This window comes from Nicotiana attenuata, unplaced genomic scaffold (genome assembly GCF_001879085.1).
Source record: "Nicotiana attenuata strain UT unplaced genomic scaffold, NIATTr2, whole genome shotgun sequence".
NCBI lineage: Eukaryota > Viridiplantae > Streptophyta > Magnoliopsida > Solanales > Solanaceae > Nicotiana > Nicotiana attenuata.
In genome coordinates, this window is record NW_017670684.1 from 98,937 (window position 1) to 171,025 (window position 72,089).

The window sequence follows — 72,089 nt, forward strand, 5'->3', positions numbered from 1 at the left end:
GTAGCAGCCACTTCCCAGGCCGGGGAAGGTACTCAGACTCCTGCCGCCCGTACACCAGTGCAGGTGGTACAGGGACTCCAGACACCGGGGGCACCACCAGCCCAGCCGGTTGCACTTGCTCAGGATTATGTAGTTCCAGTCATGCCTGATGATAAGCAGCGTAGATTGGAGAGGTTTGGGAGGCTCCAGCCTCCGACTTTCGGCGGTGCAGAGGGCGAGGATGCCCAGGTTTCTTGGACAAGTGTCAGAGGATTCTCCGAACAGCAGGTATTCTGGAGACCAGTGGGGTCTCGTTCACTACTTTTCAGTTTACTGGAGCTGCCTTCACTTGGTGGGAGGCTTATGAAAAGCGTAGGCCGGTTGGTGCAGCGCCCCTTACATGGCAGCAGTTCTCCATTCTCTTCCTGGAGAAGTATGTGCCGCAGTCTTGTAGAGAGGAGTTGCGTGGACAGTTTGAGCAGTTGCATCAGGACGATATGACTATGACGCAGTATGGGATGAGATTTTCTGAGTTAGCTCGTAATGTTGTTTGGTTGGTTCCCACAGATAGGGGGAGGATCAGGAGGGTCGTTGATGGCCTCATATATCAGTTGCGGATACTTATGACTAGAGAGAGGGTGTCTGGTGCTACTTTTGAGGAGGTTGTTGACATCACTTGGGAGATAGAGTCTGTTCGCCGCTAGGAGCGGGCTGAGAGGGAGGCCAAGAGGCCTCGGGGATCAAATAATTCTGGTGGTGTTCCTTCTGAAGGTCAGTTCCACCACAGCAGAGGTCGTCTTTTCAGGCATGCTCAGACGGCTCGCCCAGTTCACTGTGGTGCATCATTTGGCCATGGTTCTCACAGCTCAAATTAGGGCCACTCATCTCTCAGTGCCCTCCCAGCTCAGATTTCGACTCATGCACCATCAGCTCAGGGTTCATTCATGCCAGGTTCATCTACTAGTAATCCCGGTGCTCAAGGCTCCCTTCAGTCCCCACCACAAGCATCGGGGAGTTGCTACGAGTGTAGAGAGTTTGGCCATATCAGGAGATAGTGTCCCCGCCTAGTGGGAGGTCCAACTCAGTAGTAGAGGGGTCACCCTTCGACTTCAGCACCAGTTACTTCACCACCCACTCAGCCAGCTCCGGGTAGCTCAGTCAGCTAGGGGCGCCCTAGAGGGGAAGGCCGGTCAGATGGTGGTCAGGCCCGTTTCTGTGCATTTCCTGCCAGACCAGATGTTATTGCTCCAGACATAGTGATCACATGTATGGTCTCAGTATGTCACCGAGATGCGTCTGTGTTATTTGACCCTGGCTCCACCTACTCCTATGTGTCATCGTATTTTGCCCATTATGTGGATATCCCCCGTGAGTTTTTAGCTTCATCTGTTTATGTATCTACTCCGGTGGGTGATACTGTTATTGTAGACCGTGTGTATCGGTCGTGTGTGGAGATTGTTGGGTGATTGGAGACTAGAGTTGACCTTTTACTACTTAGTATGGTTGATTTTGATGTGATATTGGGCATGGATTGGTTGTCTCCGTGTCATGCTAAGACGGTAACATTGGCTATGCTGGGATTGCCACTAATTGAGTGGCGAGGTTCGTTGGATTATGTCCCCAGTAGAGTGATTTCATTCTTAAAGGCCCAGCGGATGGTTGGGTAGGGTTGTCTTTTTTATTTGGCCTTTATGAGGGATGTCAGTGCAGAGACTCTTACTATTGATTTAGTTCCGGTGGTGCGAGATTTTCCAGATGTGTTTCCTGCAGACCTACTGGGCATGCCACCGGACAGGGATAGTAACTTCGGTATTGATCTGGTGCCGGGCACTCAGCCCATTTTTATTCCACCGTATCGTATGGCACCAGCAGAGTTAAAGGAGTTAAAGGAGCAGCTTCAAGAACTCCTTGATAAGGGGTTTATTCGGCCTAGTCTGTCACCTTGGGGTGCACCAGTTCTATTTGTGAAGAAGAAGGATGGCACAATGAGAATGTGCATTGATTATAGGCAGTTGAAAAAAGTCACCATCAAGAACAAGTATCCTTTTCCTCGTATTGATGATTTATTTGACCAGCTTCAGTGAGCGAGGGTGTTCTCCAAGATTTATTTAAGGTCGGGGTATCATCAGTTGAAGATTAGGGACTCAGACATTCTAAAGACAGCTTTCAGGACCCGATATGGTCATTATGAGTTCCTTGTAATGTCTTTTGGGCTGACCAACACCCCAGCAACGTCACACATTTGATAAATAGCATGTTTCGACTTTATCTCGACTCATTTGTTATTATGCTCATTGATGATATCCTAGTATACTCTCGTAGCCGGGAGGAGCATGTCGAGCATTTGAGAGTTGCATTGCAGCAGCTGAGGGAGGTGAAGCTTTATTCCAAGTACTCCAAGTGTGAGTTTTGGCTTAGTTTGGTAGCGTTCTTAGGACACGTGGTGTCCAGCGAGGGTATTCAGGTTGATCCGAAGAAGATAGAGGCGGTTCAGAGTTGGCCCAGACCATTCTCAGCCACAGAGATTCGGAGATTTCTTGGTTTGACTGGTTATTACCATCGATTCGTTAAGGTGTTTCTCGTCTATTGCATCGCCCTTGACCAAATTTACCCAAAAGGTGCTCCTTTCAGGTGGTTGGATGAGTGTGAGATGAGCTTTCAGAAGCTCAAGACTGCCTTGACCATAGCTCTAGTGTTAGTTCTGCCATCAGCTCTAAGCTCTTATACAGTTTATTGTGATTCTTCTCGGGTCGGCATTGGGTATGTTTTGATGCAGGAGGGTAGAGTGATTGCTTATGCTTCGCGCCAGTTGAAGCCCCATGAGAAGAACTACCCTGTTCATGATTTGGAGTTGGCTGCCATTGTTCACGCGTTGAAGATTTGGAGGCATTATCTCTATGGTGTGTCTTGTGGGGTGTTTACTGATCATCGTAGCCTCCAGCACTTTTTCAAGCAGAAGGATCTCAATTTGAGGCAACGGAGTTGGAGCTGCTAAAGGACTATGATATCACCATTTTGTACCATCCGGGAAAGGCCAATATGGTGGCCGATGCCTTGAGTAGGAAGGCAGTGAGTATGGGTAGTCTTGCATTCCTTCCTGTTGGTGCGAGACCCCTTGTAGTTGATGTTCAGGCCTTGGCCAATCGGTTTGTGAGATTGGATATTTTAGAGCCCATTCGGGTCCTAGCTTGGGTGGTTTCTCGGTCTTTCTTATTGGTGTTTCTTATTTGATTGCATTAGAGAGCGCCAGTATGATGATCCTCATTTGCTTGTCCTCAATGACGGGGTTCAGCATGGTGATGCTAGAGATGTGACTATCGGTGATGATGGGGTATTGAGGATGCAGGACCGTGTGTTCCCAATGTGTATGGGCTACGGGAGTTGATTCTTGAGGAGGCCCATAGTTCGCGGTTTCCATCCATCCGGGTGCCGCGAAGATGTATTAGGATTTGAGACAGCACTATTGGTGGAGGAGAATGAAGAAAGATATAGTTGGGTTTGTAGCTCGGTGTCTCAACTTTCAGCAGGTGAAATATGAGCATCAGAGACCGGGTGTCTTGCTTCAGAAGACAGAGATTCCAGAGTGGAAGTGGGAGCGGATCACCATGGATTTCATAGTTGTGCTCCCAAAGACTTTGAGGAAGTTCGATGCTATTTGGGTGATTGTGGATCGGATGACCAAGTTCGCGCACTTCATTCCTGTGAGCACTACCTATTCTGCAGAGCGGTTGGCTGAGATTTACATCAGAGAGATTGTTCGCCTCCATGGGGTGCTAGTTTCCATCATTTCAGACAGAGGCACACAGTTTACATTGCAGCTTTGGAGGGTCGTGCAGCGAGAGTGGGGCACTCAGGTTGAGTTGAGCACAACATTTCACCCTCAGACATACGGACACTCCGAGCGCACTATTGATATTGGAGAACATGCTACGCGCTTGTGTCATTGATTTTGGGGGTTCATGGGACCAGTTCCTACCACTCGCGGAGTTTGCTTACAACAATAGTTATCAGTCGAGTATTCAGATGGCTCCGTATGAGGCTTCATATGGGAGGTGGTGTAGATCTCCTGTGGGTTGGTTTAAGCCGGGTGAGGCTAGGCTTTTGGGTACAAACTTGGTTCAGGATGCATTGGACAAGGTGAAATTTATTCAGGAGCGGCTTCGAACTGTGCAGTCGAGACAAAAGAGTTATGTTGACAGAAAGGTCCGTGATGTGTCTTACATGGTTGGGGAGAAGGTCTTACTAAAGGTTTCACCTATGAAGGGTGTTATGAGATTTGGAAAGAAGGGCAAGTTGAGACCTCGGTTTATCGGGTCGTTTGAGGTGCTTCGAAGGATTGGAGAGGTGGCCTATGAGCTTGCCTTCCCACCTAGCTTATCGAGTATGCATCCAGTATTTCATGTTTCTATGCTTCGAAACTATATCGGTGATCCATCTCATGTTCTGTATTTCAGCACGGTTCAGTTGGATGGTGATTGGACTTATGATGTGGAGCTGGTGGCTATTTTGGGGCGTCAGGTTCGAAAGTTGAGGTCAAAGGATATAGCTTCAGTGAAGGTGCAGTGGAGAGGTCATCCGGTGGAGGAGGCTACTTGGGAGACTGAGTGGGAGATGCGGATCAGACATCTACACCTATTTGAGGCTCCAGGTACGTTTCTAGACCCGTTCGAGGCCGAACATTTGTTTAAGAGGGGGAGGATGTAACGACCCGGGCGATCATTTCGAGAGTCATAGCCCTGTTTCCCCATTTTTCTACTTCATTTCTGTTCTTCAGCTGTATTATGTCTTACCGGGTCAGTTGGTTCGGGTCCGGAGTGGTTTTGGAGTGAATTGAGAACTTAGTCTCTTAGGAGAAGGTTTAAGTTGGAAAAGTTGAATGGATGTTGACTTATGAGTAAACAATCTCGGATTTGAATTTTGATGATTCCGTTAGCTCCGTTAGGTGATTTTGGACTTAGGACCGCGCCCGGAATGTGATTTGGAGGTCTGTGATAGAATTAGGTTTGAATTGGCGAAAGTTGGAATTTTGGCGATTTTGGCCAGCAGTGAAAATTTGATATCGGGGTCTGATTGGATTTCCGGAATTTGGAGTAGGTTAGTGGTGTCATTTTAGACTTTTGTGCAAAATTTGAGGTCATTCGGACATGGTTTGGTAGGTTTCGGCATCGTTTGTGGAATTTGGAAGTTTAGAAGTTCTTGGGCTTAAATCCGGGGGGTAATTTGGTTATTTGTTATTTTGAATGATTCGAAGGTTCGACTAAGTTCGTATGATGTTATGGGATGTATTGGTATGTTCGGTTGAGTTCCCGTGGGTCTCCGATGAGTTTCGGGTGGCTAACGGACCAATTACGGCTTTCGGGAGATAGCTGATCTGCTGGTTTTTGCTGTTGCTGGTTTCCTTTTATGCGTTCGCGAAGAGTATCTGGGGATTTAGGAAGAATTGTTCTTCACGTTCGCGAAGTAAGGGACGCGTTCGCAAAGGGTTAGGAGTGGAGTGCATCGCGGACGCGAGATGAGTAACGTGTTCGCGAAGAAGAGAAAAGGCAGCTGGGGACCCCATTCATTTGGTCTACGCATTCGCGAGGTTGAGGTCGCGTTCGCGATGAGAAGGTTCAGTAAAGGTACGCGTTCGCGTAGAAGGAATTTTCGGTCAGAGGCAGTTGTGCTTCGCGAACGCGAGGGTACTTCCGCGTTCGCGAAGAAGGAAAGCTGGGTAGTAGTGTTAATTTGAAAATCGACGGTTTAAGCCCATTTTTCATAGTTTGAGCTAGAGACCACGGATTTGGGCAAATTTTTGAAGGGATTTTCAGAGAGTTGATTGGGGTAAGTGTTTCTCACTTGGTTTTGGTTCAATCCCATGATTCTACCTTGATTTTGTCATCTAACTTGTGATTTGGGGTGAAAAATTGGGGAAGAAGAGGAGGTGTTCTTGAGTTAGAATTTTGGGGTTTTGAATGGGAGTTTGTTGTCGAATTTGAGTAAATTTGGTATGGTTAGACTCGTGAGTGAATGGGCTTTCGGGTTTTTTAACTTTTTTCGGATTCCGAGAGGTGGGCTCAGGGGCCGGGTTTGAGCCAATTTTGGGTTTTGAGTCTAATTTGGTAGTTTTTCTTGTGGAATTGATTCCTTTAGCATATATTAATGGTATTGTACTGCTCGTGGCTAGATTCGGGGCGTTTGGAGGCCGATTCGAGAGGCAAAGGTATCGCGGAGTAGGATTTTGCTCGGTGAGGTAAGTAACGGTTATAAATCTGGTCCTGAGGGTATGAAACCCCGGATTTTGTGTCGTATAGCTATTTTGGAGGTGATGCACATGCTAGGTGATGGGCGTGTGGGCGTGCACCGAAGGGATTATGACTGATAAGTGGGTATTTTACCAACTTATCTCGTCTTTGAACTTAGATTTTTGTATGTTTGGTTGATAAAATCGTGTGTTTAATGTCATTTACTTCTATTTTACAAGTTCTATGTGATTTAGATGTGATGATGAAGAAACCAAGTGAAAACGAGTCAAAAAGGATCTAAAATGGACAATGGAAGTCCGACTAGTGATTTACGCTTCGCGAACGCGAAGGTGTACCGCGAACGCGAAGCAGCAGAACGCAAACCTTAGCGAACGCGAAGGATACATCACGAACGCGAAGATGAAGGAAACAAACCTTCGCAAACGCGAAGAAGAAACTGGGCTGAAAAACTGGGCAGTTCTGGAATTTCACAATTTTGACCCCAAACCATTTAATACACAAACCAGCTCATTTGTAAAATATCTTTGGCTTATTTTTCAGTCTTTAGACTAGAGAGAACAAGTTTTGGAAGCTAGGGTTCTTGCATACACACTTGGGTCTTGAAGATTTGAAGCTTTTGGTTGAGAATTGCTTGCTCATTTATGGTCATTTCTTCATTTCCTTGCTTTGTATTGTGTATCTAAGTGTGTAGTATTTTATCCAACACTTGAATCTTGTTTATGGAAATATTCATGTTTATAGTGTGGATTAAATATCTTGTTGTGCTTATGTATTGAACAATTTTTATTTATTATGAAGTGAGTTATTGTTTCTTTAATTATTCTTGTTCTTTAATGTTTCCAAAGAGATTATCTAACCCTATGACTCGCCCATTAACTTCAAATTAATTCTGGAAAAGATTATTTTGGGTTGGGAAAGATTAATTAACAAGAGCTTGAGGCTTTAACCCTCATTTTATAGATTCTACCTAGGGATAGGATTGAACTACTTGTAGCCATAATCGGGTGCGCTTAATCTCTTAACTGATTTAGGAATAATTCAATTAGGAAGTCTTGTTAGTCTTTGGAAGAAGCTAATATAGAATTATTATCCGAGGCTAATTAACATAAACTCGCTCATATTTATAAAATCGTGAAATACATTAGATCGTTACTTGAGTGTAATTCCCTGTGTATCCATACTTGTAGCCATTGATCATTTTACTTGCTTTCTAGGTTAGTTTAGATTTTTCATATTTAGCTATAATATTTTCACAATCACCCTTCTAAGTGTTTGCCATTGCATAACAAGAGATAATTCTCTTACATTCCTAATCGTCTACATATTGTTCTCTGTGGCATTCGACCCTGGATCATAGTTGGGTAAATTATATTGTATGCGACCGTGTCCATTTACTTTTTAGTAGTGGATTTGGACGTCATCGGTGACTTGGTCCGTCCCGTGAGACTGCAGAATCAATAGCCTACTATTTACTACGTGTTCCCTTTGTTTTTATGGAAATTTACTGCCCTTTCATGTTAGAAATCTTGTTTAGGCCTTATGATATCACTGTTGAGACCCGTGAGGTCATGTACTGGCTCAATTAATTGATATTTGTTGTTTTGTTCCCGATCATGATATTACTTGCGTATCCTACCTCCGTCCTTTCGATTTTATCATTGATTCATGTTATTATCTCTGTTTAGGCTGAATTGTATGTTTTCTGAGCCCGAGGGACTGGAGAGGTTGGTGACTGAGATAGGGCCTGAGTGCCGAGCTGAGAGCTATGTGAGTATATATATTGGATCGGGTTGCATGTCGCAACGAGCCTTCGGGCTAAATATCAATGTTGGATCGGGTTGCACACCGCAACAAGCCTTATGGTTGTTTATATATTGGATCGGGCTGCACGCCGCAGCGATATTGTGCTTGGGCTGAAGGAGCCCCTCCGGAGTCTGCACACCCCCAGTGAGCGCAGGTACCTATTGAGTATGATTACTGAGGGCTGAGAGCCGAGTAATTGAGCTGTTGAGATGAGTTGAGTGATTTTTGCCTATAGAGGCTATACTTGCTTTCAATTATTTGTTGCACTTAGTTGTTACCTGTCCGTGTTGTGCAAATTTCCGGATATCTGGTTTATTTGAGCATGAACTGATTTGACTTAAACTACTAAATTTGAAAGCATGGTTGTTCCTTATTGCAAGTGTATTTGCACAGCCCGCCACTGCTACTCAGTTCCTTATTTATTTCTGTTACTTACTGAGTTGGAAGTACTCACGTTACTCCATGCACCTTGTGTGTAGATTCAGGTGAGACCGGTCGCAGAGGTCTTTGAGTTCGTGCGTAGTTGGCTATTGGAGACATACGAGGTAGTTGTCGGCGTCCGCAGCCCTTCTCTCTCCCTCCATTATTATCTGTTCTTTCTATTTTGGCGTTAGTGGACTATTGTAAACTCTGATTCTAAACTGGTTTTAGATGTTCATGACTTAGTGACACCCCGATGTCGGGTTATCTTTCCCGCATTTTTTTTATTTCAACTCTTTTATGAAGTTTCTATTATGATAAGGCTTTGACTTAACTTTTAAATAAATATCGAAGTGTTTTTGAAAGGTGTCGGTTTGCCTAGTACCACGATAGGCGCCATCACAACAGGTTAGAGTTTAGGGTCGTGACACAATCTTTTGTTAAAATGCCATTGAATCAATATAGTTTTCGTACATTTGACCCCTTATTTTAATTTTTTTGCACATTTAACCAGTATTATTGCGAAACATATGTTTGACATACAATTGTTTAGGCAAAATGGCCTCTGAGCCACTTAAACTTGTATCCATTTGTCAACCCGGTACATAAACTTTGAGTTATACCATTTGAATACTCCAACTTGACTCTTTACGCATTTATAAACACCTTTGACTGTTGACTATGCTTATGTGGCAATATCATGTGCGATATGGCAATGTTGTATCTAATTCACGCAAATTAGGTACGTGAATTCAATTTGTTTGTGTAAAAAAATACTAAAATATAAAAAGAATTAAAGTTGAAAGAAAAAGAAAAATCATGTAAGTTCAGTTGTCCCCTTCTCCCTTCGGTATTCTTCCCATCCCCTACCTCTCATTTCCACTTTCTATTATTCTTTTCCAGAATTCCCATCCCCCCTTCTTCCCTAGTTTTCATTTCATCTTCTTCTTCTTAATTAATTTCCTTCCAACTTTCATGTTCTTTCCCTCTTCCACTCCCATCCCCCTCCCCCCCCCCCCCCTGCAATAAGCCAAGATTAAGATTATTCTTCACCAAATACGATGCAAATAAATAATTAACATACTCCTAAATCACATTCTAATTTCAAGAAAGAATAAATGTGCAAACAATCAGAGTATAAATATGAGCATAACAATTCTTTTCGGCCAAAAATATTTTCCGGTAAAATGACTCGGTCAAATCGACTCATTATTTCGGATTTTACATAGGACTAGAAAATACTTTGAAGATGAGAAAACTTGAAAAGTGATTTTTCTTTTATCTTGATAGTTGGGTTTCAGAATTTTATTAAGATTTTTTTTCTTTCTTTGTAACGACCCGACTGATCGTTTTGAGCTCTAGCGCATCGTTCGGCAGTTTGAGGCCAAGAGCAGCTTCACTTCAGATATTATGACTTATGATGACGTCCATATCCACTACTAAAAAGTAAATGGACACGGTCGCATGCAATATAATTTACCCAACTATGAGTCGGGGTCGAATCCACATAGAACAATATGTAGGCGATTAGGAATCTAAGAGAATTATCACTTGTTATGCAATGCCAAACACTTAGAATTGATTTTAGAAAATATTTATACCTAATTGCGAAAATGTAAACTAACCTTGAAAGCAAGTAAAATGATCAATGGCTACAAGTATAGATGCATTGGGAATTACACTCAAGTAACGATCCAATGTATTTCACGATTTTACAAATATGAGCGAGTTTATGTTAATTAGCCACAGGTAATAATTCTATATTAGCTTCTTCCAAAGACTAACAAGACTTACTAATTGAATTATCGCTAAAACAATTAGGAGATTAAGCACACCCGATTATGGCTACAAGTAGTTCAATCCTATCCCTAGGTAGAATCTATAAAATGAGGGTTAAAGCCTCAAGTTGTTGTTAATTAATCTTTCCCAACCCCAAATAATCTTTTCCAAAATTAATTCGGAGTTAATAGGCGAGTCCTAGGGTTAGCTAATCCCTTTGGAAACATTAAAGAACAAGAATAATTAAAGAAACACTAACTCACTTCATAAAAGATAAAAAATCATTCAATACGTAAGCTCAACAAGGTATTTAATCCACACTTTAAATATGATTATTTCCATAAACAAGATTCAAGTGTTGAATACAATACTACACACTTAGATATTCAATACAAAGCAAGGAAATGAAGAAATGAGTACAAAGGAGTAAGAAATTCTTAACCACAATCTTCAAATCTTCAAAACCCAAGTGTAAGTGCATAAACCTAGCTTCCAAACTTATTCTCTCTAGTCCTAAGACTGGAATTAAGCCAAAATATACGTTCCCAATAGTTTGGTCGTGTATTTGTGGGTTTGGAATTGAGAAAATGTGAAATGTCAATCCAGCCCAGTTCTCATGCCCGTTGACCACACCTGCAGAGAATCCTCGCAGGTGCGGCTCCGCATAAGCGGACACCCTAATGCAGAAGCGGAAAATTGAAGAAACTTCTGGCACCGTAGACGCGGGATGTTAAGCGCAGATGCGCGACCGCTTCTGCGGTTCTCTACTCGCAGATGCAATTCCTGGAAAAGAAGCTCAGCTCCGCAGATGTGTTGCATTTCACGCAGATGCGGGGTCGCTTCTACGACCACTCTTTCGCAGATGCGGAATCACAGGAGAGTTTTGCATTGTTTTTAGCCTTTTTTGCTCAATTCCACTTCAATTTAATTCAAATCACTTCATGGCATCATTTACCTGAAAATCTAACAATGCACACCATAAACAACCTCATATTATAGCTAAAGGGTATAAAAACTAAAGAAAAGAGACTAGAATGAGTGGTAAAATCACCACTCATCAACTTGTACGCGTGGTCGGAATTTAATTTCGGGAAGCTCAGAGTTGATTTGGAAAGGAAATTCCCAATTCTGAAGCTTTAAGTTGAAAGAATTGAGTAAGGTTTGATCTATGAATAAACGACCTTGGGATCGGAATTTGACGGTTTCAATAGGTTCGTATGATGATTTTGGACTCGGGCGTATGTTCGAATTGGGTTTTGGATGACCCGGGGGCATTTTGGCGCCTAATAGTGGAAGTTAGCATTTTGGAAGAATTTCATAAATTTAGGTTGAAGTGCATTTCAATGTTATCGATGTCCGTTTGGGATTCCGAGTCTGGGAATAGCTCCGTATGGTGATTTTGGTATTGGGAGCGCGATCGGGAGTGGATTTGGAGGTCCGTAGGTCATTTTGGAGTCATTTGGCGAAAGTTAGAAATTTGAAGGTTTTTGAGAAGTTTGACCGGAAGTGGACTTCTTGATATCGGGTTCGGATTCTGATCCAGAAATTGAAGTAGGTCCGTAATATCGATTATGACTTGTGTGCAAAATTTGAGATCAATCGGACGTGATTTGATAGGTTTAGGCATCGAAAGTAGAAGTTTGAAATTTTAAAGTTCACTAAGCTTGAATTGGAGTGTGATTCATGGTTTTAGCGTTGTTTGACGTGATTTAAGGCTTCGAGCAGGTCCGTGTTATGTTATGGGACTGATTTGTGTGATTGGACGTGGTCCCGAGAGCCTCGGATGTGTTTCGGACATGTGGGAGGAGTTGGAAGCGCACCAGATTTTCTTGTGTTCTTGGCACCAGTTGCAGGTCTCGCAAATGCGAGAGATTGTTCGCAAATGCGAACCTCGCATTTGCGATGATCGCTTTGCAATTGCGATGAAGCCCGACCCAGGCAGTGTTCGCATTTGTGACACTTTTGCCGCATTTGCGATTTCAGCAGACGTCGCATTTGCGACTTTGTGGTAGCATTTGCGATCCCAACAACTGAAGCCCAGGCTTCGCATTTGTGAGGCTTTTTGTCGCATTTGCAAACCTGGTGTCGCAAATGCGACATCAGAGGGCTGTGTCCAGCTCTTTTAATGTGGCGTTTAGGCCATTATTTCATTTCACTCCATCCTCTTAGGCGATTTTTGGAGCTTTTGGAAGAGGTTTTTCACCTAGCACTTTGAGGTAAGTAATTTCTACACAACATGAGTTAAATACATAGAATATGGGTAGATTAACATGTAAAAATTAGGGGAAATCAAAGGTTTAGGTGAAAACCTAGGGTTTTGATAAAAACAAGATCTAACCACGAAATTTATTATGGAATGGAGTAGAAATCATATATTCTTGATCCTTAGGTTATGGGTAACAACTTTCTTCAAAAATTTCCGGAATCCGGGCACGTGGGCCCGGGGATGAATTTTAGGAACCTTGCATTTAGGGTTGGTAATTAGTTTAATAATTAGAATATGAACTCTTGAGCATGTATTGACTAGTTCTTACCCCATTTGAATAGTTTTTGGATCGTTCAGCTCCGATTTGGAGGTTTGAGCGCGTTCTTGAATTGGGATATAGGCTTCGGAGCGAGGTGAGTCTCCTTTCTGACCTTGTAAGAGGGAATTGTCCCCATAGGTGAATTAATTGGATATGTGCTTCTATTTGTGGGGGCTACGTAAGCACAAGGTAACGAGATATCGTGCGTAGCGACTATTATGCTTAAGTCCGGGTTGTCTAGGACCCAAAAGCATGCTTTACTTGCAATATTTGAAATCTTGTTGTCAATTTAAAAATGCTTAAAACATATCAAACATGTAAATGAATTTCTAAAAGACTAGTCATCGTTTCTTGATTTTCAAAAGAGAAATTGCCTTTTTCTTGGATAATTGCTCCTTGATGAAATCTTGATTGACTGTTTGAATGTGTTTATATATTATGGAATGGGCCGAACGCCTCGGTAGATTAAATAGATGCATCTATGGTTCGCGCCATTTGACCCTCTAGCAGTGCACGGTTAAATATTGTTGGATCGGGTCGTACGACCTCGGCATGGTTTTGTGCAAGCTTGTATTGCTTGACTTGCAAATCTATGAATGATGATATTGCCCCCTGTCCTGAGATAAATATGTAACTGACGAAAACAAATTAGGAAATTCCAATTAATAAAAGAATTGTTTACTTGCCTCCTGCTACTAAGTTAAAATCATTTTTATGAAAATCCCCGATTTTCTATATTATTGGTATTGTTAATATTGGACCCCTAGGAAGTGTCAAAGTGTAACGACCCGGCCGGTCGTTTTGAGAATTAACACCCCGATCCCCTATTAACTGTTCTCCCCTTGTTTGTTTCTACTATTTTGAGTTGCCGGGAGGATTCGTTTGGAGTTTCGGAGTGTTTTGGTACACTTAATCCTAAATGAGAACTTAAGCTTTAGAATTTGGACTGCAGTAGAAATTGGTGAAGACGGCCTCAGAATGGAATTCTGTCGATTTTGTTAGCTCCGTTGAGTGATATCGGGCTTAGGGGCGTGTTCGAATTGTGTTTTGGAGGTCCGTAGTTTATTTAGGCTTGAAATGCCGAAAGTTGATGTTTTATGTTTCCGGATCGATAGTGAAATTTTGATATCGGGGACGGAATCCAATTCCGAAAGATAGAATAGCTCCGTAGTGTTGAATGTGACTTGTGTGCAAAATTTGGGGTCAATCGGACTTGGTTTGGTTGGTTTTGTCATCGGATGTAGAATTCTTAAGATTTCAAGTTCATTAGGCTTGGATTGGAGGGTGAATCGTGGTTTTAGCGTTGTTTGATGTGATTTGAGGATTGCACTAAGTTCGTATGATGTATTAGGATTGGTGGTATGCTTGGTTGAGGTCCCGGGGACCTCGGGTGAGTTTTGGATGCTTAACGGAAGTTGAATTTGGACTTAGGTTGTTCTGAAGTTGCTGCTTCTAGTATTTTGGCACATGCGGTGAGGAGCCCGCATGGGCGGCCCGCAGAAGCGAGGAAGGAGGTCGCAGGTGCCATTTGGGCACTAATGGCCAGTGACCGTAGATGCGATTATAGGACCGCATCTGCGGAGAAGGGAGTGCAGGTGCGGTATCTGCCAGTTTAATGAAATCTCGCAGGTGAGAATCCCCAGCCGCAGAAGCGGGATCGCAGGTGTGGTCCCATGATCGTAGAATCGGAAATCGCTGGGCTGAAATATGAAAATCGAGGGTTTGAGTTCATAACTTGGAAAATCAAATTTGGAGCTCGGGGTAGAGCGATTCTGTGGGGTTTTTGAAGAGAAGATCATTGGGTAATGATTCCTAATCCCTTTTTTTGGTTGTATTCCATTAATCTAAGCTTAGTTTTGTTATTTAATTTTGGATTTGGGGTGAAAATTGGGAGAATTGAGGAAAAGTTCCCCAACCAAGTTTTTGGGTTTGATTGGGTTTTAGTTGTCGGAATTGAATGATTTTTGGACGAGTGTTCTCGTGAGTGAATGGGTGTTCTAAATTGGTAACTTTTACCCGATTCCGAGACGTGGGCCCTGGGAGGATTTAAGGGCGTTTTTCTAATTTCTCGCCTTAGCTTTAAATTCATTAGTTAAATTAGTTGCTTGTTGTTTTATTTACGTTATGTAATTAATTTAATTAGATTTGGTCCGCTCGGAGTTGGATACTCGTGGCAAGAGCGTGATTTCGGATTGAGTTTGAGCTGGTTCGAGGTAAATGGCTTGCCTAACCTTGTGTGGGGGAACTCCCCTTAGGATTTGGTATTGTTGTTATATGAATGCCGTGTACGTGAGGTGACGACTGCGTACACGTGCTAATTGTTGGAAAAACCCCGTTTTCATTAATTAAATATCTGTGTTTTTTTTTTTGTTGAACACTACTTGTATCATAAAGCCTACTGCTTAGCTTAGGAAAGCATGCTTAAGTGATTTAGTTGTTCTACCTGCTTAAACTGTATATTGAATTCTGTGCAGCATGTTTAGAATAGAAGTCTTTGTTTTCTTGGTACGAACTTGAATAGAACTGTAGATTCTTTTCTTGAGACTGTTGTGTGTTTACTTTGGGACTATGGATCGGTACTCCGGGAGATCCCCCTGCACATTTATAATTGGGACTACGTGACGAGATCTCGGGAGATCCCCCTGTACTGGATATTTACTTTGGGACTACGGATTGGCATTCCGGGAGATTCCCCTGCATATTTATGATTTGGACTATGAGACGATATCCCGGGAGATCCTCTGCACATTTACGTTTGGGACTACGGGACGATATCCTGGGAGATCCCCTGTTGCTACCTCTGTGTACTGAGCTATATTCTTTCCATGATTTTATTCTTATTCGACTGTTAGTATTTTAATTATACTGTCATATTTCAAAAAATTTTACCGTGTTTTATATGTATATAACCAGTAGGGCCCTGACCTTCCTCGTCACTACTCGATCGAGGTTAGGCCTGGCACTTACTAGGTACCGCTGTGGTGTACGCATGCCCTTTCCTGCACATGTTTTTCGTGTGCAGATCTAGGTTCTTCTGCTTAGCCGTTCTATCAGTGAGGCGGGTGATATCAGAGACTTCGAGGTATATCTATCGCGTTCGCAGACCTAGAAGTCCCTCTCTATTCTTCCCTTTAGCTTTAGACTTCCTGTATTTACTTTTGATTAGACATTCTAGAATTAGAACACTGTGTAGTTTCTATAGTTTGTGATTTCATGAGATTTCGGGTTTTGGGAATTTTGTTTTAGTTTTGAGAGTGTGTATTGTATATGCCGAGCGGCATTTTCAACTCTTTTATTATGCTATAATCGTAACTTGCCAGTTTCGTACTTTATTTCCTTTTTCCGCAATTTGTTAGGCTTACCTAGTCGTAGAGACTAGGTGCCGTCACGACAGTTCACGGAGGGAGAACTTGAGTCGTGACAAATTGGTATCAGAGCTCTAGTTTCATAGGAGTCATGAATCACAAGCCGGTTTATTAGAGTCTCGCGGATCGGTACAGAGACGTCTGTACTTATCTACGAGAGGCTATGTAACTGTTAGGAAAATTCCACTTCATTGATTTCCTTGTCGTGTGAGATTTTTGATATCACAATTCTAAACCTCTGTCTTCTATTCTCTCACAGATGGTGAGGACACGTGCTACCGGAGATGACTAGGCACCCGTGCCCCCTGCTAGAGCCGCCGGAGGTCCGGGCCGGGTAGAGGCCGAGGACGCGTACGTGGTGCAGCCAGAGCACCCGTGCGAGCTACTACAGAGGAGCCACCAGCCGCTCCAGTCGAAGCCCATGCACCTGATACGCCTACTGCTACTATACTCCAGCTCTCCAGGAGACTCTTGCACAGTTCATGAGTATGTACACCACTCTAGCTCAGGAAGGGTTGCTTCCCCTTGCTGCAGCCACATCTCAGGTCGGGGGAACGGCACAGACTCCCGCTGCCCGCACTCCTAAGCAGCGAGTACAAGTCGAGCACGTCCTAGAGGTTATACCGGAACCGCCTGCAGCCCCAGCTCAGCCCGAGAACAGGGCTAGGGGTGTTCAAAACCGATCCGAAACCGAAAACCGAACCAAACCGAAGCTTAATGGCTTACTGGTAATGGCTTAACGGCTTAACGGACGGGGAACGGATTGAATTTTTTTTATTAACGGCTTATCGGTTTGGGGGCGAATTATTCAATTTTCTTAACGGATAATCCGTTAACCCGTTAAGAATATATATATATATATTATAATATATATATATATATATTATATATATATATATATATATATATATATACTATAAATTTATTTTTATTTTTATTTATATATATTAAATATAAAAAAACTAAAACCCTTAAAAATGAATAAGTATAACAAAATTACAAAAACAAACAACCCCCCCCCTGTATGTTCTGTCTCCAAACTGTCTAACCCATTCCTAAATCCTAATTCCTAATTCTAGAGAAAGTGAGAAACCCTAACGCTTAAAGCAGCAGCCACCGCCCACCGCCCACCAGTCTTCTCCTCGTCGTCGTCTACTTCCACCAGCCGTCGATCTCCCTCTCGCCGTCTCGTCTCTCCAGGTACTCTTACTTATGAATAAGATTTTTTGATTTTTGCTGGGACTTTAAAGAGGAGTATTTCTCACAAATTTCAACTACAGTAGAGGTGTAATCTGAGGCAACTCAAGTTTTTGCTGGGGCTAGCTGGGTATTGTATGGTTTGGTGGAACATTGTTGATATAGATTGACGATGTTTGATGGCACTTCTTTTTACAATTTGTAATGTTCCTTTTTCTTGTTGTGTTTAGGTTGTTTGGACAATGTTATTATTTCGTAGCTCATTGTACTTTTATACTTTTATCTTGATTATATGAATGTTGTTATACTTGTATCAGTAGTTCTTATGTAAAAAAAAAATCAGTTTTGCTTCCCCTAAATTTTCTACGATCCAATCTTCTTTGTTCGTATATGAGTTCTTGGCTTTAACGATACCATTAACACCCAACAATCATGTTTGATGTAAATCTAAGTTTTCCTGACTTCTGAGCCTTATCTTCCAATCCCTTTTAGGTGTTATGTTTCAAGCAACTTGAACTTGTGTGTATAGTCGTTTTACTTGCTGTTTGTGCCTGACACGCTTTTGCTTCTTAATGGTTTTTGTGATGTAGGAGGACCTTTTGGAGTTGCAAGACGAGAAGCTTGCTTCAACTATGAGGGAACAGCAACAACGGGAATGGAGAGTTCCCTACACTTAAGAGACTTGCAATTGAAGGTTGCCCCAAGTTGATTGGGAAGTTGCTTTAAAATCTTTGTTCTTTGACAGTATTGACAATTTCATAATGTCCTGGACTCATTTTGGAGACATCTATCCAACTTTTAAGTTTAGATTGGCTTCAAGTTGTTGGTTCTCCTTAGCTTGGAATTCTTTTTGATGATGCTGAAATGTTTACATCGCAAATTCAGTGAATGAAGCAGATAGCTTCACTAAATATTGATGATTGCTACTCTATTACCTCTTTACATATTTAGCAGTCTGCCAAATACCAACAGATTCAGAATTTGATGTTGTTATCTCCTTACCAACAGCTTTTGACTCACCTAACACAGAATCAACTATTTAGTTTTTAATACATATTATAGCTGAAGAAGTCAATAGAGGGAGATATTTAGTGAATATGTATGTTAGGCCGATAAACCGCCCGATAACTGCCCGATAAGAGCTAAACCGATACCAATCCGCCCGATATCTTATCGGGTGGCTAACGGATTAATACATTTAAAAGCCGATAACCGTTAAGCCAAACCGTTAAGAGTAAAAAGCCGCCAAATCCGCTCGATAAGCAGCCCTAGACAGGGTAGTAGCTTCAGAGGAGGAGTATTGGAGGCTTGAGAGGTTGAAGAAGTACTAGCCTCCTACATTCAGTGGTCTAGCGTCAGATCATGCTCTGGGATTTCTGGAGGAGTGCTACCGTATCCTCCATACTATGGATATATTAGGATCGAGTGGGGTTTCTTTCACTGCCTTCTAGCTTCGAGGAGCAGCCTATCAGTGGTGGCATACTTATGAGTTGGACAGTCCAGCTGAGGCAGCTTCCCTGACATGGACTCAGTTTTCAGATATGTTCCTGAGAGAGTATGTCCCTCAGAGCCTCAGGGATGCATGGCGCGCAGAGTTTGAGCATTTGCGCCAGGGTATTTTGACTGTTTCGGAGTATGTTGTTCGCTTCACTAACTTGGCTAGGCATGCACCATCCCTAGTTTCTACGGTTCGCGAGAGAGTTCGCCGGTTTATTGAGGGGCTCATTCCCAGCATCAGGTCTAGCATGGCCCGGGAGCTGGAGATTGATATTTCTTATCAGCATGTGGTGAGTATTGCTAGGAGAGTAGAGGGCATGCACACTCGAGATAGGGAGGAGAGAGAGGCCAAGAGGTCTCGAGAGTCGGGCCATTTCTCTGGTGCCTGCGCCCCAGCTCCAGTTCGTCATGGTAGGGGTTATATGAGTCACCCCGTTCATTCAGCTCTTCCAGCAACCAGTGGTATTCCAGCTCCTCCTAGACCTCAGGAGCCTTATTATGCACCTCCAGTATCTAGTGCGCCTAATGCACGGGGTGCTTTTAGTGGTCAGTCCAGCAGACCTGGCCCGAGCCAGTCACAGCCGCCACGTCCTCCCAGAGCTTGTTTTGAGTGTGGCGACACACGCCATATGGTGAGGGATTTCCCCAAACTTAGGAGGGGTGCACCTCCACAAACTTCTCAACCACAGCGTGCTCCGCAGAGCTCCCAGGCTATGATTACAGCACCAGTTGCTACCCCATCCGCTCAGCCAGCTAGAGGTGAAGGTCGGGGAGGTAGAGGTCGCCCTAGAGGGGGAGGCCAGGCCAGATATTATGCCCTTCCTGCCCGTACTGAGGTTGTCGGCTCCGATTTTGTCATCACAGGTATTGTCCTGGTTTGTCATAGAGATGCATCGGTTTTGTTCGATCCAGGATCCAATGTGTCTTCTTATTTTGTCCCGCATTTGGTCGTATCTCGGGATTCTTTGAGTTCCCCTATTTATGTTTCTACTCCTATGGAAGATTCCCTCGTTGTGGACCGCGTTTATCGGTCATGTTTGATTGCTCTTAGTGGTTTTTAGACCAGAGCCGACTTATTATTACTCAGCATGGTAGATTTTGATGTTATCTTGGGCATGGACTGGTTGTCAACCCATTATGTTATTCTTGATTGTCACGCCAAAACCGTGACGCTGGCTATGCCAAGTGTACCGTGAGTAGAGTGGAGGGGTACCTTAGATCACACTTCCAGTAGAGTTATTTCATTCCTTAAGGCTGAGCGAATGGTTGAGAAGGGGTGTGACGCGTATCTAGCTTATGCGAGAGCTGTCAGTATTGATACCCCTACAGTTGATTCAGTCCCAATAGAACGGGATTTCCCTGATGTGTTTCCAGCTGATCTTCCGGGTATGCCACCCGACAGAGATATTGGTTTTGGCATTGATTTGTTACCGGGCACTCAGCCCATTTCTATTCCTCCTTATCGTATGGCTCCTCCTGAGTTGAAGGAGTCGAAGGAGCAGCTGCATGAATTGCTTAACAAAGGTTTTATTCGACCCAATGTATCACCCTGGTGTGCTCCTGTCTTGTTCGTGAAGAAAAAGGATGGTTTTATGCGTATGTGCATTGATTATCGCCAGTTGAACAAAGTTACAGTGAAGAACCGGCATCCCTTGCCTCGTATTGATGACTTGTTTGATCAGTTACAGGGTGCTTGTGTGTTTTCTAAGATTGACTTACGTTCAGCCTATCATCAGTTGAAGATTCTGGAGTCAGATATCCCAAAGACTACCTTCAGGACTCGGCATGGTCATTACGAGTTCTTTGTTATGTCATTTGGGCTGAGCAACGCCCCAGCAGCCTTCATGCATTTGATGTACAGCGCGTTTCGGCCATATCTTAACTCATTCATCATTGTCTTTATTGATGACATTATGGTATACTCCCCGAGTCGGGAAGATCATGAGCAGCACCTGAGGACAGTGCTTCAGACCCTGAGAGAAAAGAAATTATATGCAAAGTTCTCGAAATGTGAGTTCTGGTTGGATTCCGTGGCATTCTTGGGTCACGTAGTGTCGAGTGAGGGGATCAAGGTGGATCCGAAGAAAGTGGAAGTAGTGCAGAGTTGGCCCAGACCATCCTCAGCTACAGAGATCCATAGTTTTCTTGGTTTGGCGGGTTATTACCGTCGATTTGTTGAGGGATTTTCATCTATTGCAGCACCTATGACCAGGCTGACCCAGAAGGGTGCTCCGTTCCAGTGGACGAAAAAGTGTGAGGAGAGCTTCCAGAAGCTCGGAAGAGTGTGAGGAGAGCTTCCAGAACCTCAAGACAGCTTTGACTACAGCCCCAGTATTGATATTGCCTACAGGTTGGGGGTCTTATACTGTCTATTGTGATGCCTCGAGGATTGGCCTTGGAGCAATATTGATGCAGGACGGTAGGGTGATTGCCTATGCGTCTAGACAGTTGAAGGTGTATGAGAAGAACTATCCTGTCCATGATCTCGAGTTAGCTGCTATTGTTCACGCCTTGAAGATCTGGCGTCATTATTTGTACGGTGTTCCTTGTGAGATCCATACTGATCACCGGAGTTTGCAGCATCTGTTCAAGAAAAAGGACCTTAATTTTCACTAGAGGAGGTGGTTAGAGCTGCTGAAGGACTATTATATCACTATCTTGTATCACTTGGGCAAGGCCGATGTGGTGGCCGATGCTTTGAGTCGCTAGGCGGAGAGTTTGGGGAGTTTGGCTTATCTACCAGCAGCAAAGAGGCCCATGGCGATGGATGTTCAGGCCTTAGCCAGCCAACTTGTGAGATGGATCTTTCGGAGCCCAGTCGGGTCCTTGCTTGTGTGGTTTCTCGGTCTTCCTTGTTTGACCGTATTCGGGAGCGCCAATTTGATGACCCTCATTTGCTTGTCCTCAAGGACAAGGTCCTGCATGGTGATGCCAGAGATATGACCATTGGTGATGACGGGGTATTGAGGATATAGGGTCGGATTTGTGTACCCAATGTTGATGGGCTTCGGGAGTTGATTCTAGAGAAGGCCCACAGTTCGCGGTATTACATCCATCTGGGTGCCACAAAGATGTACCAGGATTTGAGGCAGCACTATTGGTGGAGGCGGATGAAGAAGGATATAGTTGGGTTTGTAGCTCGGTGCCTCAATTGTCAGCACGTAAAGTATGATCACCAGAGACCGGGTGGATTGCTTCAGCAGATAGAGATTCCGAAGTGGAAATGGGAGCGTATCACCATGGACTTGTAGTTGGACTCCCACGGACTTTGAGCAAGTTCGATGCCATTTGGGTAATTGTGGATCGGCTGACCAAGTCCGCGCACTTCATTCCTGTGTGTACTACCTATTCTTCAGAGCGGTTGGCTGAGATTTATATCTGAGAGATTTTTTGTCTGCATGGTATCCAGTTTCCATCATTTCAGATAGAGGTACTCAGTTCACATCAAGATTCTGGAGGGTCGTACAGCATGAGTTGGATACTCGGGTGGAGTTGAGCATAGCATTTCACCCCCAGACGGACGGACAGTTCGAGCGCACTATTCAAATTCTTGAGGATATGCTCCGTGCGTGTGTGATGGAGTTTGGAGGGTCTTGGGATCAGTCCTTGCCACTGGCGGAGTTTGCCTACAACAATAGTTATCAGTTCAGCATTCATATGGCACCGTACGAGGCTTTGTATGGTAGGCGATGTAGATCCCCTGTAGGTTGGTTTGAGTCGGGCGAGGCTAGATTATTGGGCACAGACTTAGTTTAGGTCGCCTTGGAATAGATTGACTTAAGGCGATGAAGGCCCACATATTTCAAATCTCGGCTCCCCTCAAGGAAAAAGCGGGATACTTAGTTGAAAGGGTGAACAAGGCCGAGCGCCTTCAAAGGTTGCTCCAGTCGCCTGAAGCCTTGTGGATTGATTCTGGGGGATTTAGGCGTGTCACGCCAACCATCTTCCAGTTCCTGGATAATCATTCCCGGATAATGCTTGCCGCAGGGGCTAACCCTATCTTCGCGCATACTTCCTTGGTTGTCTGGGAGTTGAATCAGAAGCATCGAATGAAAGGTTAAGGTGATTCAGGATAGACTCCGTACAGCCCAGTCCAGACAAAAGAGTTATGCGGACCGAAAGGTTCGTGATGTTTTCTATATGGTTGGAGAGCGGGTCTTGCTTCGGGTTTCGCCTACGAAGGGCTTTATGAGATTTGGGAAGAAAGCGAAATTGAGTCCGAGGTTTATTGGTCCTTTTGAGGTATTGAGACGTGTTGGGGAGGTTGCTTATGAGCTTGCCTTACCTCCCAGCTTGGCAGGATTTCATCCTGTATTTCATGTTTCGATGCTCCTGAAGTATCACGGTGATCCGTCACACGTGTTGGATTTCAGTTTAGTCCAGTTGGACAAGGATCTATCTTATGTTGAGGAGCCGTGGCTATATTGAACAAGCAGGATCAAAGCTGAGGTCAAAGGACATTGCATCAGTGAAAGTTCAGCGGCAGGGTCAGCCGGTCGAGGAGTTGACTTGGGAGACCGAGCAGTATATGTGCAGTCGTTACCCTCATCTTTTCACCACTTTAGGTATGTCTCTATGCTCGTTCAAGGATGAACGAATGTTTTAAGAGGGGGAGGATGTAACGACCTGGCTGGTCGTTTTGAGAATTAACGCCCCAATCCCCTATTAACTGTTTTTCCCGTGTTTGCTTCTGCTGTTTTTAGTTGCCGGGAGGATTCGTTTGGAGTTTCGGAGTGTTTTGGGGTACTTAGTCCCTAAATGAGAACTTAAGCTTTAGAATTTGGACTGTAGTCAGAACCGTGTGAAGACGGCCTAGGAATGGAATTCCATCAATTCCGTTAGCTCTGTTGAGTGATTTCGGGCTTAGGGGCGTGTCCGGATTGTGTTCTGGAGGTCCGTAGTTTATTTGTGCTTGAAATGCCAAAAGCTGAATTTTTGAAGTTTCCGGATCGATAGTGAAATTTTGATATCGGGGTTGGATTTACAAAAGTTAGAATAGCTCCGTATTGTTAAATGTGACTTGTGTGCAAAATTTGGGGTCAATCGGACTTTGTTTAGTTGGTTTTGTCATCGGATGTAGAATTCTTAAGATTTCAAGTTCATTAGGCTTAGATTGGAGGGTGAATCATGGCTTTAGCATTGTTTTATGTGATTTGACGATTGGACTAAGTTCGTATGATGTTATAGGATTGGTTGTTATGATTGGTTGAGGTCCCGGGGGCCTCGGATGAGTTTCGGATGCTTAACGGAAGTTAAATTTGGACTTAGGCTATTCTGAAGTTGTTGCTTCTGGTATTTTCGCACCTGTGGTGAGGAGCCCGCAGGTGTGGCCGGCAGAAGCGAGGAAGGAGGTCGCAGGTGCGATTTGGGCACTAATGGCTAGTGACCGCAGATGCGGTTATAGGATCGCAGAAGCGTCATGTACCACTAAAGACTTCAGACATAAGTCCAAAATTTGCTTAGTAAACTCCGAAGCTTTACACCTTCTTCTTCATTGTAGCATCTGCTTCTTTCTTTTTCTTCGCTTCTTCATCCATTGAATTATCATGGGGGTTCTGTTCTTCAACACGCAACCATTCAAAAAGAGAACTACTAACTCTATTTTTATAAAATTCCAAAACCATGCATCCTTTTGATTTTTAATATAAACGTATATAATGTTATTTACAAATCACCAAGAAGAAAATTCATGTTAACACATAATTAGAAGTCATATATGTTAACACATTAGTATATATAATAAGGCCTATTTTATGAAATTTTGGGTGAACTGTTAATTTCTATTGTTATTTGTTTAATCTTCTTCTCGATTTTACACTATAATTTATAAGTAATACTCGATTTACCACAAAACATGCACCTTAAATTTTGTAGTGCAATAAAAATGCAAATATTTTATTTCAAATGAGACTAAGGTCATTTAACGAATTTAATTATTTCTAATCTAAGGAAGACGAATGAGCAAAAAATAAAACAGATATAACAAATTACTTTTGTTAATAGGATTATTCTGGATATTATGTCAATTCATGTTTATACATTCTAGAATTAAACTGTCAAAAAATTTCATAGTGAAGAATGTCTTTCATAGTAGATTTTTACTCAAATGTGTAGCACAAAAGTACTACGCCAATTTTTCATGAAATACTATAATCATCCTCTTGATTAATTTTTGCAATAAATACTATCATCATAATTTTTGCTAACATATCTTAATTTTTTATTTTAGGTATTTCTTTCAAATAGCAAATTTTTAGTAATCTACCAAAAGAAAAAACAATTTTGCTGTAATCAATTGCCTATTATCTTGATTCTTCTTGCGTAATCAACTAAAACGTGAATAGCTTTCTCCATTGAGATAAACATCGATTGTGCATAAGAAAAAATAAAAGCAATTGAGATAGTACAAGCATAATATCTTATCTATGTTAGGACATATACTATTAACCATGCATATAGACATAGTATATTCTAATAACTGTCATGGTTAAAAGTCTAAGTGGGAGATTGTTGGGATATATACTATTAACCATGAATTTTGGTTTGGATATAGTATTTATTATGGAGCAATTGCTTATTCAATTTTAATAAAATTTGAAATAGATCATATATTTGTCTGTGTCCTTTACTTATATAGTAGATGATTTAGTGTATAGAGTTTAGCTTATACACGGAAGATCAAATCATCGGTTCTTATAAGTATAAAGATCATGTTCACAATCTAATGATGGAATTGGACAAACCATCAGGAATGATTGTAGCACAAGATTAAAGATAATTTATCTTGATTATGGGAATAGTTTAATTCCACCTTCTTGTGCTTGTACATTTTGTATGTATTGAACGGACCAAGTAGAGATAAGTATTTTATACTGACTTAATAAAATAAACTCTCTAGCCATTAAATATACTTATACTCTTAATCTTGATATAATTGTTATTAGTTGTGTATATTATTATTGTTTTGATTTATTAAAAGGCGAGATTCTTTCGTGGGTCAATATGCCTGGTAAATTGGACAATAATAATAGACATTGGCAAAGTAATAGTTAGTTGATGGAATCCATGTCTCGGTCTAGAGATTGATGATACACCTTTATGAAAGCTTATAAGTTTTCATGTGTAAACCCTGCAGGTGGATTTTGTATCCGTCACATGAAATAAGTTAAGCGAAAGTCTAAAGGAAATAATCAATGAATTAAATTATCAGTAATTTAATTTATTTGATTAGTATCTGAAACTTAACATGGGGAGTTAATAAGATTTAATGGAAGAATTTCGAAATTGAACTGAGGAGTGCAGTTACGAATTTTTAGTGGAATAATTCATAACTTATTATGGTAGTATTAATTCGAAGATTTCGAATTAATTCCATAATAGGAAGCCTCGTTAATTAAATACCGCAGTTCCTGCTGTGCCCGAGAAATTAAGAATTAAATGGAATTCTATTTCTTGGTGGAAAAGGAAGACCCAACAGGTTTAGGAAAAGGGTTTTAAACCCTAAAACCTGTGGCTATATAAAGAGGTCTTATTCCATAAGGAGGCAAGGGTTTTACTACATGCTTTTCCAAGGAGAAATTCGCCCACACGAATTTCGCTAATTCCAGGCATTATTCGGGTCACACAGCAGAAGACTGTGGAACTGGAGGATGATCTCGTGGACGATTTCGTTCTTGCTTGGAGGCTTCTCGCGATCACGGTCACGCTTCAAGAGATAAGTATCGATTTTATGTTCGATTAAAATATGTGATTATGTGTTGTTTATATTACATGCAAGTAATCCTGGCCATTTGCTTCCGATGTTCATACCTGCTATCCAACAATTGGTATCAGAGCCTGCTTGCATCTAAGTAGGTAACGCAGATGATATGTATATGTTTGATTATACGTATGCTTCATGATTTACGATCTTGTTGAAAAATCGTGTGCAAAATTTAAAAGTTTGTTGCGTTTTTTCTGCCGTCGCAGTTGAAGACATATAATTTGTCTTAAAAATTTTGATGACTGGTTCGAACAAAAGATAGAAAAGATCGGAGTGGTGTAGATAGTTTGTATCTATCGAAACTGCTTCATCTTAATCAATAATAATTGTGATGGTGGACGAAACAATACTGGCACCGGCACATGGCAAGATTAATGGCCTGATGTGTTGTTTGATGAATTGCCATGTCCATTCACTGCCGCATCTATCTTTTGTGTGTTATCAACCTTTGAATTAAAAGTCCAGCGTGAACCCTAATATAATTCCTCTTAATTGGGTATTGGACTGTGGCTGGCCCCATAAGGAAGGGAAAGGTTGTCGATGGGATTTTCAAGTGACAACGGCAGGGGCGTAGAAGAAAACTATTTTGGTTTTCTAAGGTCAAGAAGTGATAACACTTTTGATAACCTTAATTGGTTTCTGCCACGTTTTATTGTTGCAAACATGAAGGCGTTCTTTTGTTTTTCAATGTTATACGTATGAGCATTATTTTATTGTGAGAAGATATGGATCTTGACATGTGTTTAATAGTACATATCTTGAAAGAACTTATTGATTAATTAGTTATTGTCATCACGGTGACTTATTTACTCTGAATCATTGAAAAGTTCTTGATATTTTAAACACCCGAGAATATATCATACAATTATATTATCTCCTCAAGTGTATATAATATTAAAATTAAGATTTTATGATAAATAAATAGTTATTACTAAGGTAATTTATTTATTTGGAATCGTTGAAAATTCTTAAAGCTTCATATATGTGAGATCATATTATACATGGTTAAGAATTTATAATTAATAAATGATTATCACTAAGGTGATTTATTTATTTGAAATCATTGGAAATTCTTAATAACTTTTACGTATGAAATGGTATAATACATGCGTTAAGAATTTATGATTAATGGTTATCACTAAGGTGATTTATTTATTTGGAATCATTGAAAATTCTTAATAGTTTTATACATGTATGATTATGCTAGTAAATGAATCGAGAATTATTATTAACAAAATAGGTGTGACGACCCGACCCGTCGTCTCATGAGTTACCGCTCTGTTTCCCCCAATTTTATGCTTCTTCATGTTTCATTATCAGTATTTGGTGTGTTATAGTTGATTTGGATTGGTTTTGGTAGAAAATGAGACACTTAGTCTCTTTCAAGAAGGCTTAAGTTGGAAAAGTCAACCGGACGTTGACTAATGAGTTAGAGGGCTCGGATGTAATTTTCGGTGATTCGGTTAGCTTCGGGGGATGATTTGTGACTTAGGAGTGCGACCGGATTTGATTTTGGAGGTCCGGTGTAGAATTAGGCTTGAATTGGCGAAGTTAGTATTTTGGCGAATTCCGGTTGATGGGTGAGAATTAAAGGGCTTTTACAGGTATTGTGCAGCAAGGCTCTTGAGTTCTGACAGCTTGCTTAGCTTGGTTCGGGTAGAAGGATTCAGTCCTGGCAGTTTAGCTTGTGCAATGGAATTGGGGGAGAGTTCTTGATAAGTTTTACCGTGGTTTAGAGACGTATAAATTTCCTATGGGCATGCGAAGCGTGGAATGTGTAATGATTTCTCTTCTTGATGGGATTGATGGAGAGTTCTTGACTAGTGGAGTACGTAGATGTTTGTGGTTAGGAAGGGAGATGGAGTTCTCATGTTATACTAGTGTGGTATGGTATATGCAATATGTGGTGGAGGATTGGGATTTGTGTGTGTAAGGTTACGGTTCTGTTCATAATAGAAAGTCATTAAATTTTTAAGCAGCACGAGCAGCTGCAGGTGATTAAAGAGTCGATCTTCAAATGATTAAGGAAAATGGTATTGCGAACCATAGTGATTCGACGGGGGTATATGTTCCAGTAAAAGGGCAATGTGATGTAAACTGATAATACTTCGGTAGTGTTGCGGCATTTGGGATCGACTGTTGATATCGAGGTTGTTTGATGGCAGGAAACTTTAGAATACCTTTCGTGGGATGATTGGGTACTTGAGGTGTGATATGTATTCGTACGGCGCAATTTGGGATCAGGTATAGTGATTTGTGTGCTATATGGAGTTGGAGACTAGGAGTTCTCGTGTTCAGGCTATGCAGTTGTTGTAAATCGTGTGTATCGGCACCGTGTAGCGGTTATTGGGAATTAGAGGTCCGAGTGGATCTTTCTTTGCTTGGTATGCCAAATTTTGGATATGATATTGGATTGTAGGCTGGTTGTCTCAGTGTTGGGTTATTCTAGACTATTGTGCTACGGGCTAGGCCGGAAATGCCACGGGTTGAGCGGCAAGGTGCATTGGATTATGTTCTTGCAGAGTGGTATATATTTCAAAAGATGCAGCGGACGGCTGAGAAGGATTGCTTTTCTTAATGGGGCATTCGTGATGGATGTCAGTGCAGAGGTTTCTACCATTGATTCAGTTCCGATATTGAGTGACTTTTCGGATGCGTTTTTTGTGGCCGGGCATGTCGCCAGGTGAGATGGCGGATTTCGGTATTTATTTGGTGCCGGGCACCGTATCGTACGGCTCTGGCAGGAGTTATAGTAGTGGAAGAAGCAGCTTCAGGCTTCTTGGTATTGAGTTCGTTGGCAGGCCAATGTGGCTACGTATTTAGCTTGAGTTAGCTTGGTTAGTCTTGAGTTGTATTGTTGAGGGGCAGGTGGATTCGATCGTCATTGAACTTGTTAGTGATCTGGGGAGATCTATGAGTTGCTTTTTCTGTGTTGTGATGCGTTATGATTTGTTGGTTATGGGCACATGTGGTGCAGATCTATTGGGGATTCATAGTGGAAGTCAAGCGGGAAGAGTAATCGGATGTTGCTCGGTAAATGGAGTGTGGGTTATGACCTATCAAGTGGCATGTCGTATGTTGTTTATTTCACCGTGGATGCAATGAATTGCCTTGGTTTCATACATCAAATTGTGTGTGGCTGTCGAATTTTGATCACAGTGTCTTGAGGTGCTCCATGTGTAACAGTGTTTGGATAGGATCGCGCATTGTAGCGAGGCTGCGTTGAGTTATGACCTTTCGGGGTAGATTCAGGTGTTCTATTTCTATGATGTGAGACGGGGTCTCAGCCTTGTGTTGTGATGATAATGATGAGCTTGAAGTACAGCTCTTTTGTTTGAGTTATTTTCATGATTTGAGTATATTCAGGTCGTTTCTTGTTGGTACGCATATTATGCAAGTTGTGGGTTAGGCCTGTATTGACGTATCATATCACCAGAGTGGTGTGTTGGATTCGAGGTGATCGTTAGAGTCATTAATGAATACGAACAGAATTGATTGCAGCTTGTTAGAGAGATAATATCAAGGTATGGCCCGGAAATCTGTTGTGATATTAGTCAAAGGGAAGTGGCTTCATGAATGGTTGATCTGAGGAATGGTTACGTTTTATCGCGTGTTTCATTTGTTGTTGGCAGTATATGGAAGTGTTGGAATAAGACTTTAGCTAATAAAAGGTTTTCTATCGGTATTTGGTTATTATGGGCAACTGCTGTAAATAGAGGCTATCGTTTCGAGTGTTTGGATTATGTGGTATATCATATGATTTCACCTGAGGTTGCAAGTATGGGTTATTACAGCTGGTTCGGGTTTATTCTGGGTATAGATGTGAGGTTCTGATATTGTGTATGATTTCGGAAAGTGCAATGTGGTTCTATGGTTTATGGTTTAAATGGACTGTGAGATTTCGGCTATATTGTGTTGTCGGACCCATATGAGATAGGGTGACGTGAGATCACCCCGGGTATATGCTTGGTAAAGTTATTCAGCTGTTGGTTAGCTTCTAGGACAACTCTGGGTACGCTCGAGGACGAGCGTTGGTTTAAGTTGGGGAGGATGTGACGACCCGACCCGCCGTCTCATGTATTACAGCCCCGTTTCCCCCATTTACCGCTTCTTCATGTTTCATTATCAGCAACGAGTGAGTTATAGTTGAATTGAATTAGTTTGGATAGGAAATGAGACACTTAGTCTCTTTAAGGAAGGCTTAAGTTGGAAAGGTCAACCGGACGTTAACTTATGAGTTAGAAGGCTCGGATGTGATTTCCGGTGATTCGGTTAGCTTCGGGGGATGATTTGTGACTTNGGCTTCTAGAGCAACTCTAGGTACGCTCGAGGACGAGCGTTTGTTTAAGTTGGGGAGGATGTGACGACCCGACCCATCGTCTCATGAGTTACCGCTCTCTTTCCCCCAATTTTATGCTTCTTCATGTTTCATTATCAGTATTTGGTGTGTTATAGTTGATTTGGATTGGTTTTGGTAGAAAATGAGACACTTAGTCTCTTTCAAGAAGGCTTAAGTTGGAAAAGTCAACCGGACGTTCACTAATGAGTTAGAGGGCTCGGATGTAATTTTCGGTGATTCGGTTAGCTTCGGGGGATGATTTGTGACTTAGGAGTACGATCGGATTTGATTTTGGAGGTCCGGTGTAGAATTAGGCTTGAATTGGCGAAGTTAGTATTTTGGCGAATTCCGGTTGATGGGTGAGAATTTGATCCGAGGGTCGGAATGGAATTCCGAGAGTTGTTGTAGCTTCGTTAGGTGATTTTGGATATGTGTGCAAATTTTCAGGTCATTCGGACGTCGTTTGGTCAGGTTTTTGATCGAAAGTGCATTTCGGAAGTTTTTGAAGAAACTTAGGCTTGAATCCGATGTGATTTGATGGTTTTAGCGTTGTTTGATGTGTTTTGATGATTGGAACAAGTTTGAATGATGTTATGGGATATGCCCGTGCTTTTGGTTGAGGTCCCGGAGGCCTCGGGTGAGTTTCGGGGTGGTTTCGGATCATTTTGGAGAAATTTGATATTGCTGGTTCTGGTGTAACACTGTAGCATCGCAAATGCGAAGGTTATTCTGGGAATTGCGAAAACACTGTAGCTTCGCAAATGCGAAGGTTTTGCTGGGAATTGCGAAAACACTGTAGCTTGGCAAATGCGAAGGTTTTTCTGGGAATTGCGAAAACACTGTAGCTTCGCAAATGCGAAGGTTTTGCTGGGAATTGCGGAAACACTGTAGCTGGGCAGAAGGGTTTTATATTATTTCATCCGCGAAGCTTGGTCCATTTTCCTCCATTGTTGAACATCTTGGGAGCTTTTTGGAAGCAATTGAAGATGGTTTCGACTGGAGTTTGTTGGAGGTAAGATTTTTGAGTTAAAAACATGATTATTATGTGAAATTTACCTAGAAATTCATGGAATTAAGCCTAAAAAAATTGATGAACTAGGGCTTGAGTTTTTGATATTTCAAATTGGGATTTGATAGGTCATTTGAGCTCGGATTTGGGAGTTCTTGGTATGTATGGACTCATGGCGAGACGACGAATTCGGTAATGTGAATTTTGTAATTTTTCGAGAAGCGGGCCCGTGGCTCGGGTTTTGCTAGCTTCGAGATTTTTGCTATTTCTTGGCTGTTTTCGATTGGGTATTGTTCCCTTGGCATATTGTGATGTATTCGCTCTGATTTTAATCAGATTCGGCGTGCGAAGAGGTTGATTCGAAAGGCAAAGGCATAGCGAGCTAGACTTGTGGCCAGCTTGAGGTGAGTAATAGATGTAGATGATGACCTGAGGGTTTGAAACCCCGGTATATCACATTGTGACGCTATATTGAGGTGAGACACGTACTCTATGACGAGTGCGGGGTCGATTCTGACTGGGGATTGTGACCTAGTCCGTTCCGATTGATGTTCGTACTGTGTTCTTGACTAGAAATTGTTTGGTAATCATCCTACTTGGATTTTATGAATATGTTTGGGGCTTTGTGCATATCATTTGCATCCTTCAGGGATCCTTATCACTGCTTCCATGATGCTTAGCATATTTCATGATATCAGTCCTGAGTTAGACACTGCCTCGAAATGTTTAGTAAATAAATAAAGGTTTAAACACTTAGCTCTATAATTCCTAATAATTGAAACTAAAAATGAACAATTTGACTGTGCCCGAGTGGCTTGCATGCATATATATATCTGGACTGAGTGTGGATCGGGCTGCACGCCGCAGCGAATGCTACGATGATATTGCGCTTGGGCTGTAGGAGCCCCTTCGGAGTCTGAACCCCCACAGTGAGCGCGGGTACCCAAATGGATCGGGCTGCGCGCCGCAGCGGTCATGTGCATTGCATTGCATTCATGCATTTATACCTATTTGTCTTACTTGTCCTGGTATTGTTGTTGTACCATCGTTTTATCGGCTGAATCGCTGATTATAGCTTTATATTGTAATATTTCGGAATTTCTTACTTTCAACCATTATATATGTTTATTACTCACTGAGTTGGAAGTACTCACTTTACTCCCTGCACCTCGCGTGCAGTTACAGGTATCGTTCACCCGGTAGCGGGTTATTAGCGGATTGAAGGTATTGTTATTGTAGCTGAGCAAGGTGACCGCCAGCGTTCGCGGCACCGGATGTTGTCTTTTGTTTTCCAGAAATTTTACTTGTATATATTTATTGACATGTAGTTGTGTTAAGGTTTCCTTAGATGCTCGTGACTTGTGACACCCCGGTCGGGTAGTAATTAACAATTTCTAATGTCATTAAGTTGTATCTTCTATTCATTTATGTTTAATAATTGCTAGTGAAAGGATTTGGGTTAGCTGGCCGGCCTTGTCTTCACGAAAGGCGCCATCACGACCGGGTATGGGAATTGGGTCGTGACAATAGGATCTACTAGAATAGTCTATTTATTTGAGTCATGAATAAATGCTCAATGTACCATGTGAAAATTAATTGTCCTTGATAAGTCTACGCTAGTAGTAGAGTTTTCATCTACACAAAAGAGGTTTACCTCTTGATACTAGTGACATTAAACTAATTCATGAGAAAAGACATTGAGGTTTTCACCAACTATGATGAAAAGTAATTTCTTGCATTCTCATGTGTACAAAATGATAGGACAATTGGATGTAAGAGGCGGTATTATGTACCTTACAGAAAAGGAAGGGCTTAATCTATGTCTTGTGCTCATAGAATTATTACAAGGATAATAGAAAGCATGATCATATTTATTTTAACCCATGAGAATTCCTAAAACGGCTAATCTCTGAATTTGGTCATGGAAATGGAGGTCATGAATTTGACGAAATCCAATTGACCTGAAATTTAGTAGGTCCATTCAAAACGACCTGATAAGAAATACTCATTGCTATGCAGAGAATTATGTCGTATTTCGGCAGTTCAGGGTCATTTAGATGGGTTTTTTGGCAGTTTGCGAGATTAAAATGTGATTTAGATATGAAAGTCATTCCTCTTATGCCAGTCTTATTTTGTTAAATCTGGAACATGATGACGCATGTTTATTTAACATGAATTGGTATATGGTTGGAATGTATGCCATATTTTAAATTCCTAAAAATGCTTAAATGGTAGCTTTTCAAATTTGGTTGTTGTTTTGAAGATCATGACTTTTATGATCTCCAATCGACCTGAAATTTGGTAGGTCTATCGGAAAGCCCCGGTAAATAGTACTTGTTGTATGTAGTGAGTAACATTAATTTAGTGTTTCATGACTGTCTAGATGGGGTTTTGAGCATTTTTTGTGAATTTTGGAACTTAATCCTTAGAGAAAATTTCGTGGTTGTGATCAAGTGGTGATAGGAATTAACCCCTATGGTCTCCACTATTCATTTATAGTAAGATAATAAATTTATGCGTCGACTTTAGGTCTTCCTCCATATCGGATAAATTTATTATGAACTTACTGAGTATAATTACGAGTAGTTGATAACATGTATTGACTCTTCATCTGAGTTCACACGTTGAATCAATTTTGTAATTATAATGCAACCATGATTAAGTGGTGATAGAAATATATTTATATGGTCTTCCACTATTAATTTCAAGTGAGTGTAAATTTACGCGTTGACTTTAGGTCTTCCTCCATATCGGATAAATTTTTTGTAAGCTCACGAGGTGAAATACTAGTTATTGATATCATGTACTTACTCTCCATCTGAGTATACATGCTGGATCAATGGAACTAGAGCTATTAGTTATGATATATACAATTGGCTAAAAATAACAGTTTGCTCTCCATCTGAGTTGGTTCTGTTTCTTTTTTGGATTGTATAATTCTTGCATTATATAATATACTTTGCATGAATGGCTCTTTTCCCATCGAAATTTGCTACTCAAGATGCATGTGTGTATATATATTGAATGCAGTCTGAATTTTATTATTCAGTGTTAATTGACTTATTATGATCTATTTAATGTTGTATATCTCAACTCCACAATGATTTCATGTAGTTTGTCGTATCACTTGTCAAAAATTTCCTTTGGTCAAGATAAGATATTAATTTGATGGATGCCATGTATGTACCATTCGCTATAAGGAATTTAATTCCGGTTTTTAGGCAAAATAAGAGATGGATATCTAGTTCATTTTCTAACTCTTGCATTATTGAGCTTGATAAATATTTTATCTCTTGTGGTACATGGATGCATGGTCTTGTTATTGTTAATGTCTCTTCTGAACTGAACAATATTAGTCTACCTTATAAGAGAAAATATTTTTCAAAATTGAGTGAAGCTTATCCGTGCACTTGCGTCTTAAGTCATAATTATCTTGATAGGTTTTCAGTTGGTCAATGATGAACCTTAAGGTTCATTGAAAGTAGAGGCACTACCAACTTTGAACCCTATTTAGAAGGAAATATGATTAAGAGACATTTCTGCTCCAAAAGAAAGAGAGCTGGTGATAAGTTAGAACTAGTCTATTTTTTATTGTGTTGTCTAATGAACATGTAGGTAAGAGGTGGTTTTGAGTATTTTTATGACATTCATAAGTGATTACTCAGACTATGAATATATATATTTGATGCACCGTAAGTCTGAATGCTTTGAATAATTCAAGGATTTTAAGACTTGATACGGAGAAGCACTATGAGAATATATTAAATCACTATGATCTGATCGTAAGTGATTAGCACTTCTCTACATAGTTCATTAGTTACTTATCAAAATAGAAGATTATATCTCAATTGTGTACACCGGATACTCCATAACAGAGTGGTGTGGTAGAGAGAAGAAATAGGACTCTTATGGAGATGTTTAGATTAGTGGTGAGTTATTCAGATTTATTTCTCTTTTCGTTATGGATATGCCATAGAAACTGCAATTACATTCTGATTTTAGTTCTTTCTAAATTAGTATCTTGGACCCATAGAATTGTGGACTTAACGTAACTCTGGTCTGCGGAGAGTTTGGATATGGAATTGTCCAATATATATACTGAAAGGGAAAATAGATAAGATAAAATCAAGGATGAATGTTTACGCATTTATTGGATATCCAGGGGAACGAAAGGAGGTTTATTTGGTTTTTCTAAAGAAAAGAAGGTAATTATTAGCACAAATACCGGTTCTCTATAATAGGATTATTTAATAAACTATGTTCCTAGAAGTAAACTAGTTTTACAGGATTTGAGCAAAGAAATAACAAATGAATAATCTGAAAAATTCAAACGCTCAAGAACATACAACTCTATTTGTCGGAATTGACGTTCCATTGCATTTAAGTAGTGGGAGAAACGTTAATGACAAAAAGAAATTTACTACCTCCAAGTAGTGGGAGTGATGTTGAGCAGAGAACACTACAGGAAGAAGTCATTAATATTTCAATACCGCAAGGTATTGAAGATAATATTAGTAGTACTTCGTCGTAGTGGGAGAATAGTAAGAAAAATCATAGTTTGGTACGTACTCTTGGGAGAGTTTCATTATAAGATCCTTGAAGAGCTTAATACCAAACTAGTTAATTACAATAAAGCACCTAGACAAAGATTGCATTTGAAAATAACTTGGCAAGTTCCTTTTAGCAAAAACTTATTGGCATAGACTTTTAATAGTCGTGCAAAAGGATAGCTGTGAAAGTTATATGCATGGTTATGAGTCTAAGTGGGAGATTGTTAGGGTATATACTATTAACCATGCATTTAGACATAGTATATTCTAATAACTGTCATGGTTAAAAGTCTAAGTGGGAGATTGTTGGGATATATACTATTAACCATGAATTTTGGTTTGGATATAGTATTTATTATGGAGCAATTGCTTATTCAATTTTAATAAAATTTGAAATAGATCATATATTCGTCTGTGTCCTTTACTTATATAGTAGATGATTTAGTGTATAGAGTTTAGCTTATACACGGAAGATTAAATCATCGGTTCTTATAAGTATAAAGATCATGTTCACAATCTAATGATGGAATTGGACAAACCATCAGGAATGATTGTAGCACAAGATTAAAGATAATTTATCTTGATTATGGGAATGGTTTAATTCCACCTTCTTGTGCTTGTACATTTTGTATGTATTGAACGGACCAAGTAGAGATAAATATTTTATACTGACTTAATAAAATAAACTCTCTAGCCATTAAATGTACTTATACTCTTAATCTTGATATAATTGTTATTAGTTGTGTATATTATTATTGTTTTGATTTATGAAAAGGCGAGATTCTTTCGTGGGTCAATATGCCTGGTAAATTGGACAATAATAATAGACATTGGCAAAGTAATAGTTAGTTGATGGAATCCATGTCTCGGTCTAGAGATTGATGATACACCTTTACGAAAGCTTATAAGTTTTCATGTGTAAACCCTGCAGGTGAATTTTGTATCCGTCACATGAAATAAATTAAGCGAAAGTCTAAAGGAAATAATCAATGAATTAAATTGTCAGTAATTTAATTTATTTGATTAGTATCTGAAACTTAATATGGGGAGTTAAATAAGATTTAATGGAAGAATTTCGAAATTGAACTGAGTAGTGCAGTTACGAGTTTTTAGTGGAATAATTCATAACTTATTATGGTAGTATTAATTCGAATATTTCGAATCAAGTCCATAATAGGAAGCCTCGTTAATTAAATATTGTGGTCCCTGTTGTGCCCGAAAAATTAGGAATTAAATGGAATTCTATTTCTTGGTGGAAAAGGAAGACCCGACAGGTTTGGGAAAAGGGTTTTAAACCCTAAAACTTGTGGCTATATAAAGAGGTCTTATTCCATAAGGAGGCAAGGGTTTTACTACATGCTTTTCCAAGGAGAAATTCGCCCACACGAATTTCGCTAATTCCAGGCATTATTCGGGTCACACAGCAGAAGACTGTGGAACTGGAGGATGATCTCGTGGACGGTTTTGTTCTTGCTTGGAGGCTTCTCGCGATCACGGTCACGCTTCAAAAGATAAATATCGATTTTATGTTCGATTAAAATCTGTGATTATGTGTTGTTTATATTAAAATCTTTGACATGACAAAGGACAATGTCTTAAACTTGAGAGAGTAGTTTAACAATTGTAGGGTAGACTTCAACTTTGAAATTGGAAGCAAAGCCCTATTACCATATCTCGACTCACACGCCGATGAAGAACATATATACCAAAATGTGATATTTGGCGTGAATTGTAAAATCCCATAAACTATCAAGTTGACTGCAAGTTACGTCCCAAATCATTAGACATAAATATGTTTGCCTAGACGTCCAAAATTTTTGTTATCAAGCACAACGTTCATAGCTTCAGTTGGATGCAAGCCATCAAAATAGACATGGGCATTCCTCTTTGAACAAACATTTCCTCCCATTTTGCATAAACTTCCAGTTCCACCTTCTCTTGATGCCACTTCACAACAAGAGTTCTTGGTGTCACTAAAGCATATTAATTATTCTCAATAAATTACTATGTCTAATTGACTTTCATGGTACTTGGGTAAAATTAAGTATTTTTTCGTTAAAAAAAAATATTTTAGTGCAATAAAGTGAATAAAGGTATTATAAATAGTAAAATTTTCCTCTACAGCAATATTTTATATGGTTGCCCTTTTAAATCTCACTTGCAAAGTCAAAAATAAATGAATAAAGGTGGTTTAAGTAGTAATCTTTCGACTGTAGCAATATTTTTTACTTTGCCCCTTTTAAATCCCAGTATTACCAACTCAATTGAAATTCCTAAAGCATAATTCAAATAAAGATTACATACAGCTGTTTTCCATAAAGGTTTCTGCTAAAGTGCTAATCATTCTTACACCTCTATACTTTTTGAATATAACATATTGTATATAGTTGTTCATGTCTATCTTGTGGTTTACTTTGATGTTCCCTGTAAATCATGTAGGGAAAAAAAATAGCCAAAAAAAGCAAAACTTTGGGACCTTGAGAATCGGGGGAATTGAACCCGACGTGAATCGAACACGCAACCTTCTGATCTGGAGTCAGACGCGCTACCATTGCGCCACGGATCCCATGATGTTTTACACTTCTCATTATTTATAATATAAAGGTAGTTGGTGATTAATATCAATGTCGTCAAGTATTCAAATTGATCCCACAACAAACACTTAATCTCCGTAAAACAAAGCAGCGTTGCATAAGAAAAAAATTAATCGGCATGTATAATGCGTTGTTTGGTTGAAATTACTAAATAATACCCGCAACAATGGTGTTCAAGGGGACTAAGAATGAACTCGAAATAAATTTGCGGAAAGTTACTGACATTTTTATTATCTTTGGACGAAGAATAGTCATTTCTGGGCAGAAACTAAGAACAGTTTTTATAATAACCGAGAATCCGATTGAATAGAAAAGATATCTGAAAATGAAAGTAGGATTGTGAACACAAGTTATACAACTCGTATCCTGGTTATAGAACCAATACCTAGTTTTGTTCTATTAATATTTGCATTGGAAAAATTGATGCATCAACGTAATTTTCAAGTTAAAAGGCATGCAGGAGACAACTCGGTTCTCTCTCACCCTCTTAAATTTCTTCAAGAAAATAGTGATGAACCAAAGTAACTTCCATCACTAAAGGGAACTTCAGAGTGTAACCTTAGGTGTTTCTCAAATCCCAAATCTTGATGCCCCCATTTGCTTCACTACTGCAATCTGCACGACAGCCTCGTTGATATACTCATTCGAACAAAAACAGATCTAACCACCTGTTTCTAAGCTTCCAGATTTCGAGCATCTCCGTTAACCTGAAAGGTTTCTTGATTGTTTTCCCCCATCTAGATGCAGCTGAACTGAAAAACTGCTAATCTAAGTAATTCCCTCTTTGCTTTAGGGTGTCAACTGATTGAGACTGAACGGATGACATTAGTTGCGTAATGCCACATATGGCCACAAACATGACAAAACCAAAGTTTTTCTTCCCCTGCAGCAACAACACATTGTAGAACCAATCAGAGATTTAATTGATTCCCCAATTAAAAAGTGTTTTTTAGGTGTTCATAAGTTATGATTGATGCCACCTGTAGTACGAGTCCGAAGAATTCATCTTGGAGTTCTGCACTAGAAATGTCGCTAATATTGAGTATAATGTCAGCACCAAGTCCAGAAACAATTCTTTAAATCAAAGTTCCATTACAGCATTTTCAGTCCAGCTTAACAAATACATTACAGTAGCTCAACCATATATACTCACCAGTGGAAGATAACTCCGGCTGAAACTCTGTTGATTGAGATGATCTCCATTTACAACCCTTCATATCAATCCTCAGCAGTAACAAGTCAGGTCAACAGGATTTCCAAGTCGGTATAAGCTATGACCTTCTAAATCATCAAACCTACCATCACGAAAGCATTGGTTAAGTAAAATTGAGGCAGCAACTGCACTATGCAAAACAAATAATGAACCAAAGTCCATTCATAATTCACTAGATTTCATCACCACTTTCATTAACTTACAGATCTTGAGAAATAGATAGGTCTCAACTTTCAAGTTTCAATATCAAGCTTCGGGTTGCAGAGATGATCCAAGCTAATTTGAACTTTCGCTACAAATATGCCAAGTGCATACTTAGAATCAAACACTAAACAGGCTTAAACAAGGTCAAAAATTGTGGAAAGTGTCCAGGAAAAAGAATTGCTTGCGAATGCAGCAACTATTAAATCATGACCAAGGAACTGAAAACTGAGTCTAATATTGCCACTGTCTGGGAAAAAGAATTGCTTACAAACTGAGTCTATATGTTGGATGACACTCCGCCATACCTGCCGTCTGCACAAATGTTAACTACTGATGAGGATCATAAAGATGGCTCAAATATAGAGTATAATTCTATAGCTTTATCTAAGTTCACCTTGATGCTAATAGAAAGACTTAAGAAGAGTAAATGACTGAATAAATTTAAAAATACAAGTTCTTGCTTCCTAACACATTAATTCAATTGACTAGCTGGACTAAAAGCAACAAGTACTATTGCGTACAGGCATTCAATTTAAAGCTACAAGTGGGGCAACGAAGCAATCAGAAAGAGTCTTTCTGCTCATTTATAAGACATAAGCTATAGATGTTTAAGTTTCAAAGAGGTCTTGTTTTGTAAATGTTTTCCAAATTTTATAACTGGAACATGCTGGTTTTCTTTAGTTTTCTCTTTCTTATGTTTTTAAAGTTATAAACTATAACACAGAAGGGTTATTTTTTCAAAATAGAATGATCTAATAATACAGAAATTTCCCTTATCGAAAGATATAATATTAATAATTCTTAAAAACTTCCAACTTATAACCATATCCAGGAATATATGGCTATCTAAACCCCTACAAATAAATGTGCTAATGAGTTCATCAAAGTAATACATGTAGCTCTGAATTATGCATCTTAGCAAGATAAACCAATATACTCACAGTAGGTGACCTTCTCTTTCCTTTTTACTCGGAAATGTAAATTGAAATCAAGTTAACCGATATCCTAAACCAGTGTTCTTTGAATGAAAAATGACCTCTCTTTGCTTACACATTTATAACTTTCGAGAGCCAATGACCAAATATTTCAGGACAGTACATAAAACAGACTAATTTTATATAGCAAACTATTCATTCAAGAACTTACCATGTCCAATAGGACAGCTGATTGGGCTTCCAAAACCAAACTCAGTTTAGCAAAGCTTGGACCCAGCTCTTTCCCATCTGGTATTCCGTAAATGTGCTGTAAAGTTGTAGCATAATGATTTTCTAACTTTTTCAGCAACTTACAGCATTAAAGCTTTCACACCAGGATTTATGTCTGCAACCAACTTAGAGTTGAATTCAATGAGAAAGCTGATAATCAACTCTCCCTATAGTATCAAGAAATCCCTGAAACAACAGAAGAAACTTAACAAGGTTATTTAAGATATATCCTAGCAGCCCACAGCTCTTGATAGTTGACTGAAACTCTCAAGGTGTAGTTTGAACTGACAAAGAGAATGGAAGATATCTTATGTTCTCTACATGAGAATAATCTAGCAAACATTCACGATAAACAAAAGCACTTCGTTTTAACAAACTACACATGTTGCACCATCAATTTTTGTGCATTTCCTTACCAGAATATCTGAAACACTATGAGATCCCTTTACATTATGGTCCCAAAAAGTACACGTAGCCAATTAGTTAAATTCTTGATACTTACCAAAACATCCCCCACAAACCCCAAACCCCAAACCCAAACCAAAAGGGAAAGCATAAACTGCAGAACTAAAATGAGAGGAGCAAAATCCTTTCCTCGGTCAGGAAAGCAATTCCATATTTAACAATTAGGAGATAAATATACAGAAATGCAAAATGCAAAACAGAATAGTGAGTTGGTGAGGAGTGCCTACCAGTTAGCACTTCCAAAGAAAAACTGATGAGATGCGAGAACCAGGTAAAACTTTCACTAATATCATGCAAAAGCCACCTCATGTTATGGACTGAGCTTAGCAAATTCCGTCTTATTTTGGCATCATGGTATCTGTTTCAGCCCTAAGGGTTTCGAAGATAACATCATCGGGCAAGATACCTTCGTCTATCATCTCACAAAACATACCATAAGCTAGATCCAATTGTCCACGTCTTTTGTATCCATAAATCATTATGTTATAAGTTTTGACATCAGGAGAGACATTCTGTCTTCGCATTTCATCTAGCAACATTTCTGCCTTGTCCATTCGGCCTTCCTTGCAAAATCCATCAATCAGGCAAGTATAGGTAACAACAGAAGGCATCTTCGCAGGCATTTCCTTGAACAATTCGAAAGCCTCACTCACATATCTCATTTTACATAAGCCGTCGATCATGGAGGTGTAAGCGACCTTATCAGGATCCGGTCTCATTTCCCTAAAAAGTTTATAGGCTTTTTCCACTTTGCTCCTCTTGCATAATCCTTTAATAAGAATTGTGCACGTGATAATGTCTGGAGTAATCCCATCTTTTTGCATTCTCCGATACAACATTAAAGCCATATCCACTCTATTTACCTTGCAACATCCATCAATGAGGCAATTATAAGTAACAACAGAAGGCATATGTGGCATTTTCTTGAACAATTTGAAGGCCTCATTCACATATCCATTTTTACAAAAGCCAGCTATCATGGAGGTGTAAGAGATGGTATCAGGATTCAATCCCATCATAATCATATCCCTAAGAAGTTCATTGGCTTTTCCCACTTGTCCTGTCATGCATAATATGTTCACAAGAATTGTCCACGTGATAATGTCAGGACTAATCCCAAGTTTTTGCATTTTCTCATGCAACATATAAGCCTTTTTTAAATTGGACTGTTTAGCAAAACCATCGATAAGAGTGTTACAACTTGCAACATGCAATGCGTTCCTCTTAAGCATTATCGGAATTACTTCCAAAGCCTTTTCTGGTTTTCCATCTTTGCACAGCCTGTTAATGACTGCATTATAGCGATACCTATTTGATGTGATGCATTGGTTTACCATTCTATCAATTAGTTGCAAAGCTTCTGTCACACTCCCTTCAGTACAGTACCAATTGACAAGGAAATTGCAGGTAATGGTATCAGGCAAGTTACCTTCTTGTACCATCATACTTAAATACTCCATTTTATTAGAGGGGTCCATCTGGCAGAAACCACGAATTAATCGCTTATAATGTGAATCATCCGAAGCCAAATTATTGTGGATCATCTCCACCAGTAGCTTATAGGCTGAAGTGAGATTTCCTTGAGCACAAAATCCATTTATTAAGATAGTGTAAGCAGTCTGATCATATTTGTATCCAGAATTCTCAAGCTCATAAAACGTTTTAATAGCTATTTCCATAGCTCCAATTTTGCAGAATCCGTTAAGAAGTGAGCTATAAGTGACTACGGTAGGCTTTATGTTATTATCTTTCATCTCCTCAATTAACTTTATAGCTTTCTCGACGTTCTGGCTTTTGCAGAATCCATCAATCAGAATGCTATAGCTATGGATATCTGGTATAATTCCAAAACTCTTCATTTCGTCAAAAATGCTTAAAGCTTTATTTACTTCACCTGTAGCACAAAATCTGCAAATAATAGCATTGTAGCAGCAACAATTCAGTGGCTTGTTGTTATCTCTGAGATCCCGAATGAAGTCCAGAGCAAAATCAGCCTCTCCAACTCTACAAAGTCCATCAATGTATGTACTATATGTAACAGCAGAAGGACTAATCTGTCTTTTCTGCATTTCTTCAAGAATCTTTTTGGCTTCTTCTATCCCTTGATAGATTTTGCAGTAAAAGTTAATCAGGATTGTGTAGGTCCTTACATTAGGCAATGGCCCAAAGCTTTTCATTTCTTCAAATAGATTTAGAAGATGCTCCTTCATACTTGCTTCTGCCAAGCATTTCAGTAGAAAATTACATGAATAAATACTTGGTTGAAGCCCAAATTTCCTTGCCTGTTTAACAACATCAATTGCACAATCAAGCATTTTATTCGCAGAAAACACCTTGATAAGTACATCAGACACGAAAACCGAAGTTGTTGCACAATATGGTGTGTGCAGAGTAAAAAGATGGAATATCTTATACAAGTCAAAACCAGCCTTCTGAAAGTAGAAAACAATGTCTTTAAGCAAGGCATGAACTTCCATATGCATCCTCGCGAACGCGAAAATATGAATAATCATATTAAAGGCATTTATCGAACGAGAAAAGCCATATTTCCTCATAGCTTTTCTAAAAGGAATGTCTTTTGCAACTTCCCAACTCAAAGACTTGCATATTCTTGTAACAACTGAGGACAGCTTTCGCCCTCTGCAACTATACATTTTTCTTAGTGGAACAACTACTGCTTCATTTTCCATACTGCTTTCACTTTCACCATTTGAACAAGAATCAGAATCTTCCATTAATACTACTGAAGAAGCACCAATATACTTTCTGCAAAAGCTTCTTTCTTTTCTATAAAAAATCTGCCTTTCAAATAAACCCAATTCATTTATCAGGTTGAAAGAAGATTTTTTTGGTAATAACTCATAACCCATGAAGTAAAAACTAAAGGTTGAGCACCCAAATAATCATACAGGGGAAAAGTTATCCCAACTCTATAGCTAACAAATTTGAAGAGTTTCTCCACAACAGTCTACTAAGAGGCGGACCCACGATTTAACGGTAGCGGGGGCACCACTATCTTTAACAGTGTTTGTAGGCAGTAGGGTCAAGCCGGAAAAAATTATCCGGTGGCTTTAGGCGCTAATCACTGGTGGTTGCCTGTGGGTTGTCATGTGGAGAGAGAGAGAATTGGACAGTAAGCTTTTGATTTAGGGATTTAACTAAAAGTAAAAGGGGTAAAGCAAATAAAAAAGGAATGGGCGGGTAGTAGCTAAAAATATGAGCCTTTGGGCTGACCATATTTTCCAACTAAAATATGGGCCATTTGGCTATCATATTAAATTGTTAAAATATCATGGTATAGCCAGTTTTCACACTGGTCAATGAAAAATAGCCAGCGTTTATCAAGTCAATGAAAAATAGCCACTATTTTGTTGCAACAGGGACCGGTCCAGTATAATATACGGGAATTCTGGTGCATTTGTGTACGGACTCCAGCATATTATGCTGGACCGGTATACTTTGCTAACTCCTGTAAAATTTGCGGGAGACTGGAGCACCAGTGCTCCAAACTCCAGTATATTATACTGGACAATTATACTTGCTGGAACTCCCGTAAAATTTGAGGGAGTTCCAGCATAGTTATCCTGAAACTCCCGTAAAATTTACGGGAGTTCAAGCATACTTATGCTGGAACTCCCGTAAAATTTGCGGGCGTATTTTTCCGGATTTTGAACAGTGTTTTCGCTCAGATTTAAAGTGGCTAAATTTCGATGACTTTTGAAACTTGGCTATTTTTCAACGACCAGTGGTAAATCTGGCTATTTTTGAATTTCTCCCTATTAAATTGTCCAACTGAAAAATAATAAATATGGAAAGCGGCTGTGTAGCTGCAGAGATTTGATCTCAAGCATTCAGCATGAAAGCAGCAACTCCTACCAGTGCCCCCAAAATGCTTTTATGTTTGAGGGGTCCCAGAGAAATATATATCCTATTTTGAAGGTATATACACATATATATCGATAATCTTTCCGGAGTTACCGGGGGCCGGTGAACCTCCTCCTCTCCATATGGGTCCAATACTACAGTCAATGGCGCAGTCTACAGTCAATGGCGGCTCTAGGGTAAAGTATTATAATATTATATATATATTTATACAATTATTAAGAAAATATTTTAAATTTTCTTAAAATTTGATAGAGGTAGGATTGAATGAGTTAATAGGATAAAACATTTTTCTCGCTAAATTAAATAATATATTTATCTTCTCAGCAATTCTATTTTTCTTTCTTTCTTTTTTCATATTTTTTACTATTTTACTTTCTAATTTCAACTCAGATTCTCTAAATTATTCTTTTTTGTCACATTTGATTGATCCACACATCAGAAAGCAAGTTCTTTTGTGTCTCACTTTTTTAAACTAAGAAATCCACGAGACACATGTCATAAGGTTCAAAACAAGATCGATTATAGGCTCAACCCTTTTATCATTTTCACTTAATACTATATTCTTTATAGGGGATAGTTCAATACCATATAACGTGCACCTAACCTACATATTATATGTTGTTCTCTCGCATTTTTTTTGTTTCAATATTAAGTGAATTTTATGAAAGAATTTCAGGGTCTTTTAATATATTTTAGTTTTAAGCCACCAGTTCCGTTGAGCCGTGATGATTAATTATCAACAAGTATTTATAGATCATTGTCCTATGAACGTGTTACTCAATCAGCTTCATTCATATTTGGTAACTAAATAACACATTCACTGATTGTCGTGTTATCTTAATTGAGACTCTATAAAATTTGATTGAGAATGCTCAAGTAGGAGATTAGTAACGCATTGACTTAGATTTCCAAAATTTCTTAATAATAGATTTTATGATTTTATTTCAACTTAGACAATATTAAAGTTTGCCAAAAAAAAAAAGTACAAAAAAAATTGGACAAAACAAAGAAAGAAAGAAAGAAAGAAAGAAGATTATCTACTCTTTAACACTAAAAATACTTTAGAAGTTTGAATTAAATTACTTAAATCTTCATATTAGTAAATACTTTTTTTACAACAATATCAAAGGTAACATATTAAAAATACATGTCTAACATCTTATTTATTTAAGTTATCTCTTACTAATATAGATAAAAATACTACTATGTGAAGTTAAAGGTTTTATCATTTAAGAATGTTATATTATAAATAACAAGTAGAAAAAAATTGGCAACACTAACTTTTTTCTGCATATGTGTGTGTATATATACAAATAAAAAAGTATAAAGTCTCTTATTATTAGGCCACTGATTTTATGGAGACGCCCGTGTCTACAGTACAACGTGTACCATTTTCTGATAGAATAAAGTGCAATGAATTGAATAAAGAACAAATATCAAGAACAGTAGAGAAGTATTTAGCTTGAAAATTGGACCTTTTCAGTTCTCTAAAGAAACTCATAGAGGCTACTAAGTTGAACGCTTCAAATTATAGCGGCAAACTAGCTAAGCTGTCAGAACAACTACTTCTCAATTTTTCCTACACTGTGATTTTTGTGGAGTTTCTGTTTGCTGTAACTCAGAGGTGGCGCCCTCAGTTCATCTACGAATTGGGCCGGTTGATTGTGGGCCTGTGTATGGAATGAGTTACGGTAGTCTTTGATTATGAAAAAGCCCCAAAGTCTTTTAGTTGGTAGTCCATTTTGCCAATAGTAACGGCATAGGGAAATTTTTGGTTGGGATTTTCACATACCTATATACTATTGGAAACTTTATTACCCTCCCTACTCAAGTTTTAATTTAATTACCTTCTATATACAAAGTTACCAATTATATACACTTTAGGAATTAAATGAGTATCCCTTTATATTAGGAATCAATTATTTCCCTTTATATGTTACAAGTTTTGACATCAAGAGAGACATTCTGTCTTCGCATTTCATCTAGCAGAATTTTTACCTTGTCCATTCGGCCTTCCTTGCAAAATCTATCAATCAGGCAAGTATAGGTAACAACAGAAGGCATCTTCGCCGGCATTTCCTTGAACAATTCGAAAGCCTCACTCACATATCTCATTTTACATAAGCCGTCGATCATGGAGGTGTAAGCGACCTTATCAGGATCCGGTCTCATTTTCCTGAAAAGTTTATAGGCTTTTTCCACTTTGCTCCTCTTGCATAATCCTTTAATAAGAATTGTACACGTGATAATGTCTGGAGTAACCCCATCTTTTTGCATTCTCTAATACAACATTAAAGCCTTATCCACTCTATGTACCTTGCAACATCCATCAATGAGGCAATTATAAGTAACAACAGAAGGCATATGTGGCATTTTCTTGAACAATCCGAAGGCCTCATTCACATATCCATTTTTACAAAAGCCAGCTATCATGGAGGTGTAAGAGATGGTATCAGGATTCAATCCCATCATAAGCATATCCCTAAGAAGTTCATTGGCTTTTCCCACTTGTCCTGTCATGCATAATATGTTCACAAGAATTGTCCACGTGATGATGTCATGACTAATCCCAAGTTTTTGCATTTTCTCATGCAACATATAAGCCTTTTTTAAATTGGTCTGTTTAGCAAAACCATCAATAAGAGTGTTACAACTTGCAACATGCAACGCGTTCCTCTTAAGCATTATTGGAATTACTTCCAAAGCCTTTTCTGGTTTTTCATCTTTGCACAACCTGTTAATGACTGCATTATAGCGATACCTATTTGATGTGATGCATTGGTTTACCATTTTATCAATCAGTTGCAAAGCTTCCGTCATACTCCCTTCAGAACAGTACCAATTGACAATGAAATTGCAGGTAATGGCATCAGGCAAGTTACCTTCTTGTACCATCATACTTAAATACTCCATTTTATTAGAGGAGTCCATCTGGCAGAAACCACGAATTAATCGCTTATAATGTGAATCATCCGAAGCCAAATTATTGTTGATCATCTCCACCAGTAGCTTTTATAGGATGAAGTGAGATTTCCTTGAGCACAAAATCTATTTATTGAGATACTGTAAGCAGTCTGATCATATTTGTATCTAGAATTCTCAAGCTCATAAAACATTTTAATAGCTATTTCCATCGCTCCAATTTTGCAGAATCCAATAAGAAGTGAGTTATAAGTGACTACGGTAGGCTTTATGTTATTAGCTTTCATCTCCTCAATTAACTTTATAGCTTTCTCGACGTTCTGGCTTTTGCAGAATCCATCAATCAGAATATTATAGCTATGGATATCTGGTATAATTCCAAAACTCTTCATTTCGTCAAAAATTCTTAAAGCTTTATTTACTTCACCTGTAGCACAAAATCGGAAAATAATAGCATTGTAGCGGTAATAATTCAGTGGCTTGTTGTTATCTCTAAGATCCCGAATGAAGTCCAGAGCAAAATCAGCCTCTCCAACTCTAAAAAGTCCATCAATGTATGTACTATATGTAACAGTAGAAGGACTAATCTGTCTTTTCTGCATTTCTTCAAAAATCTTTTTGGCTTCTTCTATCCCTTGATAGATTTTGCAGTAAAAGTTAATCAGGATTGTGTATGTCCTTACATTAGGCAATGGCCCAAAGCTTTTCATTTCTTCAAATAGATTTAGAAGATGCTCCTTCATACTTGCTTCTGCCAAACATTTCAGTAGAAAGTTACATGAATAAATACTTGGTTGAAGCCCAAATTTCCTTGCCTATTTAACAACATCAATTGCACAATCAAGTATTTTATTCGCAGAAAACACCTTGATAAGTACATCAGCTACGAAAATTGAAGTTGTCGCACTATATGGGGTGTGCAGAGTAAAAAGATGGAATATCTTATACAAGTCAAAACCAGCCTTCTGATAGTAGAAAACAATGTCTTTAAGCAAGGCATGGACTTCCATATGCATCCTCGCGAACGTCGAAAATATGAATAATCATATTAAAGGGATTTATCGAACGAAAAAAGCCATATTTCCTCATAGCTTTTCTAAAAGGAATGTGCAACTTACCAACTCAAAGACTTGCATATTCTTGTAACAATTGAGGACAGTTTTCGCCCTCTGCAACTATACATTTTTCTTAGTGGAACAACTACTGCTTCATTTTCCATATTGCTTTCACTTTCACCATTTGAACAAGAATCAGAATCTTCCATTAATACTACTGAAGAAGCACCAATATACTTTCTGCAAAAGCTTCTTTCTTTTCTATAAAAAATCTGCCTTTCAAATAAACCCAATTCATTTATCAGGTTGAAAGAAGATTTTTTTTGGTAATAACCCAAAACCCATAAAGTAAAAACTAAAGGCTGAGCACCCAAATAATCATACAGAGGAAAAGTTATCCCAACTCTATAGCTAACAAATTTGAAGGGTTTCTCCATAACAGACTACAGTACAACGTATACCATTTTCTGATAGAATAAAGTGCAATGAATTGAATAAAGAACAAATATCAAGAACAGTAGAGAAGTATTTAGCTTGAAAATTGGAGCTTTCAGTTCTCTAAAGAAACTCACAGAGGCTACTGAGTTGAACGCCCTTCAAATTATAGCGGCAAACTAGCTAAGCTGTCAGAACAACTACTTCTCAATTTTTCCTGCACTGTGATTTTTGTGGAGTTTTGTTTGTTGTAACTCAGGGGTGGCGCCCTCAGTTCATCTACGGATTGGGCCCGTTGATTGTGGGCCTGTGTATGGAATGAGTTACAGTAGGCTTTGACTATGAAAAAGCGCCAATGTCTTTTAGTTGGTAGTCCATTTAGCCTAAAGTAACGACATCGGGAAAATTTTTGGAAGTTCCAAAATAACCCTAAATCGTCATCCAGAAAAATAGCCGACAAATATATAATATATATTATATATAATTAATATATAACTAGTTCTATTGTATGTTCATGCATGTGTGTACTACAACAATTAATGAATATACTTATATACAAGAAGAATAAATTATTGGAAAATAACAATTTATATCAAAATAAATGCAATCTCTACTTAAGGTAGTTAAAATCTTAATTTAATTTAAATTTTTAAATATTTTTCGATATGGTTCAAAATTATGGTTAATTTTAATGTTTTAAATTAGTAAATATTTAAAAAGTTAACACATGAAACGGTTATAACTATGAAACAGTTTAATAAAATATAATTTAACAACCAAGCAAATAGTTTCATATGAAACGGAAATTAAAGAAGCAAAATAGATTATGCACGATAAACTACAAGGATAAAGAACACAAAAATTACACAATACTTTGTCGTGGAGTTTCCTTATGTGAAAAAAAAAAAAAAGCTTACCTTTTACTTCTTCGTATTCTCTTTTATTTTTTTAAAATATTTTGTATCTGTTATAAATAGAATTTTATTTATGGTGAATGTCTATATTTAGAGAGATTGTAGGGTTTATTACTTGGTGGCTAAGTCACCATCTCCCTATAAATAGAGGGTTTTATTCCATTGTAGTTCATCCCAAAAATTAATAAGAATTACTCTCTCCCTACTTTTTTCTACAATACTCTTGTTCTTCATTTATTATTTTATAACACGTTATCAGCACGAGACTTTAACAAATTGAGTAGAAGTTTTGGGATTGAGCATAATGATTGTCAATTATTCCATGAACTTCCTTTATGATTAAATTCTGGATTTCAGGTAAGTATTTTACTTTATTTTTCTCTTTTAAATTCTTGAAATTCTATAATTTGATTTTATATACAAGCAAAGACAACAAAGTTTGATTATAACTCTAATGGAGTTTGTAAGAAATTATAACCACCTGAACTGGTAAAAATTCTATGTCTTGCCATGATCAAATTCATGTATGATTATGGGCACAAAAAGTGGAAACCCGTCCCATTGAATTTGCTCCATTCTCATTCCTCTAAGAAAATGTGATAGCAGTATGTGATAAGTCTGAAAGAAGACAAAATTATCACTATGAATGTATCAATGGATGTGGACGTGGCAATAGACGAAATTATAATCGTCATCATTGTGATAATGAGAATAATAAGGATTCTCAAAATAATCCCCCACTTTGTGAAAATATTTGTCATCGATTTAACATGAGATTTTATAAAACACATATAGATGATTATGGTCAATTCATGATGTGAATGTGACAACATCTGATTTATGAATACATATTCATTCTTCAAAGAATATGAACGTGCTAGTGGTAGTGAATATACCGCACTCACCTCTAAAAGGAGGTTTGAGATGATATAAGAAATAATGTCATTATTATGGCATGAATGGTCATTGGTCACGTACCTATTGTACGCCAAAATATTTTGGCACTGTGATTATTAAAAGACAACGGTAATGCAAGAAACAGATCTTGCATATAATTTTGACCATAACCATAATGGTATAACTTTCTCTTTAAAAGAGATATTCACCATATGGGTGTTGATGAATATGTGGTACTACAAAATTAATTGAGAACTCTGCAAGAGCCAATTATACTATTTTGGAGAAACACAATTAATTACCAATAAGGTATTGTGTTGTAGTAAGTCTCAAAGAAACTTATTCAGTTTCCAAAGTATACGCGAAAGCGGTTGATTATATTGAGACTATAAATAAAGGAAAGATTTAATATCTTCCATTACTACAACTTGTAGCGGGGTAATATGTATGTGAAAAGCTACCCGCTTTATTCTCCAATTTGTACTACATAAACAAAAGAATACCACAATGAAGTGGATATTTTATTGATATAAAAATCCATATCATAATAAACTTGGAGTTTATTCATAATTGCACACATCATGGTGTAAACCTGAAGTTTATCAATATTGATAATTTATCCAGTTGGCATAATTGGTTTAGCCATGTTAATTCAAGTATGATGTGCAAAAATAAATGAGAATTCACATGGGTAAATATTAAAGAACTAGAATGTTCTTTACGAATTCTCTTACATTGCTTGTTCTCATTAATTAATAGACCAACTAAAATTGGGATCGAATCCCATGAATGCTGGAAATATCAAAGGTGAATATGGGCCCATTCACCTGCCATGTATACCACATAAGATGCATCTATGAGATGGTTACATGTGCGATTATTAATAACCCGCAACATGGTGTTTGCGAGGTAACTTGCTCAATAATTTGATTTAGAGCATAATTTCCAGATTTTTTTATTCAAGATAGTTCATCTTGATAAGTTGGTTTACATCACAGTTGGTTTAGAAAAATGATTTATTGAGTGCCTCCACTTAATAGCTAAACGATTGCTTATGAGAATAATGTTATCTATATCAGTTTGATATACGTTATATACCAAAGTATATTACATTCTCCCCTCACAAGTGGTTCATGATCAGGAACCAAATAATTCCATCTTATTATTATTGATGTGCGGTGTATATTTGATTAACACCATAACGCACAAAGGTGGATTCTCAAAGTTGAGGAAACAATTTTCTAACATGAGAGGGAGACATGATAAACAGTTGAGAAAAAGTTACATGGAATGAACTATCATTTATACATCTAGATCCTCGAATAAAATAATATTAACTTGAAGTTCATAAAAGGATAATTCATCTGCAATATATTGCAAAGCATGAAAGACGCATTTGCTGACCCAAAGAAAGTAACTATATTCTCATTGCAAATGCTCCTATTAGAATATGTCCTAGAAGGACAAAGTCTATGGTACGCTTAAAGCGTATAGACAAATCGGTTTCAAATAAACTTCTTGATAAAGAAGATGAGCAAATGATCCAAATGATCATAATAAAGGAGGCAAGTGATCTAGAAGATCACATGACATAACACTTCATAAAATCTCAAGAGAGATTCAGGTACCTGAAAATATAAATGAAGAGATCTCTATGTTATGTCTTTATGAAAAAAATATTGAAACTGATATAAAATATTTGTCGACGACATCTATGATAGCGCTAAATATATATGAGGATCTCAAATCTGGAGAAACAATTCAAGTAGAATTTGGTTTCCTATGAAAGACATGTAGTTTTGAACAAGTAGTTCAAATACTTGAAAGTATAAAGCCAATGATATGTGCAATCAGTTTTCGATATCTTATTTGTCTAGCATGGCATGAAACCTTGATATGCATCTAATTAAAGTCTATTATATGACTTCTATGGCTTAACTTATGAGACCCTTGAAAGATTTAAATTGCTTGAAGCATATACAATTCTTGATCTCGAAGTACCACTTCCTCAGTGCAATTTGTGCACAAATGTATCTTGCTATAACTATAAGCATGATAATATGATAGCAAGAGTTTTCAACTCTATGTGAAGATATTGAACTGACGATTCCAACAAGATCATATGAAGATAATTCATCTCTATCAAGAATGATGATTTCAAGGTGCAATATATTCATTCAAGTTAATATGGCTTATTTCTTTATCAAATCTCTACCAAAGATCTTTTGAAGATGGTGCACAAGATTGGAATGCAAATGCTTAAGGATGTGAATTGATGCTCTCATCAGGGGGAGTTGATGCGCGTTGCACTCTTTTTCCCTTACAAGGTTTTGTCCCACTGGGTTTTCCTTGTAAGGTTTTTAACGAGGCAACCAATAGGCGCATTTCTAAACATGTGTGCTCTTTTTCCTTTTCTAGAATTTTTTTCCCATTGGGTTTTCTTTTAGTTAAGGTTTTAACGAGGCACATTATCTGTCGAATAGACATTCAAGGGGGAGTGTTATAAATAGAATTTTATTTATGGTGAATGTCTATATTTAGAGAGATTGTAGGGTTTATTACTTGGTGGCTAAGTCACCATCTCCCTATAAATAGAGGGTTCTATTCCATTGTAATTCATCCCGAAAATTAATAAGAATTACTCTCTCCCTACTTTTTTCTACAACACTCTTGTTCTTCATTTATTATTTTATAACAGTATCCTTATTTAGCTAATTCTGAACTCTTAAATATTAGGCAATAAATTAAAATTTTACTTAATTTTAGGTCTAAAATATTAAAAAATAATTTAAGTTACACATTTGTTCAATGTGAAACTTATTTCTAAAGAGTAAAAACGGTGAATGATATTTCGTTAAGGGATTTCATGCTTTTAATATAGTGTAGATATAAATATAAATATAAAAGAGATAGATAGATTTATGCATACCGTCTAGAGAGTACAAATATTTTTGGCCGAGCGGCCAATTGTGTTATATATCAAGGAGAGTATATGCGTTCATTTTCTAGACGGTCTCTTCCACTTTTTTCCCTTTCCATTTTTATTATTTTATATTTTTGCTCTTTGGGTTGTCTAATGGTTTAAGCGACTTTCACAGAATGGCAAATCCATTAATGGGGCTGAGGTCTTAGGTGGATTCAAGATGACACACGTAAGCATAGCCAATAGGGAAATTTTTATAAAGCACTATCTTTTAGTAGTAATTAGCCATCTATAGATACCATTTGCTATATTACGAATTATAGATACCTTTTTGTGGTTATAAGATGTATTTGATGTATTTAAGCTATTGTATTCATGAACACAATAGCAAAAATAGGCGTGAATCAGGGAAGTCCAGCTAATCAGTTGTTGTATTTGAGTGTATTCGACTGTATTCATTGAGTGAAACATGGGATTACAGCTGCACAGATTATTGTATTTGACTATATTCGACTGTATTCACGGCGTGAAATAGGGGATTACAATATTTTTAAAACGGAAAATGAATCAATTAACATAATAGACTCCTAATATAACTCAACAAACTCAATTATAACACACAATTTTTTTATTTTTAGTTATAAAAAAGATTCTCAACCGAAAAATATCCCAAAAACATAGCAATCTTCAGAGAAATTATATAATACATCTGAATACATAAATTATATTAATTAAAAAAATATATGAATACATTCATGGCATATAGCGAGAAGGTGAATACAATGAGATACATAGAATACAGCGGGATACATTGAAATACAATGAGAAAAAAAGACAGTTAATGCAATGAAATACATAGAATACAACGAGATACATTGAATTACAATGGGAAAAAAAAAGACAATGAATACAATGAAATACATGAAAATATAGTGTGATACGTTGAAAATACATTGAAATATATTAATAGAAAATCAAGTTGCTCAGCCCCAAAATCCGTCGTCTTTGTTCAAGAACAAACCCTAATTTCTGGCGAATCCGTCGTCGAGCAAAAACCCTGAATCTCACTTCCCACGCATCCTATACATTGCTTCTGACACATGTTTGAACCAACGATAACCATTTTTGAATGATTTCTTGACTTTTCATTCCATGGAATATATCTTATATTTGGCCACCCTCTTCTTTCTTTTAAGCTCCTGCGTTGAATATCATGGCCGATTCTCTGGTAATTGATAGTTACTGGATTTTGAGGTTTGGTATTTGTGAGAAGGCATCATATCCGTCGACGTTGTCGTCGCCGAGAGAAGTGGTGGTCGGTCAATAAATACGGTATTATTTGGAAGAGATAATGACATGTATCAAATTAGAGAGAGAAATAAAATAGTGTAACTGAATAGCGTATTTAGTGGCTTAGGGTTAGGAGGTACCAAAATTAGATATTTTGCTGTAAACCTTAAAAGGTATCTATAGAATATAATTTTTTTAAATGGTATTTATTTAAAATAAATAAGGTGTTAACCGTTGCTGTAGGAGGTAAAAATTCCTAGCCAATATGATGACAAAATGTGAGCAAATGAAATTGGCTTATATTTGAGCAGTCGTATAGAACGAAAACATACTATTAACAGTTACTACAAAATTTCTATTTTCCTTGAGAACAAAGTATGTTATGTTGGACTTTAAGCCATTGGGCTTTAAAGTAGAAGAAGTGTGAATTGGAAATGGAGGGAAATTGAAAATTTGAAGAAGTGAACTTTTGTCTTGCACTTTGTCCCTCATTGGTGAGGGACAACCACATTTGTGTGCTTGTATATAGAATCACTTCTTAAAGCTCTTAAAAGGAGTTGAAGAGAATGAACCCTCGCGCCGTCGTCGTCGCTCGCTCGGCTTTGGCTTTGGCTTTGGCTTTGGCTTTGGATCGATAAGATTATTTTTGGACAAAATTTATTTAATTATTTAATAATTAATTAAATGCCAAATCACTGCTGAAAATACGCCAGAACCTGCTGAAGGTTCAGAGGGCCTCTCTAGCCGCGGTTCTGCCGCGACCGCGGTAGAACCGCGGCAGGCAGGTTCAGAAAGCCCCTCTGACCGCGGTTCTGCTTTTAAGTTACTGGGTTCGGAGTGCTAATCCTTTTAAGTTACTGGGTTCTAAATTAATAATTAGTACATATTCAATGAATTTTTTAAGACAAATACATTATTTTGACTAAAATTACAGGGTTCGGCCGAAACAGTAGCTGATGGGCTAGCTCCGCCCCTGAGCATAACAGCTCAAGAAAAGTTCTACTGACCCAAGTCTAGTTTTTTTCAAGACCACATTTTGGAGTTAAAAGTTAGCAAGATCCTTAACATAGTAATTCCTATGCACCCGAGTACGTGGTATAATGATCAATAAAGTGAAGAAAAATCTTAAGAGAGACCAAAAGGCTAGGCGATTTCTTCTACATGTTAAGCCTTGGTCGTCAAGTTACTCAATATTTACGTTGATGGAAGGTAACAAGTACTTAATAAAATAATAAAGGTGCGCACAATCTGATACGAATACAACTGTTATAAAAAACCTTTTTAACAATTTTCTGCTAGAATCTACTAGTCTTTTACCATCTTGAAAAATATATCTAGTTTTAGGTTTTGAATTTATTTCTTTTTCTGTTTCTTCTTTCTTTTGTCGACATTTGAGTTGGTGGCCCCAGCGTATCATGTGCACCAGACACTTCTCTAGCAATCATCTCTAAGTTATTTGCTATCTTCGTGCATCATATCACTTCTAGAACTTAGTAGTAATGATTTGGCGAAATGGCTTCCTGGTCACTCAAACTTGTAGCGTTTTTAAAAGCCGATACATAAACTTTTCTCTTTCCCATTTAAATACTCAAACTCCTGAAACCTATAACTAATAAACACAATTTGTCCTTGACCTTTGGCGCGTGTATTACACATTCTTCTAACGTGTCCATCCAGTCAGCAAATGACCAATGAGACCGGTACACGTCAATGACACCAAATTAAACCCAATCGATTGGGGTCCCCCTCTTTTAATCAGTACACCGACATACCCTTCCCCACTTTTCGTCTCTTTTCCTCTCTCTAACCATCCCTCCCCTCTTAAACCTAGGTTTAGCAATGGCTGATTAACCTGGTCATCTCCTTCCAAAATAATTTTAATCACTCCAAAACCAAACGATTGGGGTCCTCCCTCTTTTAATGAAAAGCTGATCGAGATTCGTCTGAGCTTTCGATTTCAGTCACGTTAGTCTCTGAAGGTTAGTTTGTTTCTTTTGATGTCGTTCTCATCTTTCTCTTCTAATTTGTTGTGAAATAATGTGGGTAATGTTTGATAGTGAAAGCTATCTACGTCTGCATGCATAATTTTTCATCTAATATAGTGGAAGCCATTTCGCCTTTTGGGATTTTATATTTGGGGAAACACTGGAATATTCACTCTTTTAGGATTTTTTTGTCTTTTTCATGACTGATCTGGCATTTGGGGTTAAAAAATTAGGGCTTTTGTCTGCATGCACAAATGATGGAATTTTATATTAGGGTTTTGGGGAAAACAGTCATATGTTCACTTTATTTTAGGGGTTTGTCTTTTTCATGAGTGATATGGTATTTAGGGTTAAAAAATTAGGTCTTTTTTGAATATCAAAATATTCTTGTCTCCCATTTTGTTAAAGTTTATGTCTTTTTAGGGTTAAAGTGTATCTGACTTGTCCCCCCTTTTTTATAGGTTTCAATGGCTGTCTATGTGAAATTATAGTTTCATCATCTAGGGTGGTTAGTGGCTGACCCAATTATGAGGTATGTAAATGGTCAAACTTGGCTAGTTGTTCTTCAAGCTGACATTGATGAATTACATATAATTCAATTTCATGATTGGGCTAAGGATATGGGGTACTTAACAGTAGATAAATATGCATGTAAAATTAACCAAAAAAGAAAATTTAGATTTCTAAAATATGATGCTGATGCGTTAGCTTTCTGTCAAGACCTTAAGGATGGGGATTTTATTGATGTGTATATATGTCACACAATTAATACACCATGTATTGATTTGGACCTAGATGAAATATTAAGTAGTGGTGGTTTAAATGTGGACCCCACTAATGTTCAGCCACATGGGCAAACAAGTGATGTTAATGCTAGGGCAACACACTCACCTAACAATGATATAAATAGGGGTGATAACACTCATGGGAAGGGTGAAGAGAGGGCTGCTGAAAGTTCTGAAAGTTCTTCTGAAACAGAAGAGTCTAGTGAAAATGAAGGTGACTTCTATACCTTTCATTTAGCAACTGATTCTGAGGGTGATGTTGAGGGTGATGCTGAGGGTGATGCTGAGGGTGATGAGCTAAGTACTGAGAGTGATAAAGATTATGAGGCTTTTTCTGTAGATGATGATGATGATACAGATGACTCATTATATGGTTCCGATGAGGATATTGTTGGAGAGACAAGTGACCTAGAACCTGAAGTTGTTGCTGCTAGACATGCTAAAGTGAATGCGAAGAGTAGTAAATTAAGATCTTCTGAAGTTAATACTGATGAGATACCTAGTGGACCTGTAGGTATAGACCCTGGTTTTGAAGACATGTACAAAGATAGGGGATACAAATATGCTGGAAAGTTGGGAGGGGATGAGCAATATCTGGTCAGTTCAGATCCAGGTAGTGAGGATACAGATGATGAAGTAGATGAAGAAGATGGGGTGCATAACCCTCAACCAAGAAGATACAATAGTAGGGTATACTTTGATCTTGCTTGTAAGAAAATTTGTTTCCAGTTGGAAATGGTGTTTGAAAATGTGCAACAGTTCAGATCTGCTTTGCAAGATTATGCTGTACAAAGAAGAGTTCAAATTAAGTTGAGGCCTAATGAGCAACATAGAGTTAGAGCAACATGTGTGAACTCAACAAGATGTAGATGGCATATTTTGGGAAGCTTGGAGGGACACACAGGGAATTTCATTGTCAAGAGCTACTATCTTGTTCATAAGTGTTTTAGAGCAACCAGAAACAAGATGGCTAATACAGCATGGGTAGCTAAACATTTCAAGGACAAGATTATCAACCAACCTGATATTAAGCTTAGGCAGTTGCAGGATTTGATTAGGATAAAGTATGGTGTGTATGTGGGAAAATCCATATGTGCTAGGGCTAAACATCAGGTCATGGGTCAGTATCTTGGTGATTACAAGAAGGAGTTTGCTAGAATATATGATTATGCTGACCAGTTGAGGTATACAAATCCTGGCAGCACTGTTGTTGTGAAGACCTCCAAGGAGACAATACCTGGTAAGGAGGTGTTTGTGGGTATCTATATTTGTCTACATGCTTGCAAAGTTGGTTGGTTGGAAGGGTGTAGAAATGTTATTGGCTTTGATGGAGCATTTCTGAAGGGTGTGTGTAAGGGTGAGCTACTATCATGCATTGCTAAAGATGGTAACAACCAAATGTACCATGTTGCCTGGGCAGTGGTGGAAAAGGAGACAAAGCACACATGGTCATGGTTTTTTAGGTGCCTGATGCATGATCTGCAGCTCACTGAATCCCAAGGTGAGGGGCTGACCATCATTTCTGATATGCAGAAGGTATATACTACACCCCTGTTCTTCCTTTAATTACTTGGATACTTTATATATGTTTCTGATATTCTAATTGTTTTTTTTTGTTGCTTAAGGGACTTGTTGCATCTGTTTCTGAGTTGTTACCAAATGCTGAGCACAGAATGTGTGCAAGACACATATGGAGCAACTGGAAACAAAAGTGGAAAGGAGAGGAAAGAAGGAAGAAGTTTTGGGCCTGTGCAAGGGCTTCATTTGAAGCATATTTGAAGGCTAAGATAGATGAGCTGGCAGAATTAGGTGATAGTAAGATCATTGAGGACTTGCTGAGATACCCAAAACAATGTTGGTGTAGAGCATTCTTCAAAGATTGGAGTAAATGTGATTCTGTGGAGAACAACATGTGTGAGACCTTTAACAGTTAGATCTTGTCTGCTAGGCACAAGTCTATCATAACCATGTTAGAAGAGATTAGAGTGAAGGTGATGGAGAGGATGACTACCATGAGAGAATTTGCAACAAGGTGGATTTCTGATGTATCTCCTATGGCAATGGGGTACATAGAGGAACAATCTCAATATGCTGTTAAGCATGAATTTAAATGGAATGGGGATACTGGGTATGAGATACAACATGGGGTTTACAACACATATTGTTGACTTCTCCAACAATACATGCACATGTAGATCATGGCAGCTCAAAGGAATACCATGCTCCCATGCAATATGTGCAATGTTTTTTAAGAAATTTGAGCCTGCTGACTATGTAACCCACTGGTACAAGAAAGAAACATACCTGAAGGCTTTTAGTTGTTACATACAGCCAGTAACCAACATGGAGATGTGGCCATCAACACAGAATCCAACTGCTGAGCCTCCTGTGATTACCAAGATGCCTGGTAGACCTAAGAAAAACAGAAAAAGAGCTCAAGATGAACCTAAGAAGAAGTTTGGTAAGAGATCAAGGAAAGGGACACAAATGACATGCAATTGTAAGAGAGTAGGCCATAACAAGAAGGGGTGTCCTATCTTGGTAATGTATCCAATTTGTGTCTGATTTTGGAAATTTCTATATCTCCTTTTCTATATCTCATTTTTAATTTTGGAAATTTCAGAAAGGACAAGGATCTGGAACAACAGGAACCAGTAATGCTGGTGCTACTCAACCATCACAGGCTGCTCAAACAACAACTCAACAATCAGGTCCTACAAGTGATTCTGGAACTGCCAGGGCCACAAATACTCAACCATCAGCTGTTGCAAGTGCATCTGTAAGTATTCATTTTAGTTAATTTAGTTAATCTGTATTAGGACCAAAATTTTTAAATTACAAGATAATACTTTATCTTACATCAGGATACTGGAAGTATGAGATCAAGAACTTCTGAGGATATTATAGCTAGTGTTAGAGGAAGGCCAAGAGGTAGTGGACTTCGAGGAAGACCAAGAACTACTGGATTTGGTATATTGTTTAGTGAAACAGGAACAGTGATAGAAAGGGTAAGATCATTAAGGATTTGAATTTTTATTTATATATTAGTAGTTTGGGTACTAATTTGGCTTCCTATGCAGTGTGGATCAAGAGATAGGGTACATTCTTCTCCTATAAATGTAGTGGATGCTGGGCAGACCAATATCGATCTTGGATACAGTGCACCTGGACTAAGGTGGCAAGGAAGAAATGCTATATCACAAAGGCAACTTCAACAACAGTTGAGGAGAAGACAAACTCAAGCAAGCCTTAGACAACCTCAAGCCCATTCTTCATCCTAGCCAAGCCAGTCTCCATGTCCAAACTTGAGCCAATCTCAGCAAAACATCAACCAATCTCAACCTTGAAGATGACTGAATATTTGTTTTTGTGATAACTTAAGTCTGTTAGTTGTAGAACTTAATTTGTAGGTTAACTTAAGTCTGTTTAAGTATGACTTTTCTTTTGGAACAATGTTCAAACTATTTCTGCTACTAGACAGCAGTTCAGTGCTAATTTTGTCAACCAAGAAGGCTGATCGAACTTGGTTGTTTATATATGTGTGCTTGTTTATGTTAAAGTTGCTTTTCATTCCACAAAAAAGACATCATTCATTCTGTCATTATCATTATACATAGGGTTGTGAAGTTAGTGCTAACTACACTAAGAAGAAAATTATAATTATTAGTGCTACTACAACAACTAAAGTTACAATGACCTTGACCCTCTTCCTACGCTGTAGTCGATCTCTCTCTTTAATTATTGATAACAGCCCTGAAATCACCTGTTTATAGTGATTTGGAAGAGGTGGGTCAAACCACCTGAAAAAATTACAAGAATTGGCTCGACCATAGTTTGAGCACCCATAAAACCTCCTTCCTGGATTTGTTGGCTTCCAAGTGATGCAAATATGAGTTTCAACTCCACAATGACAAAATACAGGACTTTGATACATTATCACAATCTGGAAAAAGAAAAAAAACTTAAAGAAAGCTTCAGATTTTAAGAAATAGGCGAAATGAAGCTTCAAATGCATATAATAGAGGGATAATGTGTATCGAATTGAAATAATAAGACCCCACTTAAATAGGCCCTATTTTTGACCGTTGGGCGTTGGGAAGGGGGTCTCTCACGCTCCTAAAAGTCGTGACATTCACGCAAGGGGCTGACTAGGACCAACTGACGCCACATGGGATGGGTCGACGGTCAATTGTGTTTATTAGTTATAGGTTTCAGGAGTTTGAGTGTTTAAATGGGAAAGAGAAAAGTTTATATATCGGCTTTTAAAAGCGCTACAAGTTTGAGTGGCCAGGAAGCCATTTTTCAAATATGTGAAACGTACAACAACTTCCCCTTTTTCTCTTTTCTTCCGTATCTGCATTAGCTGTTTCACAACTTTTGAGATATATCTTTATATAAATCTTATAGCAGTGACGTTGCTGATTTACCATAAGTTAACTAAAATGATGAAATATTGTTATGGCTTGACTTAATTCAGCAATTAATCGACAATTAAAAGAATTAAAAAAGGAAACTAGATTTAGTTATTTTACGGCAATTAAGAAAACGCTCTCTAGCTAACCCTAAACCGGCGATCACCAATAGAAGCGACGCTGCCCTCCCATAGCCACTCCGGCCGGTGGTCGGCCACCCCCAGTGGCGGCGCTGCCCCCCAACCTTCCCCCACCATCGCCCAGACATCCACGATTACAAACAACAATCCCCAACCCATGGATTATTCGAAACTTCTAAAACCTACTACCATTAATGCCCCCATGCAAACCCTAGCTACGCTACCATTGAAACTTGTTGAGTTCCTGCATGGAGAACCATTGTGAAGTGGAAGAAGCAAGAAGTGAAACATGATTATAAGCAAGAACAAGACTCAACCCTTCCATTTAGATGAAGAACAACTGTTTCTAATTTTTGTTGTGGGTCTGTAACATGATTATAATGGAAATACCTTTCGCAAAGGTCTATTAAAGTCATCTTAATTTCATTTGTAATAGCAATGTCACTTAACTATGCTTATAGCACTCAGAAGGTCACTCAACCGAATTTATCAAACTTTTGATCGCCAAATACCTATTTTACCCTCTAAATTATCAACTTTTATCTTCTGCTTTTTCTACTTTTTTAATATCATGATTTTTTTTCCTTTTAATCAACATTATGGACTTACCTGTAGAACAAAATCATTTTTTTAAAAATAAAAAATAAAAAAATTATTTTCCTAGCATTATAATGTCGAAATAATAATATAATTTAGCATAATATTCAAGAATATGTAATATATTACAAAAGTACTTTTATTTTAAATAATATATTTTCTATAGTACGTGCATGAAATACATATATATTTTAAAACTTTATTTTCTTCATCCTCAATTATGTAAATAAATTTTTGAGTTTTTTTTGTTAATATCAAAATTATTAATACGAACAAATTGTTCTAATTAACTTTTTAATGTGCTTATTATTTTATTATTCCAACAATATATATGCTTAAACACTATTTTAATTTTTTTAATTATAGATAAAATTTATTTATTCTAAGGTAAGTCCATAATATAAATTAAAAAGAGAAAAAAATTATTATATGAGAAAGATAAAAATAAAAAAAATAAAAGTTGATAATTTAGAGGGTAAATAAGTATTTGTCGATCAAAAATTTGAGAAATCTAGTTGAGTGACCTTCTGAGTGCTATTGACATAGTTAAGTGACTTTGTTGTTACAAACGAAAGTAAGACAACTTTGATAGATAATTTCGAATGTCCTTTAATTTATCCTTGCAAGTTACTTACAACTTTTGATCATTCTGTGGGGTGAGAGGAGCTTTTCGTACTCTGGTCTACCGGCTTGATTCTAACAAATTACCAAAAAGATAAGCATGTCTAAATGTGAAGTTCGATGAACTAAATTTTTCAATACGGTTCGAAGGGATCCTTCTTATTTTGGTAAGAAATTTTAAAACAAGGAAAAGGCGACTAATTAACCAACCAACAAAACTATTCTTTACTAATTAATCCGGCTAATATTGAATTTGGTAAAATGAGTGTGAATCCATTTTTTTTTTTCAATCTTTTCATTTACGGTATACTATCTTTCAGACTCCTACTTGAATAAATATATTCCATGAAAAAATAAAACGTCTTGCAAAAGTCTTTGCTTAGGATTGCCAATGATTTCTTATTCTTTTTAATTTAATTAGTTATAGTTAAGTGAGAAAAGTCTATGTACAAACACATGTCATGCAATACCGAATGTCAATCAATTTATTCGATAGAAAAGTGCATTGATTCTCATTATTCGTCTTCCCCCCTCCCGATGCAATAGAAGAAAAGATTAAACAAAAATACGAGTTCCTAAAATATTTAACTTTTTTCTAAAGAATGTAAGTAAATAAATTATAGAACTCTCTAAATAGTAATATTTCAATTTTTTAGGAAATACGAGATTGCATCATTGTTCCAAAATGGAAGGATAATGATTATCTTATATTAAAGAAAACGGAAAAGGGTTCAAAATGCCCCTAAACTATTGTAAAAGGTTTACAAATACCCTTCATCCACCTATTGAGCTAAAAATATCCTCCATCCATTTTTTTTTGTTCACTTATGCCCTTTGACTGTTAGGTCAACGCTAAATTAAAAATAATTATTATTCTTTTTGTAAAACATAAAAAAAATTGCAAAATATTTTCGTTTTTTAAAACTAATGCACCTATAGTCCGCTAATTTAGTAAAGTCTTCTTTCTTTCTTTTTTCAGTTTTTACATAAAATAATTCAGTTTTTACAAACAAAAAAAATCAGTTTTTTTAAAGCATTTTTTTTGTAAAAACTGGAAAAAAAATTGTAAAAACAAAAAAAAATGTGTTTAATATATTTTCGTTTTTTAAAAACTGAAAAAAATATTTTCAACAAAATATTTTCGTTTTTGAAAAATATTATTTTCATTTTTGTCCGTTTTTTTAAAGAATTTCTTTTTATTTTCATTTTTCAGTTTTCTTTTAAACAAAAAATATTTTTGTTTTTTTTTAAAAGAAAATGAAAATAAAATATTTTTCATAAACGAAAATATTTTGTTGAAAATATTTTTTTTTCAGTTTTTAAAAGACGAAAATATTTTATTAAAAACATTTTTTTCCTGTCTTTACAATTTTTTTCCGTTTTTTCAAAAAAAAAAATGCTTTAAAAAAACTGAAAAAAATAATATTTTTTGTAAAAACTGAATTGTTTTTTGTAAAAGCTGAAAAAAAAGACTTTACTAAATTAGTGGACTACTGGTGCATTAGTTTAAAAAAAGCAAAAATATTTTGTAAAATATTTTTTTAAGGTTTTACAAAAAGAATAATAATTATTTTAATTCAGCATTGACCTAACAGTCAAAAGACATAAGTGAACCGAAAAGGTGGATGGAGGGATATTTTTAGCTCAATAGGTGGATGAAGGGCATTTTTATACCTTTTCCAATAGTTTAGGGGCATTTTTGAACCTTTTTCGTAAAAAAAATTTGTTTTATCTTTTGCATCACAAGGGAACAGAATGTTCATTAGTCAATTTTAACTATGTGATATTGAAGTGTAGTTGATTAATTGGTATTGGGAACAAATAAGAGCTAAGTGAGAAATTTATAAATCCGTACTTTACTATTACATACTGGAATGCACTTATAATCCACTCAGTTTTCTTTTCTTTTTTTAATTTAAACTTTCTTTGCCTAGTAATCCAAGAAAATGGAAAATAAAATTATATCCCTAGTAGATAAATAGATATTTAACATATTGTTTTTTTATAAAGAAATATCCAGTTCTATACTACAATATAGGTAGACAAATCAAATATATATTAAAACCTTTTTCGTATAAANATATATATATTTTATATAATAGGTAGACAAATCAAATTTTTTTTTTAAAACCTTTTTTATATAAAAACATTCATCAACAGATGTTTCTTTTAAAAAGATGAAGTGATGGACTGATTATGAGGATATTTTTGTAAATAAATAATTTATTTAGTAATTGTGCTATGCTTTAATACATCAAACCAAACAATGAATAAGAAATATGTCAGCATAACTAATACCATGACTAATACCAACAAAACTAATACTCCTTATTTAGCATTATTCTTATGCCCCTACCAAATGACCCCTTATAGCACTTGGGGAAACGTTTATTATTTAGGATTTTTTTTATATATAAATAAATCTTCCATGTTTGACTTCTAATCTCCAATTACACTCCCAGCCAGTTGTTTGTAACATGGTTGGTTCAACCACTTCCACTTTTTAAGCCCAAAACAAAAAAGAAGGAAAAACTATTGCTTAAATTAAAAAAGGGGATTTTTTCCTAACTATATCAGATTTGAAACTTTATTACCAAAAATGTGCATAGTTTGTATATTACCCGTCCAGTCCACACTTTAACTACAATTTATATACCAATCGTTTATTAGGCAGAATCTGCCATTTATTGCGCGCGAAAAATCAGCCACAAAATCTGGGATTGATTTATTTCAAATTAAATTCGAAATTAGAAACGTAAAGGAGATCTGGAAGCTGCGTAATTTTGAAACGGAAAGGAGATTTCTGTTCTTCAACTTCATCTTCATCTGTTCTTCCATATATTTTCCATCATTGATAGCCATTAAAAAGCTTGAAAACTTTAAATTCAAATTTGGATTTTCAAAAATCATTATTTGTTTGGATTGGGTGTTGTTGAAAATAATCGGGAATATGATTTGGAGTTTATATCTCAATTTTGAGGGGTTTTGGTGAAGATTAGACTTGGTTTTGACTGAATTTCAGATTGAAACTCGAAGAAGAAGAAGAAGACATATTTCCAGAAATTGTAGATAAATTGTAGAATTGTAGATAAATTGTAGATAAATTGTAGATTGGGAAGACTAAAACTTCTACAAATCTTCTACAATTATGTCGAACATGCCAATTATGCTACAATTGAAATGGGAATTGGGATACTAAAATTCAATGTATCCAATTTGTAGATATCATGTAGATAAATTGTAGATTATTTGTATTCTGATTGTAGATGCATTGTTTTCTGTTTTCACAAATCCAAAACGACTAAAGCTTCTACAAAATCTTCTGCAAAAAACAGTCTACAATTTATCTAGAATTTTTCTACAATTCTACAATTTATCTACAATTTATGGAAATATGTCTCCTTCTTCTTCTTCTTCGAGGAGTTTCAATCTCCTTTCCCAGCCAGACTTGTCTGCACGATTAGGAATTATCATTTGGTTACAGAAATAAAAGCAAAATGATAAGTTTCTTGCTTTCCGAATCCTTTCTCCAGGAGTTTCAAAATGATAAAAGCACGATTAGGAGTTTCAATCTCCTTTCTCCAGCCAGACTCGCTTTCGAACCTTGCTTGATCTTCATTGATGAACTTCAAGTAAATAAAAATGAGGATAGGAATTTGTTTGTAGGGTTTACTGGATTTTGTTTGAATTGAGAGGTAAAGATAGTGGTTACAGAAGAAGGAAAATGGAGGAATAAGCGTGGGAGGGTACAAATGAACGTGGGGGTATGAAGATGAGGGGTTAGGAGAGAGAAAGAGAAGATTAGTACTTAGTACTGTCAAATAACGGAAGTGCTTAAATTAAGGAGTATAAAATATCACATTAATTATAACCTTAATTAGATATGGTATATAAATGGTAATTTGGTATGCTAAATGTAATTAAGTGAAACCTTAAACATGTAGGGTAAAAAGGTTTCATAAGTGGGAGAGGAATGTAAAAATTCCTTAAAAAAGAATTCAAATAACAGAATATCCAAGAACCAAAAAAAGAAAGGATTCATTAGAATCTTTTTCCATTCATCCTTTATGGGTAAAACATGAGTTACTTTTACGTTTAATACTTCTAATTCTTATTGGGTACAAGAATGTCAAAATCAGAGACAGTCCACTCTGCCACTTGATTAGCGTCTCTATAGATTTCAGTTCCCAAGTCAATTGAACTCCACTTCCTCTTTGCTGGTACAGTGCCTGGATCCTGCATCAAAACATTTTGCATCATTGATCTGTACTAATAGTATTAAAAATTATTGTACGTTTTCAGTATATATAACTTATATCCGGCCAAAAACGCTTTAAATTGTATACTTTGAAACAAAGAAAAGAGAGTATTGATCCAAACCTGGTAAAAATATAGGGATTGGGACAGCCTCCCAACATCAAGCTCCCATGTTTTTGGATCTCCAATCCAACCTTGTCCTTTGGTAGTAGGATAACCATATTCACCCCAAACAGGATGTGGTAAAATCTGCAAAATTTCCTGAGGTTGAGGATTACTATAAGGATCACATGGAACACTAGGCTGCTCAACATGCTCTCCATCCCCTGGTGCACAATACAAATGATAAGCCTCATAGGGAAAACGAGACGTCTCGCTACGATGAACTCTTGTTCCATTTGGAAATGTGTGGTATGGAGGACACAATTTTGGGTTATCTGGTTTGCACCAGGATGGTGTTGCTGGATTCAAGATCATCTCACTATATCTTGTTACATCTGTAGTCACATCCCCATTACATGGCTGTCCATTGTTTTTCCAACAGCTCCCCATATCCATTAGATAAAATTGGCTATTTGGACCTCCACCATTGATCACATTCAATGTGAATCTTACCTTAAAATTTGGTGATTCTGGTATCTGCATAAAAAAATTAACATTTCAAAAGGGTCGTCATAAAAATGTACAAAATCGCGAAAAAAAGTTTATATTTTTACTTACAATTTTTGACATGCCCCTAGTTTCATAATGGTATCCACCAGAAAAACCAGATGTGGCATCTGATCTAAGGTAAAGCATCAACCAAGGATACTTTGTTGAGGTTTTCAAAACATTGTGAAAAATCCAGCTTCCTTGTCCTAGTTCTTTCTGCCATGTTACAGAATAGTAAGACATGTTCTCATTTACACTTGTTTGGCTCAAACCAGAATCCAAATCCCATGATCCATAAAAACTTCCTTTAAGTGTAGTCTCATTAGGCCCTTGTAAATATGTGTAATTATGGTAAATCAATGGCTGATTCATACATCCTTTGCCAAAACATGGAAATTGGCTAGGAGGACCAAATGGACCAACTTTGTGACCGTTTTTCGGACATTTAGCAGCATAAGTATCCATATTACCACTCTTAAGCATGATCATCCAAAATTGCCATGGATTTGGCTTGTCATCAACTTGACATTTTGATCCTAAATAAAGTTCTTTCTCTGCTGCATAAAGATCTGGATTAAAAAGTGCCCTTTTATCTAGTCCATCAAAAGATTTTCCTATCCCAAGCAAGTTGTCTTCTTCAGTAACTCTGTGTACCAATGAGGGTGGAACTCTAGTACAGGCAGAACAATTTCCCCCTATAGAAACAAAAAACATTAAACATTTAAAACATAAACCAAGAAAATAAGATTACAGGGCAGCCCGATGCATTAAGCTCCCGCTATGCACGGGGTCCGGGAAAGGGCCGGACCACAAGGGTCTACTGTACGTATGCCTTACCCTGCATTTCTGCGAGAGGCTGTTTCCACGGCTCGAACCCCTGACGTCATGGTCACATGGCAACAACCTTACCAGTTACGCCAAGACTTCCCTTCAAGAAAATAGAATCACAAAAGGAAGAAAAAAAAAGGGAAAAAGAAGTTCAACTCACCCGGTTTCTGAGAATTAAGAACATCAAAGCATTCTGCAGCTCTTGGGCTTCCCATTTTGGGAGCTTCTTCTCCAACTTCATTGCATTGGTTCCATGCCTCTATCGCCACCCTTAACGAGTCTGATCTCATCCCTGGATCCCCAACAGCTGAAATGTACTCACTTCCATTTGGATTTAAGGAGAAAACACCAGAAACAAACACTTTGAATAGCAAAAGTGAAAGCAAACTGAACCAAGAAAATGACATTTCTTGTTGAGCCATGTTTATGTTTTTGGCCTTGAACACTAGCTTATATATTTAATGTAAAGGACTTGATATAGATATTTATTTATAATGTGCAATCTGTTGCAGATTCTAACATCCTCAGATTTTTGTGATTTTGACCAAGTATATATCACTCCCTTTACAGTTTTGTTAAGTATTTGAAAGTTGACTGTTTTATTAATTTTTGTCCTTTTTTAAAAAATTTCCTCTTTATGGTAGTACAGGTGTAGAAAGAAAATAATGCAATGCAGCTGGTTGGTGGTTGACACTTGCTCCATTTTCCTATAATAGGTTAGGTTCAAACTTGATCTTGAAATCACTATTCGAAAGGTTCTTTTAACCAAAATGTCCAGAGTATAACTTTAACAACATCAACTAATTAACAAACTAGATTCGATTGCACTGTCAATTCATGTTCCTTTGAAATGTTAAGCTGAAACTAAAATTTATACCGCCAAATCTCTTTATAACAGTCTTATTTGTTTTGATTTTTTTTGGCTTTTATAACGAATGTTGTTATAGAGAACATATATTATAACATAGTGTGAAAATTAGTTCCATAAAAATTTTGATTTTTATAGTGAATAATTGTTACTCCCTCCGGTCCAAAATAAGTGATTTTTTGGATGTTTTCACACAGATTAAGAAATCTATCTTTTAGCATTAATTAGCAATGAAATTGACCATATTAACTTTTACTATCTCACATAAATACTCCTAACACATACTCCGACACTATTTACTCCAAGGACAATATAGAAAAATAATAATTAATTAATTCTTGAAATCTGGAAAAATCACTTATTTTGGACCACAAAAAAAAAGACCAAAAGATCACTTATTTTAGACCGGAGGGAGTATATAATAATGCTGTTATAGAGAGATTGTATATCCAACTCAAAAGCAATAAATGAAA

General features: G+C 37.7%; 3 protein-coding genes and 1 non-coding gene across 10 annotated transcripts; all 4 read right to left on the bottom strand.

The window, feature by feature from the left end:
* Positions 1 to 38,964: 38,964 nt before the first annotated feature.
* On the bottom strand, positions 38,965 to 39,036 carry TRNAW-CCA. Its single transcript has one exon. It is a non-coding gene; the product is annotated as a tRNA-Trp (tRNA).
* Positions 39,037 to 39,318: 282 nt separating this feature from the next.
* On the bottom strand, positions 39,319 to 45,304 carry LOC109242271 (pentatricopeptide repeat-containing protein At1g62720-like). Of its 7 annotated transcripts, none has more exons than XM_019409135.1 (7): positions 42,379 to 45,304; positions 41,628 to 41,872; positions 40,750 to 40,793; positions 40,481 to 40,569; positions 40,218 to 40,359; positions 40,045 to 40,079; positions 39,319 to 39,947 (listed from the first exon to the last, which is right to left on the bottom strand). In XM_019409135.1, exon 1 carries the CDS (start codon positions 45,019 to 45,021, stop codon positions 42,490 to 42,492), a length of 2,532 nt encoding a protein of 843 aa, XP_019264680.1. In that variant the 5' UTR covers positions 45,022 to 45,304; the 3' UTR covers positions 39,319 to 39,947; positions 40,045 to 40,079; positions 40,218 to 40,359; positions 40,481 to 40,569; positions 40,750 to 40,793; positions 41,628 to 41,872; positions 42,379 to 42,489. The 7 variants fall into 7 exon arrangements, with proteins under 7 accessions (XP_019264680.1, XP_019264681.1, XP_019264677.1 ...); XM_019409136.1 differs by having other exon boundaries at positions 40,045 to 40,084; XM_019409132.1 differs by having other exon boundaries at positions 40,045 to 40,096.
* A 3,012-nt stretch (positions 45,305 to 48,316) lies between these two features.
* LOC109242268 (pentatricopeptide repeat-containing protein At5g64320, mitochondrial-like) lies at positions 48,317 to 49,701 on the bottom strand. Its single transcript, XM_019409126.1, has 2 exons — positions 49,101 to 49,701; positions 48,317 to 48,861 (listed from the first exon to the last, which is right to left on the bottom strand). Exons 1-2 carry the CDS (start codon positions 49,699 to 49,701, stop codon positions 48,317 to 48,319), a joined length of 1,146 nt encoding a protein of 381 aa, XP_019264671.1.
* A 19,335-nt stretch (positions 49,702 to 69,036) lies between these two features.
* Positions 69,037 to 71,324, bottom strand: LOC109242273. The gene is made up of 4 exons (XM_019409137.1): positions 70,909 to 71,324; positions 69,990 to 70,615; positions 69,393 to 69,908; positions 69,037 to 69,248 (listed from the first exon to the last, which is right to left on the bottom strand). Exons 1-4 carry the CDS (start codon positions 71,168 to 71,170, stop codon positions 69,117 to 69,119), a joined length of 1,536 nt encoding a protein of 511 aa, XP_019264682.1. The 5' UTR covers positions 71,171 to 71,324; the 3' UTR covers positions 69,037 to 69,116.
* Positions 71,325 to 72,089: the final 765 nt, after the last annotated feature.

What these genes read in the sequence shown, in the direction of transcription:
- LOC109242271 (XM_019409134.1), bottom strand. Translation starts at nt 45,021, where the DNA reads ATGGGTTATGAGTTATTACCAAAAAAATCTTCTTTCAACCTGATAAAT.
- LOC109242273 (XM_019409137.1), bottom strand. Translation starts at nt 71,170, where the DNA reads ATGGCTCAACAAGAAATGTCATTTTCTTGGTTCAGTTTGCTTTCACTT. An exon ending in TCTTAATTCTCAGAAACCGG is followed by an intron (nt 70,616 to 70,908) that starts GTGAGTTGAACT and finishes TTGTTTCTATAG; the next exon opens with GGGGAAATTGTTCTGCCTGT. An exon ending in CTAGGGGCATGTCAAAAATT is followed by an intron (nt 69,909 to 69,989) that starts GTAAGTAAAAAT and finishes TTTTTTATGCAG; the next exon opens with ATACCAGAATCACCAAATTT.
- LOC109242268 (XM_019409126.1), bottom strand. Translation starts at nt 49,701, where the DNA reads ATGAAGGAGCATCTTCTAAATCTATTTGAAGAAATGAAAAGCTTTGGG. An exon ending in ATATGATCAGACTGCTTACA is followed by an intron (nt 48,862 to 49,100) that starts GTATCTCAATAA and finishes ACTGTTCTGAAG; the next exon opens with GGAGTATGACGGAAGCTTTG.